This window comes from Euprymna scolopes, chromosome 24 (assembly GCF_053919585.1).
Source record: "Euprymna scolopes isolate OS-2025 chromosome 24, ASM5391958v1, whole genome shotgun sequence".
Taxonomy (NCBI): Eukaryota; Metazoa; Mollusca; class Cephalopoda; order Sepiida; family Sepiolidae; genus Euprymna; species Euprymna scolopes.
The window spans coordinates 17,814,927-17,887,015 of NC_136505.1; positions in this window are offsets into that span (position 1 = coordinate 17,814,927).

The following is a 72,089-nucleotide window of genomic DNA, read 5'->3' on the forward strand; positions in this document are numbered from 1 at the left end:
AAAACGATTGATAATTACTTTGCATACTTTCTATTTTTACTTACACTTTACCCGATGGGAAATTTCCTTACTAATTCTTTAACTTTAGTTGCTGAAAAAACGATTGATTATTACTTTGCATACTTTCTATTTTTACTTACACTTTACCCGATGGGAAATTTCCTTACTAATTCTTTAACTTTAGTTGCTGAAAAAACGATTGATAATTACTTTGCATACTTTCTATTTTTACTTACACTTTACCCGATGGGAAATTTCCTTACTAATTCTTTAACTTTAGTTGCTGAAAAAACGATTGATTATTACTTTGCATACTTTCTATTTTTACTTACACTTTACCCGATGGGAAATTTCCTTACTAATTCTTTAACTTTAGTTGCTGAAAAAACGATTGATAATTACTTTGCATACTTTCTATTTTTACTTACACTTTACCCGATGGGAAATTTCCTTACTAATTCTTTAACTTTAGTTGCTGAAAAAACGATCGATTATTACTTTGCATACTTTCTATTTTTACTTACACTTTACCCGATGGGAAATTTCTTCACTAATTCTTTCACTTTAGTTGCTGTAAAAACGATTGATTATTACTTTGCATACTTTCTATTTTTACTTACACTTTACCCGATGGGAAATTTCTCCACTAAATCTTTAACTTTAGTTGCTGAAAAAACGATTGATTATTACTTTGCATACTTTCTATTTTTACTTACACTTTACCCGATGGGAAATTTCTTCACTAAATCTTTAACTTTAGTTGCTGAAAAAACGATTGATTATTACTTTGCATACTTTCTATTTTTACTTACACTTTACCCGATGGGAAATTTCTTCACTAATTCTTTAACTTTAGTTGCTGAAAAAACGATTGATAATTACTTTGCATACTTTCTATTTGTACTTACACTTTACCCGATGGGAAATTTCTTTACTAATTCTTTAACTTTAGTTGCTGAAAAAACGATTGATAATTACTTTGCATACTTTCTATTTTTACTTACACTTTACCCGATGGGAAATTTCTTTACTAAATCTTTAACTTTAGTTGCTGAAAAAACGATCGATAATTACTTTGCATACTTTCTATTTTTACTTACACTTTACCCGATGGGAAATTTCTTCACTAAATCTTTAACTTTAGTTGCTGAAAAAACGATTGATAATTACTTTGCATACTTTCTATTTTTACTTACACTTTACCCGATGGGAAATTTCTTCACTAAATCTTTAACTTTAGTAGCTGAAAAAACGATCGATAATTACTTTGCATACTTTCTATTTTTACTTACACTTTACCCGATGGGAAATTTCTTCACTAAATCTTTAACTTTAGTTGCTGAAAAAACGATTGATAATTACTTTGCATACTTTCTATTTTTACTTACACTTTACCCGATGGGAAATTTCTTCACTAAATCTTTAACTTTAGTTGCTGAAAAAACGATCGATAATTACTTTGCATACTTTCTATTTTTACTTACACTTTACCCGATGGGAAATTTCTTCACTAAATCTTTAACTTTAGTTGCTGAAAAAACGATTGATTATTACTTTGCATACTTTCTATTTTTACTTACACTTTACCCGATGGGAAATTTCTTCACTAAATCTTTAACTTTAGTTGCTGAAAAAACGATTGATAATTACTTTGCATACTTTCTATTTTTACTTACACTTTACCCGATGGGAAATTTCTTCACTAAATCTTTAACTTTAGTTGCTGAAAAAACGATTGATTATTACTTTGCATACTTTCTATTTTTACTTACACTTTACCCGATGGGAAATTTCTTCACTAAATCTTTAACTTTAGTTGCTGAAAAAAACGATTGATTATTACTTTGCATACTTTCTATTTTTACTTACACTTTACCCGATGGGAAATTTCTTCACTAATTCTTTAACTTTAGTTGCTGAAAAAACGATTGATAATTACTTTGCATACTTTCTATTTTTACTTACACTTTACCCGATGGGAAATTTCTTCACTAATTCTTTAACTTTAGTTGCTGAAAAAACGATTGATTATTACTTTGCATACTTTCTATTTTTACTTACACTTTACCCGATGGGAAATTTCTTTACTAATTCTTTAACTTTAGTTGCTGAAAAAACGATCGAAAATTTCTTTGCATACTTTCTATTTTTACTTACACTTTACCCGATGGGAAATTTCTTCACTAATTCTTTAACTTTAGTTGCTGAAAAAACGATTGATTATTACTTTGCATACTTTCTATTTTTACTTACACTTTACCCGATGGGAAATTTCTTCACTAATTCTTTAACTTTAGTTGCTGAAAAAACGATTGATAATTACTTTGCATACTTTCTATTTTTACTTACACTTTACCCGATGGGAAATTTCTTCACTAAATTTTAACTTTAGTTGCTGAAAAAACGATCGATAATTACTTTGCATACTTTCTATTTTTACTTACACTTTACCCGATGGGAAATTCTTTTACTAATTCTTTAACTTTAGTTGCTGAAAAAACGATTGATTATTACTTTGCATATTTTCTATTTTTACTTACACTTTACCCGATGGGAAATTTCTTTACTAATTCTTAAACTTTAGTTGCTGAAAAAACGATCGATAATTACTTTGCATACTTTCTATTTTTACTTACATTTTACCCGAGTGGAAATTTCTTTACTAATTCTTTAACTTTAGTTGCTGAAAAAACGATCGATAATTACTTTGCATACTTTCTATTTTTACTTACACTTTACCCGATGGGAAACTTCTTTACTAATTCTTTAACTTTAGTTGCTGAAAAAACGATCGATAATTACTTTGCATACTTTCTATTTTTACTTACACTTTAACCGAGTGGAAATTTCTTTACTAATTCTTTAACTTTAGTTGCTGAAAAAACGATTGATAATTACTTTGCATATTTTCTATTTTTACTTACACTTTACCCGATGGGAAATTTCTTTACTAATTCTTTAACTTTAGTTGCTGAAAAAACGATTGATAATTACTTTGCATACTTTCTATTTTTACTTACACTTTACCCAATCGGAAATTTCTTTAATAATTCTTTTACTTTAGTTGCTGAAAAAACGATTGATATTTACTTTGCATACTTTCTATTTTTACTTACACTTTACCCGATGGGAAATTTCTTTACTAATTCTTTAACTTTAGTTGCTGAAAAAACGATCGATAATTACTTTGCATACTTTCTATTTTTACTTACACTTTAACCGAGTGGAAATTTCTTTACTAATTCTTTAACTTTAGTTGCTGAAAAAACGATTGATAATTACTTTGCATATTTTCTATTTTTACTTACACTTTACCCGATGGGAAATTTCTTTACTAATTCTTTAACTTTAGTTGCTGAAAAAACGATTGATAATTACTTTGCATATTTTCTATTTTTACTTACACTTTACCCGATGGGAAATTTCTTTACTAATTCTTTAACTTTAGTTGCTGAAAAAACGATGATAATTACTTTGCATACTTTCTATTTTAACTTACACTTTACCCAATTGGAAATTTCTTTACTAATTCTTTTACTTTAGTTGCTGAAAAAAAATTTGCATATTTTCTATTTTTACTTACACTTTACCCGATGGGAAATTTCTTTACTAATTCTTTAACTTTAGTTGCTGAAAAAACGATTGATAATTACTTTGCATACTTTCTATTTTTACTTACACTTTACCCAATCGGAAATTTCTTTACTAATTCTTTAACTTTAGTTGCTGAAAAAACGATTGGTAATTACTTTGCATATTTTCCATTTTTACTTACACTTTACCCGATGGGAAATTTCTTTACTAATTCTTTAACTTTAGTTGCTGAAAAAACGATTGATAATTACTTTGCATACTTTCTATTTTTACTTACACTTTACCCGATGGGAAATTTCTTTACTAATTCTTTAACTTTAGTTGCTGAAAAAACGATCGATAATTACTTTGCATACTTTCTATTTTTACTTACACTTTACCCGATGGGAAATTTCTTTACTAATTCTTTAACTTTAGTTGCTGAAAAAACGATTGATAATTACTTTGCATACTTTATATTTTTACTTACACTTTACCCGATGGGAAATTTCTTTACTAATTCTTTAACTTTAGTTGCTGAAAAAACGATCGATAATTACTTTGCATATTTTCTATTTTTACTTACACTTTACCCGATGGGAAATTTCTTTACTAATTCTTTAACTTTAGTTGCTGAAAAAACGATTGATACTTACTTTGCATACTTTCTATTTTTACTTACACTTTAACCGAGTGGAAATTTCTTTACTAATTCTTTAACTTTAGTTGCTGAAAAAACGATTGATAATTACTTTGCATACTTTATATTTTTACTTAAACTTTACCCGATGGGAAATTTCTTTACTAATTCTTTAACTTTAGTTGCTGAAAAAACGATTGATAATTACTTTGCATACTTTCTATTTTTACTTACACTTTAACCGAGTGGAAATTTCTTTACTAATTCTTTAACTTTAGTTGCTGAAAAAACGATCGATAATTACTTTGCATACTTTCTATTTTTACTTACACTTTACCCGATGGGAAATTTCTTTACTAATTCTTTAACTTTAGTTGCTGAAAAAACATTTGATAATTACTTTGCATACTTTCTATTTTTACTTACACTTTACCCGATGGGAAATTTCTTTACTAATTCTTTAACTTTAGTTGCTGAAAAAACGATTGATAATTACTTTGCATATTTTCTATTTTTACTTACACTTTACCCGATGGGAAATTTCTTTACTAATTCTTTAACTTTAGTTGCTGAAAAAACGATTGATAATTACTTTGCATACTTTCTATTTTTACTTACACTTTACCCGATGGGAAATTTCTTTACTAATTCTTTAACTTTAGTTGCTGAAAAAACGATCGATAATTACTTTGCATACTTTCTATTTTTACTTACACTTTACCCGATGGGAAATTTCTTTACTAATTCTTTGACTTTAGTTGCTGAAAAAACGATTGATAATTACTTTGCATACTTTCTATTTTTACTTACACTTTAACCGAGTGGAAATTTCTTTACTAATTCTTTAACTTTAGTTGCTGAAAAAACGATTGATTATTACTTTGCATATTTTCTATTTTTACTTACACTTTACCCGATGGGAAATTTCTTTACTAATTCTTTAACTTTAGTTGCTGAAAAAACGATTGATAATTACTTTGCATACTTTATATTTTTACTTACACTTTACCCGATGGGAAATTTCTTTACTAATTCTTTAACTTTAGTTGCTGAAAAAACGATTGATAATTACTTTGCATACTTTCTATTTTTACTTACACTTTACCCGATGGGAAAGTTCTTCACTAAATCTTTAACTTTAGTTGCTGAAAAAACGATTGATAATTACTTTGCATACTTTCTATTTTTACTTACACTTTACCCGATGGGAAATTTCTTCACTAATTCTTTAACTTTAGTTGCTGAAAAAACGATTGATAATTACTTTGCATACTTTCTATTTTTACTTACACTTTACCCGATGGGAAATTTCTTTACTAATTCTTTAACTTTAGTTGCTGAAAAAACGATCGATAATTACTTTGCATACTTTCTATTTTTACTTACACTTTACCCGATGGGAAATTTCTTCACTAAATCTTTAACTTTAGTTGCTGAAAAAACGATCGATAATTACTTTGCATACTTTTTATTTTTACTTACACTTTACCCGATGGGAAATTTCTTCACTAAATCTTTAACTTTAGTTGCTGAAAAAACGATCGATAATTACTTTGCATACTTTCTATTTTTACTTACACTTTACCCGATGGGAAATTTCTTCATTAATTCTTTAACTTTAGTTGCTGAAAAAACGATTGATTATTACTTTGCATACTTTCTATTTTTACTTACACTTTACCCGATGGGAAATTTCTTCACTAATTCTTTAACTTTAGTTGCTTAAAAAACCTTTGATAATTACTTTGCATACTTTTTTTTTTTACTTACACTTTACCCGATGGGAAATTTCTTTACTAATTCTTTAACTTTAGTTGCTGAAAAAACGATTGATAATTACTTTGCATACTTTCTATTTTTACTTACACTTTACCCGATTGGAAATTTCTTTACTAATTCTTTCACTTTAGTTGCTGAAAAAACGATCGATAATTACTTTGCATACTTTCTATTTTTACTTACACTTTACCCGATGGGAAATTTCTTCACTGAATCTTTAACTTTAGTTGCTGAAAAAACGATTGATAATTACTTTGCATACTTTCTATTTTTACTTACACTTTACCCGATGGGAAATGTCTTCACTAAATCTTTAACTTTAGTTGCTGAAAAAACGATTGATAATTACTTTGCATACTTTCTATTTTTACTTACACTTTACCCGATGGGAAATTTCTTCACTAAATCTTTCACTTTAGTTGCTGAAAAAACGATCGATAATTACTTTGCATACTTTCTATTTTAACTTACACTTTACCCGATGGGAAATTTCTTCACTAAATCTTTAACTTTAGTTGCTGAAAAAACGATCGATAATTACTTTGCATACTTTCTATTTTTACTTACACTTTACCCGATGTGAAATTTCTTCACTAATTCTTTAACTTTAGTTGCTGAAAAAACGATCGATTTTTACTTTGCATACTTTCTATTTTTACTTACACTTTACCCGATGGGAAATTTCTCAACTAAATGTTTAACTTTAGTTGCTGAAAAAACGATTGATAATTACTTTGCATACTTTCTATTTTTACTTACACTTTACCCGATGGGAAGTTTCTTCACTAAATCTTTAACTTTAGTTGCTGACAAAACGATTGATAATTACTTTGCATACTTTCTATTTTTACTTACACTTTACCCGATGGGAAATTTCTTCACTAAATCTTTAACTTTAGTTGCTGAAAAAACGATTGATAATTACTTTGCATACTTTCTATTTTTACTTACACTTTACCCGATGGGAAATTTCTTCACTAAATCTTTAACATTAGTCGGTGAAAAAACGATTGATAATTACTTTGCATACTTTCTATTTTTACTTACACTTTACCCGATGGGAAATTTCTTCACTAATACTTTAACTTTAGTTGCTGAAAAAACGATTGATAATTACTTTGCATACTTTCTATTTTTACTTACACTTTACCCGATGGGAAGTTTCTTCACTAAATCTTTAACTTTAGTTGCTGAAAAAACGATTGATAATTACTTTGCATACTTTCTATTTTTACTTACACTTTACCCGATGGGAAATGTCTTCACTAAATCTTTAACTTTAGTTGCTGAAAAAACGATTGATAATTACTTTGCATACTTTCTATTTTTACTTACACTTTACCCGATGGGAAATTTCTTTACTAATTCTTTCACTTTAGTTGCTTAAAAAACGATTTATAATTACTTTGCATACTTTCTATTTTTACTTACACTTTACCCGATGGGAAATTTCTTCACTAATTCTTTAACTTTAGTTGCTGAAAAAACGATCGATAATTACTTTGCATACTTTCTATTTTTACTTACACTTTACCCGATGGGAAATTTCTTCACTAAATCTTTAACTTTAGTTGCTGAAAAAACGATTGATAATTACTTTGCATACTTTCTATTTTTACTTACACTTTACCCGATGGGAAATTTCTTCACTAATTCTTTAACTTTAGTTGCTGAAAAAACGATTGATTATTACTTTGCATACTTTCTATTTTTACTTACACTTTACCCGATGGGAAACTTCTTCACTAATTCTTTAACTTTAGTTGCTGAAAAAACGATCGATAATTACTTTGCATACTTTCTATTTTTACTTACACTTTACCCGATGGGAAATTTCTTCACTAAATCTTTAACTTTAGTTGCTGAAAAAACGATTGATAATTACTTTGCATACTTTCTATTTTTACTTACACTTTACCCGATGGGAAATTTCTTCACTAATTCTTTAACTTTAGTTGCTGAAAAAACGATTGATAATTACTTTGCATACTTTTTATTTTTACTTACACTTTACCCGATGGGAAATTTCTTTACTAATTCTTTAACTTTAGTTGCTGAAAAAACGATCGATAATTACTTTGCTTACTTTCTATTTTTACTTACACTTTACCCGATGGGAAATTTCTTCACTAAATCTTTAACTTTAGTTGCTGAAAAAACGATCGATAATTACTTTGCATACTTTTTATTTTTACTTACACTTTACCCGATGGGAAATTTCTTCACTAAATCTTTAACTTTAGTTGCTGAAAAAACGATCGATAATTACTTTGCATACTTTCTATTTTTACTTACACTTTACCCGATGGGAAATTTCTTCATTAATTCTTTAACTTTAGTTGCTGAAAAAACGATTGATTGTTACTTTGCATACTTTCTATTTTTACTTACACTTTACCCGATGGGAAATTTCTTCACTAATTCTTTAACTTTAGTTGCTGAAAAAACCTTTGATAATTACTTTGCATACTTTTTATTTTTACTTATACTTTACCCGATGGGAAATTTCTTTACTAATTCTTTAACTTTAGTTGCTGAAAAAACGATTGATAATTACTTTGCATACTTTCTATTTTTACTTACACTTTACCCGATTGGAAATTTCTTTACTAATTCTTTCACTTTAGTTGCTGAAAAAACGATCGATAATTACTTTGCATACTTTCTATTTTTACTTACACTTTACCCGATGGGAAATTTCTTCACTGAATCTTTAACTTTAGTTGCTGAAAAAACGATTGATAATTACTTTGCATACTTTCTATTTTTACTTACACTTTACCCGATGAGAAATGTCTTCACTAAATCTTTAACTTTAGTTGCTGAAAAAACGATTGATAATTACTTTGCATACTTTCTATTTTTACTTACACTTTACCCGATGGGAAATTTCTTCACTAAATCTTTCACTTTAGTTGCTGAAAAAACGATCGATAATTACTTTGCATACTTTCTATTTTAACTTACACTTTACCCGATGGGAAATTTCTTCACTAAATCTTTAACTTTAGTTGCTGAAAAAACGATCGATAATTACTTTGCATACTTTCTATTTTTACTTACACTTTACCCGATGGGAAATTTCTTCACTAATTCTTTAACTTTAGTTGCTGAAAAAACGATCGATTTTTACTTTGCATACTTTCTATTTTTACTTACACTTTACCCGATGGGAAATTTCTTCACTAAATCTTTAACTTTAGTTGCTGAAAAAACGATTGATAATTACTTTGCATACTTTCTATTTTTACTTACACTTTACCCGATGGGAAGTTTCTTCACTAAATCTTTAACTTTAGTTGCTGACAAAACGATTGATAATTACTTTGCATACTTTCTATTTTTACTTACACTTTACCCGATGGGAAATTTCTTCACTAAATCTTTAACTTTAGTTGCTGAAAAAACGATTGATAATTACTTTGCATACTTTCTATTTTTACTTACACTTTACCCGATGGGAAATTTCTTCACTAAATCTTTAACTTTAGTTGGTGAAAAAACGATTGATAATTACTTTGCATACTTTCTATTTTTACTTACACTTTACCCGATGGGAAATTTCTTCACTAATACTTTAACTTTAGTTGCTGAAAAAACGATTGATAATTACTTTGCATACTTTCTATTTTTACTTACACTTTACCCGATGGGAAGTTTCTTCACTAAATCTTTAACTTTAGTTGCTGAAAAAACGATTGATAATTACTTTGCATACTTTCTATTTTTACTTACACTTTACCCGATGGGAAATGTCTTCACTAAATCTTTAACTTTAGTTGCTGAAAAAACGATTGATAATTACTTTGCATACTTTCTATTTTTACTTACACTTTACCCGATGGGAAATTTCTTTACTAATTCTTTCACTTTAGTTGCTTAAAAAACGATTTATAATTACTTTGCATACTTTCTATTTTTACTTACACTTTACCCGATGGGAAATTTCTTCACTAATTCTTTAACTTTAGTTGCTGAAAAAACGATCGATAATTACTTTGCATACTTTCTATTTTTACTTACACTTTACCCGATGGGAAATTTCTTCACTAAATCTTTAACTTTAGTTGCTGAAAAAACGATTGATAATTACTTTGCATACTTTCTATTTTTACTTACACTTTACCCGATGGGAAGTTTCTTCACTAAATCTTTAACTTTAGTTGCTGACAAAACGATTGATAATTACTTTGCATACTTTCTATTTTTACTTACACTTTACCCGATGGGAAATTTCTTTACTAATTCTTTAACTTTAGTTGCTGAAAAAACGATCGATAATTACTTTGCATACTTTCTATTTTTACTTACACTTTACCCGATGGGAAATTTCTTCACTAAATCTTTAACTTTAGTTGGTGAAAAAACGATTGATAATTACTTTGCATACTTTCTATTTTTACTTACACTTTACCCGATGGGAAATTTCTTTACTAATTCTTTAACTTTAGTTGCTGAAAAAACGATTGATAATTACTTTGCATACTTTCTATTTTTACTTACACTTTACCCGATGGGAAGTTTCTTCACTAAATCTTTAACTTTAGTTGCTGAAAAAACGATTGATAATTACTTTGCATACTTTCTATTTTTACTTACACTTTACCCGATGGGAAATGTCTTCACTAAATCTTTAACTTTAGTTGCTGAAAAAACGATTGATAATTACTTTGCATACTTTATATTTTTACTTACACTTTACCCGATGGGAAATTTCTTTACTAAATCTTTAACTTTAGTTGCTGAAAAAACGATTGATAATTACTTTGCATACTTTCTATTTTTACTTACACTTTACCCGATGGGAAATTTCTTCACTAATTCTTTAACTTTAGTTGCTGAAAAAACGATCGATAATTACTTTGCATACTTTCTATTTTTACTTACACTTTACCCGATGGGAAATTTCTTCACTAAATCTTTAACTTTAGTTGCTGAAAAAACGATTGATAATTACTTTGCATACTTTCTATTTTTACTTACACTTTACCCGATGGGAAATTTCTTTACTAAATCTTTAACTTTAGTTGCTGAAAAAACGATTGATAATTACTTTGCATACTTTCTATTTTTACTTACACTTTACCCGATGGGAAATGTCTTCACTAAATCTTTAACTTTAGTTGCTGAAAAAACGATTGATAATTACTTTGCATACTTTCTATTTTTACTTACACTTTACCCGATGGGAAATTTCTTTACTAAATCTTTAACTTTAGTTGCTGAAAAAACGATCGATAATTACTTTGCATACTTTCTATTTTAACTTACACTTTACCCGATGGGAAATTTCTTCACTAAATCTTTAACTTTAGTTGCTGAAAAAACGATCGATAATTACTTTGCATACTTTCTATTTTTACTTACACTTTACCCGATGGGAAATTTCTTCACTAATTCTTTAACTTTAGTTGCTGAAAAAACGATCGATTTTTACTTTGCATACTTTCTATTTTTACTTACACTTTACCCGATGGGAAATTTCTTCACTAAATCTTTAACTTTAGTTGCTGAAAAAACGATTGATAATTACTTTGCATACTTTCTATTTTTACTTACACTTTACCCGATGGGAAGTTTCTTCACTAAATCTTTAACTTTAGTTGCTGACAAAACGATTGATAATTACTTTGCATACTTTCTATTTTTACTTACACTTTACCCGATGGGAAATTTCTTCACTAAATCTTTAACTTTAGTTGCTGAAAAAACGATTGATAATTACTTTGCATACTTTCTATTTTTACTTACACTTTACCCGATGGGAAATTTCTTCACTAAATCTTTAACTTTAGTTGGTGAAAAAACGATTGATAATTACTTTGCATACTTTCTATTTTTACTTACACTTTACCCGATGGGAAATTTCTTCACTAATACTTTAACTTTAGTTGCTGAAAAAACGATTGATAATTACTTTGCATACTTTCTATTTTTACTTACACTTTACCCGATGGGAAGTTTCTTCACTAAATCTTTAACTTTAGTTGCTGAAAAAACGATTGATAATTACTTTGCATACTTTCTATTTTTACTTACACTTTACCCGATGGGAAATGTCTTCACTAAATCTTTAACTTTAGTTGCTGAAAAAACGATTGATAATTACTTTGCATACTTTCTATTTTTACTTACACTTTACCCGATGGGAAATTTCTTTACTAATTCTTTCACTTTAGTTGCTTAAAAAACGATTTATAATTACTTTGCATACTTTCTATTTTTACTTACACTTTACCCGATGGGAAATTTCTTCACTAATTCTTTAACTTTAGTTGCTGAAAAAACGATCGATAATTACTTTGCATACTTTCTATTTTTACTTACACTTTACCCGATGGGAAATTTCTTCACTAAATCTTTAACTTTAGTTGCTGAAAAAACGATTGATAATTACTTTGCATACTTTCTATTTTTACTTACACTTTACCCGATGGGAAGTTTCTTCACTAAATCTTTAACTTTAGTTGCTGACAAAACGATTGATAATTACTTTGCATACTTTCTATTTTTACTTACACTTTACCCGATGGGAAATTTCTTTACTAATTCTTTAACTTTAGTTGCTGAAAAAACGATCGATAATTACTTTGCATACTTTCTATTTTTACTTACACTTTACCCGATGGGAAATTTCTTCACTAAATCTTTAACTTTAGTTGGTGAAAAAACGATTGATAATTACTTTGCATACTTTCTATTTTTACTTACACTTTACCCGATGGGAAATTTCTTTACTAATTCTTTAACTTTAGTTGCTGAAAAAACGATTGATAATTACTTTGCATACTTTCTATTTTTACTTACACTTTACCCGATGGGAAGTTTCTTCACTAAATCTTTAACTTTAGTTGCTGAAAAAACGATTGATAATTACTTTGCATACTTTCTATTTTTACTTACACTTTACCCGATGGGAAATGTCTTCACTAAATCTTTAACTTTAGTTGCTGAAAAAACGATTGATAATTACTTTGCATACTTTCTATTTTTACTTACACTTTACCCGATGGGAAATTTCTTTACTAAATCTTTAACTTTAGTTGCTGAAAAAACGATTGATAATTACTTTGCATACTTTCTATTTTTACTTACACTTTACCCGATGGGAAATTTCTTCACTAATTCTTTAACTTTAGTTGCTGAAAAAACGATCGATAATTACTTTGCATACTTTCTATTTTTACTTACACTTTACCCGATGGGAAATTTCTTCACTAAATCTTTAACTTTAGTTGCTGAAAAAACGATTGATAATTACTTTGCATACTTTCTATTTTTACTTACACTTTACCCGATGGGAAATTTCTTTACTAAATCTTTAACTTTAGTTGCTGAAAAAACGATTGATAATTACTTTGCATACTTTCTATTTTTACTTACACTTTACCCGATGGGAAATTTCTTTACGAAATCTTTAACTTTAGTTGCTGAAAAAACGATTGATAATTACTTTGCATACTTTCTATTTTTACTTACACTTTACCCGATGGGAAATTTTTAATACTAAATCTTTCACTTTAGTTGCTGAAAAAACGATCGATAATTACTTTGCATACTTTCTATTTTTACTTACACTTTACCCGATGGGAAATTTCTTCACTAAATCTTTAACTTTAGTTGCTGAAAAAACGATTGATAATTACTTTGCATACTTTCTATTTTTACTTACACTTTACCCGATGGGAAATTTCTTTACTAAATCTTTAACTTTAGTTGCTGAAAAAACGATTGATAATTACTTTGCATACTTTCTATTTTTACTTACACTTTACCCGAGTGGAAATTTCTTCACTAATTCTTTAACTTTAGTTGCTGAAAAAACGATCGATAATTACTTTGCATACTTTCTATTTTTACTTACACTTTACCCGATGGGAAATTTCTTTACTAATTCTTTAACTTTAGTTGCTGAAAAAACGATTGATAATTACTTTGCATACTTTCTATTTTTACTTACACTTTACCCGATGGGAAATTTCTTCACTAAATCTTTCACTTTAGTTGCTGAAAAAACGATTGATAATTACTTTGCATACTTTCTATTTTTACTTACACTTTACCCGATGGGAAATTTCTTTACTAATTCTTTCACTTTAGTTGCTGAAAAAACCATTGATAATTACTTTGCATACTTTCTATTTTTACTTACACTTTACCCAATCGGAAATTTCTTTACTAATTCTTTAACTTTAGTTGCTGAAAAAACGATTGATAATTACTTTGCATACTTTCTATTTTTACTTACACTTTACCCGATGGGAAATTTCTTTACTAATTCTTTCACTTTAGTTGCTGAAAAAACGATCGATAATTACTTTGCATACTTTCTATTTTTACTTACACTTTACCCGATGGGAAATTTCTTTACTAATTCTTTAACTTTAGTTGCTGAAAAAACGATTGATAATTACTTTGCATACTTTCTATTTTTACTTACACTTTACCTTATGGGAAATTTCTTTACTAATTCTTTCACTTTAGTTGCTGAAAAAACGATCGATAATTACTTTGCATACTTTCTATTTTTACTTACACTTTACCCGATGGGAAATTTCTTTACTAATTCTTTAACTTTAGTTGCTGAAAAAACGATTGATAATTACTTTACATACTTTCTATTTTTACTTACACTTTACCCGATGGGAAATTTCTTTACTAATTCTTTAACTTTAGTTGCTGAAAAAACGATTGATAATTACTTTGCATACTTTCTATTTTTACTTACACTTTACCCGATGGGAAATTTCTTTACTAATTCTTTAACTTTAGTTGCTGAAAAAACGATTGATAATTACTTTGCATACTTTTTATTTTTACTTACACTTTACCCGATGGGAAATTTCTTTACTAATTCTTTAACTTTAGTTGCTGAAAAAACGATTGATAATTACTTTGCATACTTTCTATGTTTACTTACACTTTACCCAATCGGAAATTTCTTTACTAATTCTTTAACTTTAGTTGCTGAAAAAACGATTGATAATTACTTTGCATACTTTCTATTTTTACTTACACTTTACCCGATGGGAAATTTCTTTACTAATTCTTTAACTTTAGTTGCTGAAAAAACGATCGATAATTACTTTGCATACTTTCTATTTTTACTTACACTTTACCCGATGGGAAATTTCTTTACTAATTTTTTCACTTTAGTTGCTGAAAAAACGATTGATAATTACTTTGCATACTTTCTATTTTTACTTACACTTTACCCGATGGGAAATTTCTTTACTAATTCTTTCACTTTAGTTGCTGAAAAAACGATCGATAATTACTTTGCATACTTTCTATTTTTACTTACACTTTACCCGATGGGAAATTTCTTTACTAATTCTTTCACTTTAGTTGCTGAAAAAACGATTGATAATTACTTTACATACTTTCTATTTTTACTTACACTTTACCCGATGGGAAATTTCTTTACTAATTCTTTAACTTTAGTTGCTGAAAAAACGATTGATAATTACTTTGCATACTTTCTATTTTTACTTACACTTTACCCGATGGGAAATTTCTTTACTAATTCTTTTACTTTAGTTGCTGAAAAAACGATTGATAATTACTTTGCATACTTTCTATTTTTACTTACACTTTACCCGATGGGAAATTTCTTTACTAATTCTTTAACTTTAGTTGCTGAAAAAACGATTGATAATTACTTTGCATACTTTCTATTTTTACTTACACTTTACCCGATGGGAAATTTCGTTACTAATTCTTTCACTTTAGTTGCTGAAAAAACGATTGATAATTACTTTGCATACTTTCTATTTTTACTTACACTTTACCCGATGGGAAATTTCTTTACTAATTCTTTAACTTTAGTTGCTGAAAAAACGATTGATAATTACTTTGCATACTTTCTATTTTTACTTACACTTTACCCGATGGGAAATTTCTTTACTAATTCTTTCACTTTAGTTGCTGAAAAAACGATTGATAATTACTTTGCATACTTTCTATTTTTACTTACACTTTACCCGATGGGAAATTTCTTTACTAATTCTTTAACTTTAGTTGCTGAAAAAACGATTGATAATTACTTTGCATACTTTCTATTTTTACTTACACTTTACCCGATGGGAAATTTCTTTACTAATTCTTTCACTTTAGTTGCTGAAAAAACGATTGATAATTACTTTGCATACTTTCTATTTTTACTTACACTTTACCCGATAGGAAATTTCTTTACTAATTCATTAACTTTAGTTTCTGAAAAAACGATTGATAATTACTTTGCATACTTTCTATTTTTACTTACACTTTACCCGATGGGAAATTTCTTTACTAATGCTTTCACTTTAGTTGCTGAAAAAACGATTGATAATTACTTTGCATACTTTCTATTTTTACTTACACTTTACCCGATGGGAAATTTCTTTACTAATTCTTTAACTTTAGTTGCTGAAAAAACGATTGATAATTACTTTGCATACTTTCTATTTTTACTTACACTTTACCCGATGGGAAATTTCTTTACTAATTCTTTAACTTTAGTTGCTGAAAAAACGATTGATAATTACTTTGCATATTTTCTATTTTTACTTACACTTTACCCGATGGGAAATTTCTTTACTAATTCTTTAACTTTAGTTGCTGAAAAAACGATTGATAATTACTTTGCATACTTTCTATTTTTACTTACACTTTACCCGATGGGAAATTTCTTTACTAATTCTTTCACTTTAGTTGCTGAAAAAACGATTGATAATTACTTTGCATACTTTCTATGTTTACTTACACTTTACCCAATCGGAAATTTCTTTACTAATTCTTTAACTTTAGTTGCTGAAAAAACGATTGATAATTACTTTGCATACTTTCTATTTTTACTTACACTTTACCCGATGGGAAATTTCTTTACTAATTCTTTAACTTTAGTTGCTGAAAAAACGATCGATAATTACTTTGCATACTTTCTATTTTTACTTACACTTTACCCGATGGGAAATTTCTTTACTAATTTTTTCACTTTAGTTGCTGAAAAAACGATTGATAATTACTTTGCATACTTTCTATTTTTACTTACACTTTACCCGATGGGAAATTTCTTTACTAATTCTTTCACTTTAGTTGCTGAAAAAACGATCGATAATTACTTTGCATACTTTCTATTTTTACTTACACTTTACCCGATGGGAAATTTCTTTACTAATTCTTTCACTTTAGTTGCTGAAAAAACGATTGATAATTACTTTACATACTTTCTATTTTTACTTACACTTTACCCGATGGGAAATTTCTTTACTAATTCTTTAACTTTAGTTGCTGAAAAAACGATTGATAATTACTTTGCATACTTTCTATTTTTACTTACACTTTACCCGATGGGAAATTTCTTTACTAATTCTTTTACTTTAGTTGCTGAAAAAACGATTGATAATTACTTTGCATACTTTCTATTTTTACTTACACTTTACCCGATGGGAAATTTCTTTACTAATTCTTTAACTTTAGTTGCTGAAAAAACGATTGATAATTACTTTGCATACTTTCTATTTTTACTTACACTTTACCCGATGGGAAATTTCGTTACTAATTCTTTCACTTTAGTTGCTGCAAAAACGATTGATAATTACTTTGCATACTTTCTATTTTTACTTACACTTTACCCGATGGGAAATTTCTTTACTAATTCTTTAACTTTAGTTGCTGAAAAAACGATTGATAATTACTTTGCATACTTTCTATTTTTACTTACACTTTACCCGATGGGAAATTTCTTTACTAATTCTTTAACTTTAGTTGCTGAAAAAACGATTGATAATTACTTTGCATACTTTCTATTTTTACTTACACTTTACCCGATGGGAAATTTCTTTACTAATTCTTTAACTTTAGTTGCTGAAAAAACGATTGATAATTACTTTGCATACTTTCTATTTTTACTTACACTTTACCCGATGGGAAATTTCTTTACTAATTCTTTCACTTTAGTTGCTGAAAAAACGATTGATAATTACTTTGCATACTTTCTATTTTTACTTACACTTTACCCGATAGGAAATTTCTTTACTAATTCATTAACTTTAGTTGCTGAAAAAACGATTGATAATTACTTTGCATACTTTCTATTTTTACTTACACTTTACCCGATGGGAAATTTCTTTACTAATGCTTTCACTTTAGTTGCTGAAAAAACGATTGATAATTACTTTGCATACTTTCTATTTTTACTTACACTTTACCCGATGGGAAATTTCTTTACTAATTCTTTAACTTTAGTTGCTGAAAAAACGATTGATAATTACTTTGCATACTTTCTATTTTTACTTACACTTTACCCGATGGGAAATTTCTTTACTAATTCTTTAACTTTAGTTGCTGAAAAAACGATTGATAATTACTTTGCATATTTTCTATTTTTACTTACACTTTACCCGATGGGAAATTTCTTTACTAATTCTTTCACTTTAGTTGCTGAAAAAACGATTGATAATTACTTTGCATACTTTCTATTTTTACTTACACTTTACCCGATGGGAAATTTCTTTACTAATTCTTTCACTTTAGTTGCTGAAAAAACGATTGATAATTACTTTGCATACTTTTTATTTTTACTTACACTTTACCCGATGGGAAATTTCTTTACTAATTCTTTCACTTTAGTTGCTGAAAAAACGATTGATAATTACTTTGCATACTTTCTATTTTTACTTACACTTTACCCGATGGGAAATTTCTTTACTAATTCTTTAACTTTAGTTGCTGAAAAAACGATCGATAATTACTTTGCATACTTTCTATTTTTACTTACACTTTACCCGATGGGAAATTTCTTTACTAATTCTTTAACTTTAGTTGCTGAAAAAACGATTGATAATTACTTTGCATATTTTCTATTTTTACTTACACTTTACCCGATGGGAAATTTCTTTACTACTTTTTTCACTTTAGTTGCTGAAAAAACGATCGATAATTACTTTGCATACTTTCTATTTTTACTTACACTTTACCCGATGGGAAATTTCTTTACTAATTCTTTCACTTTAGTTGCTGAAAAAACGATTGATTATTACTTTGCATACTTTTTATTTTTACTTACACTTTACCCGATGGGAAATTTCTTTACTAATGCTTTCACTTTAGTTGCTGAAAAAACGATTGATTATTACTTTGCATACTTTCTATTTTTACTTACACTTTACCCGATGGGAAATTTCTTCACTAATTCTTTAACTTTAGTTGCTGAAAAAACGATCGATAATTACTTTGCATATTTTCTATTTTTACTTACACTTTACCCGATGGGAAATTTCTTTACTAATGCTTTCACTTTAGTTGCTGAAAAAACGATCGATAATTACTTTGCATACTTTCTATTTTTTACTTACACTTTACCCAATCGGAAATTTCTTTACTAATTCTTTCACTTTAGTTGCTGAAAAAACGATTGATAATTACTTTGCATACTTTCTATTTTTACTTACACTTTACCCGATGGGAAATTTCTTTACTAATTCTTTAACTTTAGTTGCTGAAAAAACGATTGATTATTACTTTGCATACTTTCTATTTTTACTTACACTTTACCCGATGGGAAATTTCTTTACTAATGCTTTCACTTTAGTTGCTGAAAAAACGATTGATAATTACTTTGCATACTTTCTATTTTTACTTACACTTTACCCGATGTGAAATTTCTTTACTAATTCTTTCACTTTAGTTGCTGAAAAAACGATCGATAATTACTTTGCATACTTTTTATTTTTACTTACACTTTACCCGATGGGAAATTTCTTTACTAATGCTTTCACTTTAGTTGCTGAAAAAACGATTGATAATTACTTTGCATACTTTTTATTTTTACTTACACTTTACCCGATGTGAAATTTCTTCACTAATTCTTTCACTTTAGTTGCTGAAAAAACGATCGATAATTACTTTGCATACTTTTTATTTTTACTTACACTTTACCCGATGGGAAATTTCTTTACTAATGCTTTCACTTTAGTTGCTGAAAAAACGATTGATAATTACTTTGCATACTTTCTATTTTTACTTACACTTTACCCGATGTGAAATTTCTTCACTAATTCTTTCACTTTAGTTGCTGAAAAAACGATCGATAATTACTTTGCATACTTTTTATTTTTACTTACACTTTACCCGATGGGAAATTTCTTTACTAATGCTTTCACTTTAGTTGCTGAAAAAACAATTGATAATTACTTTGCTTACTTTCTATTTTTACTTACGCTTTACCCGATGTGAAATTTCTTCACTAATTCTTTCACTTTAGTTGCTGAAAAAACGATCGATAATTACTTTGCATACTTTCTATTTTTACTTACACTTTACCCGATGGGAAATTTCTTTACTAATGCTTTCACTTTAGTTGCTGAAAAAACGATTGATAATTACTTTGCATACTTTCTATTTTTACTTACACTTTACCCGATGTGAAATTTCTTCACTAATTCTTTCACTTTAGTTGCTGAAAAAACGATCGATAATTACTTTGCATACTTTCTATTTTTACTTACACTTTACCCGATGGGAAATTTCTTTACTAATGCTTTCACTTTAGTTGCTGAAAAAACGATTGATAATTACTTTGCATACTTTCTATTTTTACTTACACTTTACCCGATGTGAAATTTCTTCACTAATTCTTTCACTTTAGTTGCTGAAAAAACGATCGATAATTACTTTGCATACTTTCTATTTTTACTTACACTTTACCCGATGTGAAATTTCTTCACTAATTCTTTCACTTTAGTTGCTGAAAAAACGATCGATAATTACTTTGCATACTTTCTATTTTTACTTACACTTTACCCGATGGGAAATTTCTTTACTAATGCTTTCACTTTAGTTGCTGAAAAAACGATTGATAATTACTTTGCATACTTTCTATTTTTACTTACACTTTACCCGATGTGAAATTTCTTCACTAATTCTTTCACTTTAGTTGCTGAAAAAACGATCGATAATTACTTTGCATACTTTCTATTTTTACTTACACTTTACCCGATGTGAAATTTCTTCACTAATTCTTTCACTTTAGTTGCTGAAAAAACGATCGATAATTACTTTGCATACTTTCTATTTTTACTTACACTTTACCCGATGGGAAATTTCTTTACTAATGCTTTCACTTTAGTTGCTGAAAAAACGATTGATAATTACTTTGCATACTTTCTATTTTTACTTACACTTTACCCGATGTGAAATTTCTTCACTAATTCTTTCACTTTAGTTGCTGAAAAAACGATCGATAATTACTTTGCATACTTTCTATTTTTACTTACACTTTACCCGATGGGAAATTTCTTTACTAATGCTTTCACTTTAGTTGCTGAAAAAACGATTGATAATAACTTTGCATACTTTCTATTTTTACTTACACTTTACCCGATGTGAAATTTCTTCACTAATTCTTTCACTTTAGTTGCTGAAAAAACGATCGATAATTACTTTGCATACTTTTTATTTTTACTTACACTTTACCCGATGGGAAATTTCTTTACTAATGCTTTCACTTTAGTTGCTGAAAAAACGATTGATAATTACTTTGCATACTTTCTATTTTTACTTACACTTTACCCGATGTGAAATTTCTTCACTAATTCTTTCACTTTAGTTGCTGAAAAAACGATCGATAATTACTTTGCATACTTTTTATTTTTACTTACACTTTACCCGATGGGAAATTTCTTTACTAATGCTTTCACTTTAGTTGCTGAAAAAACGATTGATAATTACTTTGCATACTTTCTATTTTTACTTACACTTTACCCGATGTGAAATTTCTTCACTAATTCTTTCACTTTAGTTGCTGAAAAAACGATCGATAATTACTTTGCATACTTTTTATTTTTACTTACACTTTACCCGATGGGAAATTTCTTTACTAATGCTTTCACTTTAGTTGCTGAAAAAACGATTGATAATTACTTTGCATACTTTCTATTTTTACTTACACTTTACCCGATGTGAAATTTCTTCACTAATTCTTTCACTTTAGTTGCTGAAAAAACGATCGATAATTACTTTGCATACTTTTTATTTTTACTTACACTTTACCCGATGGGAAATTTCTTTACTAATGCTTTCACTTTAGTTGCTGAAAAAACGATTGATAATTACTTTGCATACTTTCTATTTTTACTTACACTTTACCCGATGTGAAATTTCTTCACTAATTCTTTCACTTTAGTTGCTGAAAAAACGATCGATAATTACTTTGCATACTTTCTATTTTTACTTACACTTTACCCGATGGGAAATTTCTTTACTAATGCTTTCACTTTAGTTGCTGAAAAAACGATTGATAATTACTTTGCATACTTTCTATTTTTACTTACACTTTACCCGATGTGAAATTTCTTCACTAATTCTTTCACTTTAGTTGCTGAAAAAACGATCGATAATTACTTTGCATACTTTCTATTTTTACTTACACTTTACCCGATGGGAAATTTCTTTACTAATGCTTTCACTTTAGTTGCTGAAAAAACGATTGATAATTACTTTGCATACTTTCTATTTTTACTTACACTTTACCCGATGTGAAATTTCTTCACTAATTCTTTCACTTTAGTTGCTGAAAAAACGATTGATAATTACTTTGCATACTTTCTATTTTTACTTACACTTTACCCGATGGGAAATTTCTTTACTAATGCTTTCACTTTAGTTGCTGAAAAAACGATTGATAATTACTTTGAATACTTTCTATTTTTACTTACACTTTACCCGATGGGAAATTTCTTCACTAATTCTTTCACTTTTGTTGCTGAAAAAACGATCGATAATTACTTTGCATACTTTCTATTTTTACTTACACTTTACCCGATGGGAAATTTCTTTACTAATGCTTTCACTTTAGTTGCTGAAAAAACGATTGATAATTACTTTGCATACTTTCTATTTTTACTTACACTTTACCCGATGTGAAATTTCTTCACTAATTCTTTCACTTTAGTTGCTGAAAAAACGATTGATAATTACTTTGCATACTTTCTATTTTTACTTACACTTTACCCGATGGGAAATTTCTTTACTAATGCTTTCACTTTAGTTGCTGAAAAAACGATTGATAATTACTTTGCATACTTTCTATTTTTACTTACACTTTACCCGATGTGAAATTTCTTCACTAATTCTTTCACTTTAGTTGCTGAAAAAACGATCGATAATTACTTTGCATACTTTCTATTTTTACTTACACTTTACCCGATGGGAAATTTCTTTACTAATGCTTTCACTTTAGTTGCTGAAAAAACGATTGATAATTACTTTGCATACTTTCTATTTTTACTTACACTTTACCCGATGTGAAATTTCTTCACTAATTCTTTCACTTTAGTTGCTGAAAAAACGATCGATAATTACTTTGCATACTTTCTATTTTTACTTACACTTTACCCGATGGGAAATTTCTTTACTAATGCTTTCACTTTAGTTGCTGAAAAAACGATCGATAATTACTTTGCATACTTTCTTTTTTTACTTACACTTTACCCGATGGGAAATTTCTTCACTAATTCTTTCACTTTAGTTGCTGAAAAAACGATTGATAATTACTTTGCATACTTTCTATTTTTACTTACACTTTACCCGATGGGAAATTTCTTTACTAATGCTTTCACTTTAGTTGCTGAAAAAACGATTGATAATTACTTTGCATACTTTCTATTTTTACTTACACTTTACCCGATGTGAAATTTCTTCACTAATTCTTTCACTTTAGTTGCTGAAAAAACGATCGATAATTACTTTGCATACTTTCTATTTTTACTTACACTTTACCCGATGGGAAATTTCTTCACTAATTCTTTCACTTTAGTTGCTGAAAAAACGATCGATAATTACTTTGCATACTTTCTATTTTTACTTACACTTTACCCGATGGGAAATTTCTTCACTAATTCTTTCACTTTAGTTGCTGAAAAAACGATTGATAATTACTTTGCATACTTTCTATTTTTACTTACACTTTACCCGATGGGAAATTTCTTTACTAATGCTTTCACTTTAGTTGCTGAAAAAACGATCGATAATTACTTTGCATACTTTCTATTTTTACTTACACTTTACCCGATGTGAAATTTCTTCACTAATTCTTTCACTTTAGTTGCTGAAAAAACGATCGATAATTACTTTGCATACTTTCTATTTTTACTTACACTTTACCCGATGGGAAATTTCTTTACTAATTCTTTAACTTTAGTTGCCGAACAAAACGATCGATAATTACTTTGCATACTTTCTATTTTTACTTACACTTTACCCGATGGGAAATTTCTTTACTAATGCTTTCACTTTAGTTGCTGAAAAAACGATTGATAATTACTTTGCATACTTTCTATTTTTACTTACACTTTACCCGATGTGAAATTTCTTCACTAATTCTTTCACTTTAGTTGCTGAAAAAACGATCGATAATTACTTTGCATACTTTTTATTTTTACTTACACTTTACCCGATGGGAAATTTCTTTACTAATGCTTTCACTTTAGTTGCTGAAAAAACGATTGATAATTACTTTGCATACTTTCTATTTTTACTTACACTTTACCCGATGTGAAATTTCTTCACTAATTCTTTCACTTTAGTTGCTGAAAAAACGATCGATAATTACTTTGCATACTTTCTATTTTTACTTACACTTTACCCGATGGGAAATTTCTTTACTAATGCTTTCACTTTAGTTGCTGAAAAAACGATTGATAATTACTTTGCATACTTTCTATTTTTACTTACACTTTACCCGATGGGAAATTTCTTTACTAATGCTTTCACTTTAGTTGCTGAAAAAACGATCGATAATTACTTTGCATACTTTCTATTTTTACTTACACTTTACCCGATGGGAAATTTCTTTACTAATGCTTTCACTTTAGTTGCTGAAAAAACGATTGATAATTACTTTGCATACTTTCTATTTTTACTTACACTTTACCCGATGGGAAATTTCTTTACTAATGCTTTCACTTTAGTTGCTGAAAAAACGATTGATAATTACTTTGCATACTTTCTATTTTTACTTACACTTTACCCGATGGGAAATTTCTTCACTAATTCTTTCACTTTAGTTGCTGAAAAAACGATCGATAATTACTTTGCATACTTTCTTTTTTTACTTACACTTTACCCGATGGGAAATTTCTTTACTAATGCTTTCACTTTAGTTGCTGAAAAAACGATTGATAATTACTTTGCATACTTTCTATTTTTACTTACACTTTACCCGATGGGAAATTTCTTTACTAATGCTTTCACTTTAGTTGCTGAAAAAACGATTGATAATTACTTTGCATACTTTCTATTTTTACTTACACTTTACCCGATGTGAAATTTCTTCACTAATTCTTTCACTTTAGTTGCTGAAAAAACGATCGATAATTACTTTGCATACTTTCTATTTTTACTTACACTTTACCCGATGGGAAATTTCTTTACTAATGCTTTCACTTTAGTTGCTGAAAAAACGATTGATAATTACTTTGCATACTTTCTATTTTTACTTACACTTTACCCGATGTGAAATTTCTTCACTAATTCTTTCACTTTAGTTGCTGAAAAAACGATCGATAATTACTTTGCAAACTTTCTATTTTTACTTACACTTTACCGAATGGGAAATTTCTTTACTAATGCTTTCACTTTAGTTGCTGAAAAAACGATTGATAATTACTTTGCATACTTTTTATTTTTACTTACACTTTACCCGATGGGAAATTTCTTTACTAATTCTTTAACTTTAGTTGCTGAAAAAACGATTGATAATTACTTTGCATACTTTCTATTTTTACTTACACTTTACCCGATGGGAAATTTCTTCACTAATTCTTTCACTTTAGTTGCTGAAAAAACGATTGATAATTACTTTGCATACTTTTTATTTTTACTTACACTTTACCCGATGGGAAATTTCTTTACTAATGCTTTCACTTTAGTTGCTGAAAAAACGATCGATTATTACTTTGCATACTTTTTATTTTTACTTACACTTTACCCGATGGGAAATTTCTTTACTAATTCTTTAACTTTAGTTGCTGAAAAAACGATTGATAATTACTTTGCATACTTTCTATTTTTACTTACACTTTACCCGATGGGAAATTTCTTCACTAATTCTTTCACTTTAGTTGCTGAAAAAACGATTGATAATTACTTTGCATACTTTTTATTTTTACTTACACTTTACCCGATGGGAAATTTCTTTACTAATGCTTTCACTTTAGTTGCTGAAAAAACGATCGATTATTACTTTGCATACTTTTTATTTTTACTTACACTTTACCCGATGGGAAATTTCTTTACTAATTCTTTAACTTTAGTTGCTGAAAAAACGATTGATAATTACTTTGCATACTTTCTATTTTTACTTACACTTTACCCGATGGGAAATTTCTTCACTAATTCTTTCACTTTAGTTGCTGAAAAAACGATTGATTATTACTTTGCATACTTTTTATTTTTACTTACACTTTACCCGATGGGAAATTTCTTTACTAATGCTTTCACTTTAGTTGCTGAACAAACGATTGATAATTACTTTGCATACTTTCTATTTTTACTTACACTTTACCCGATGTGAAATTTCTTCACTAATTCTTTCACTTTAGTTGCTAAAAAAACGATCGATAATTACTTTGCATACTTTCTATTTTTACTTACACTTTACCCGATGGGAAATTTCTTTACTAATGCTTTCACTTTAGTTGCTGAAAAAACGATCGATAATTACTTTGCATATTTTTTATTTTTACTTACACTTTACCCGATGTGAAATTTCTTTACTAATGCTTTCACTTTAGTTGCTGAAAAAACGATCGATAATTACTTTGCATACTTTCTATTTTTACTTACACTTTACCCGATGGGAAATTTCTTCACTAATTCTTTCACTGTAGTTGCTGAAAAAACGATCGATAATTACTTTGCATACTTTTTTATTATTACTTACACTTTACCCGATGTGAAATTTCTTTACTAATGCTTTCACTTTAGTTGCTGAAAAAACGATCGATAATTACTTTGCATACTTTCTATTTTTACTTACACTTTACCCGATGGGAAATTTCTTCACTAATTCTTTAACTTTAGTTGCTGAAAAAACGATCGATAATTACTTTGCATACTTTCTATTTTTACTTACACTTTACCCGATGTGAAATTTCTTCACTAATTCTTTCACTTTAGTTGCTGAAAAAACGATCGATAATTACTTTGCATACTTTCTATTTTTACTTACACTTTACCCGATGTGAAATTTCTTTACTAATGCTTTCACTTTAGTTGCTGAAAAAACGATTGATAATTACTTTGCATACTTTCTATTTTTACTTACACTTTACCCGATGGGAAATTTCTTTACTAATGCTTTCACTTTAGTTGCTGAACAAACGATTGATAATTACTTTGCATACTTTCTATTTTTACTTACACTTTACCCGATGTGAAATTTCTTCACTAATTCTTTCACTTTAGTTGCTAAAAAAACGATCGATAATTACTTTGCATACTTTCTATTTTTACTTACACTTTACCCGATGGGAAATTTCTTTACTAATGCTTTCACTTTAGTTGCTGAAAAAACGATCGATAATTACTTTGCATATTTTTTATTTTTACTTACACTTTACCCGATGTGAAATTTCTTTACTAATGCTTTCACTTTAGTTGCTGAAAAAACGATCGATAATTACTTTGCATACTTTCTATTTTTACTTACACTTTACCCGATGTGAAATTTCTTTACTAATGCTTTCACTTTAGTTGCTGAACAAACGATTGATAATTACTTTGCATACTTTCTATTTTTACTTACACTTTACCCGATGTGAAATTTCTTCACTAATTCTTTCACTTTAGTTGCTAAAAAAACGATCGATAATTACTTTGCATACTTTCTATTTTTACTTACACTTTACCCGATGGGAAATTTCTTTACTAATGCTTTCACTTTAGTTGCTGAAAAAACGATCGATAATTACTTTGCATATTTTTTATTTTTACTTACACTTTACCCGATGTGAAATTTCTTTACTAATGCTTTCACTTTAGTTGCTGAAAAAACGATCGATAATTACTTTGCATACTTTCTATTTTTACTTACACTTTACCCGATGTGAAATTTCTTCACTAATTCTTTCACTGTAGTTGCTGAAAAAACGATCGATAATTACTTTGCATACTTTTTTATTATTACTTACACTTTACCCGATGTGAAATTTCTTTACTAATGCTTTCACTTTAGTTGCTGAAAAAACGATCGATAATTACTTTGCATACTTTCTATTTTTACTTACACTTTACACGATGGGAAATTTCTTCACTAATTCTTTCACTTTAGTTGCTGAAAAAACGATCGATAATTACTTTGCATACTTTCTATTTTTACTTACACTTTACCCGATGTGAAATTTCTTCACTAATTCTTTCACTTTAGTTGCTGAAAAAACGATCGATAATTACTTTGCATACTTTCTATTTTTACTTACACTTTACCCGATGTGAAATTTATTTACTAATGCTTTCACTTTAGTTGCTGAAAAAACGATTGATAATTACTTTGCATACTTTCTATTTTTACTTACACTTTACCCGATGGGAAATTTCTTTACTAATGCTTTCACTTAAGTTGCTGAAAAAACGATTGATAATTACTTTGCATACTTTCTATTTTTACTTACACTTTACCCGATGTGAAATTTCTTCACTAATTCTTTCACTTTAGTTGCTGAAAAAACGATCAATAATTACTTTGCATACTTTCTATTTTTACTTACACTTTACCCGATGGGAAATTTCTTTACTAATGCTTTCACTTTAGTTGCTGAAAAAACGATTGATAATTACTTTGCATACTTTCTATTTTTACTTACACTTTACCCGATGTGAAATTTCTTCACTAATTCTTTAACTTTAGTTGCTGAAAAAACGATCGATAATTACTTTGCATACTTTCTATTTTTACTTACACTTTACCCGATGGGAAATTTCTTTACTAATGCTTTCACTTTAGTTGCTGAAAAAAACGATTGATAATTACTTTGCATACTTTTTATTTTTACTTACACTTTACCCGATGGGAATTTTCTTTACTAATTCTTTAACTTTAGTTACTGAAAAAACGATTGATAATTACTTTGCATACTTTCTATTTTTACTTACACTTTACCCGATGGGAAATTTCTTTACTAATGCTTTCACTTTAGTTGCTGAAAAAACGATTGATAATTACTTTGCATACTTTCTATTTTTTCTTACACTTTACCCGATGGGAAATTTCTTTACTAATTCTTTAACTTTAGTTGCTGAAAAAACGATTGATAATTACTTTGCATACTTTCTATTTTTACTTACACTTTACCCGATGGGAAATTTCTTTACTAATGCTTTCACTTTAGTTGCTGAAAAAACGATCGATAATTACTTTGCATACTTTCTATTTTTACTTACACTTTACCCGATGGGAAATTTCTTTACTAATGCTTTCACTTTAGTTGCTGAAAAAACGATTGATAATTACTTTGCATACTTTCTATTTTTACTTACACTTTACCCGATGTGAAATTTCTTCACTAATTCTTTCACTTTAGTTGCTGAAAAAACGATCGATAATTACTTTGCATACTTTCTATTTTTACTTACACTTTACCCGATGGGAAATTTCTTTACTAATGCTTTCACTTTAGTTGCTGAAAAAACGATTGATAATTACTTTGCATACTTTCTATTTTTACTTACACTTTACCCGATGTGAAATTTCTTCACTAATTCTTTCACTTTAGTTGCTGAAAAAACGATCGATAATTACTTTGCATACTTTCTATTTTTACTTACACTTTACCCGATGGGAAATTTCTTTACTAATGCTTTCACTTTAGTTGCTGAAAAAACGATTGATAATTACTTTGCATACTTTCTATTTTTACTTACACTTTACCCGATGTGAAATTTCTTCACTAATTCTTTCACTTTAGTTGCTGAAAAAACGATCGATAATTACTTTGCATACTTTCTATTTTTACTTACACTTTACCCGATGGGAAATTTCTTTACTAATTCTTTAACTTTAGTTGCTGAAAAAACGATTGATAATTACTTTGCATACTTTTTATTTTTACTTACACTTTACCCGATGTGAAATTTCTTCACTAATTCTTTAACTTTAGTTGCTGAAAAAACGATTGATAATTACTTTGCATACTTTCTATTTTTACTTACACTTTACCCGATGGGAAATTTCTTCACTAATTCTTTCACTTTAGTTGCTGAAAAAACGATCGATAATTACTTTGCATACTTTCTATTTTTACTTACACTGTACCCGATGAGAAATTTCTTTACTAATGCTTTCACTTTAGTTGCTGAAAAAACGATTGATAATTACTTTGCATACTTTCTATTTTTACTTACACTTTACCCGATGTGAAATGTCTTCACTAATTCTTTAACTTTAGTTGCTGAAAAAACGATCGATAATTACTTTGCATACTTTCTATTTTTACTTACACTTTACCCGATGGGAAATTTCTTTACTAATGCTTTCACTTTAGTTGCTGAAAAAACGATTGATAATTACTTTGCATACTTTTTATTTTTACTTACACTTTACCCGATGGGAAATTTCTTTACTAATTCTTTAACTTTAGTTGCTGAAAAAACGATTGATAATTACTTTGCATACTTTCTATTTTTACTTACACTTTACCCGATGGGAAATTTCTTTACTAATGCTTTCACTTAAGTTGCTGAAAAAACGATTGATAATTACTTTGCATACTTTCTATTTTTACTTACACTTTACCCGATGGGAAATTTCTTTACTAATGCTTTCACTTTAGTTGCTGAAAAAACGATTGATAATTACTTTGCATACTTTCTATTTTTACTTACACTTTACCCGATGGGAAATTTCTTTACTAATTCTTTAACTTTAGTTGCTGAAAAAACGATTGATAATTACTTTGCATACTTTCTATTTTTACTTACACTTTACCCGATGGGAAATTTCTTTACTAATGCTTTCACTTTAGTTGCTGAAAAAACGATCGATAATTACTTTGCATACTTTCTATTTTTACTTACACTTTACCCGATGGGAAATTTCTTTACTAATGCTTTCACTTTAGTTGCTGAAAAAACGATTGATAATTACTTTGCATACTTTCTATTTTTACTTACACTTTACCCGATGGGAAATTTCTTTACTAATGCTTTCACTTTAGTTGCTGAAAAAACGATTGATAATTACTTTGCATACTTTTTATTTTTACTTACACTTTACCCGATGGGAAATTTCTTTACTAATTCTTTAACTTTAGTTGCTGAAAAAACGATTGATAATTACTTTGCATACTTTCTATTTTTACTTACACTTTACCCGATGGGAAATTTCTTTACTAATGCTTTCACTTTAGTTGCTGAAAAAACGATTGATAATTACTTTGCATACTTTTTATTTTTACTTACACTTTACCCGATGGGAAATTTCTTTACTAATTCTTTAACTTTAGTTGCTGAAAAAACGATTGATAATTACTTTGCATACTTTCTATTTTTACTTACACTTTACCCGATGGGAAATTTCTTTACTAATGCTTTCACTTTAGTTGCTGAAAAAACGATTGATAATTACTTTGCATACTTTCTATTTTTACTTACACTTTACCCGATGGGAAATTTCTTTACTAATTCTTTAACTTTAGTTGCTGAAAAAACGATTGATAATTACTTTGCATACTTTCTATTTTTACTTACACTTTACCCGATGGGAAATTTCTTTACTAATGCTTTCACTTTAGTTGCTGAAAAAACGATTGATAATTACTTTGCATACTTTCTATTTTTACTTACACTTTACCCGATGGGAAATTTCTTTACTAATGCTTTCACTTTAGTTGCTGAAAAAACGATTGATAATTACTTTGCATACTTTCTATTTTTACTTACACTTTACCCGATGGGAAATTTCTTTACTAATGCTTTCACTTTAGTTGCTGAAAAAACGATTGATAATTACTTTGCATACTTTCTATTTTTACTTACACTTTACCCGATGGGAAATTTCTTTACTAATGCTTTCACTTTAGTTGCTGAAAAAACGATCGATAATTACTTTGCATACTTTCTATTTTTACTTACACTTTACCCGATGGGAAATTTCTTTACTAATTCTTTCACTTTAGTTGCTGAAAAAACGATCGATAATTACTTTGCATACTTTCTATTTTTACTTACACTTTACCCGATGGGAAATTTCTTTACTAATGCTTTCACTTTAGTTGCTGAAAAAACGATTGATAATTACTTTGCATACTTTCTATTTTTACTTACACTTTACCCGATGGGAAATTTCTTTACTAATGCTTTCACTTTAGTTGCTGAAAAAACGATTGATAATTACTTTGCATACTTTCTATTTTTACTTACACTTTACCCGATGGGAAATTTCTTTACTAATTCTTTCACTTTAGTTGCTGAAAAAACGATTGATAATTACTTTGCATACTTTCTATTTTTACTTACACTTTACCCGATGGGAAATTTCTTTACTAATGCTTTCACTTTAGTTGCTGAAAAAACGATTGATAATTACTTTGCATACTTTCTATTTTTACTTACACTTTACCCGATGGGAAATTTCTTTACTAATGCTTTCACTTTAGTTGCTGAAAAAACGATTGATAATTACTTTGCATACTTTCTATTTTTACTTACACTTTACCCGATGGGAAATTTCTTTACTAATGCTTTCACTTTAGTTGCTGAAAAAATGATCGATAATTACTTTGCATACTTTCTATTTTTACTTACACTTTACCCGATGGGAAATTTCTTTACTAATTCTTTCACTTTAGTTGCTGAAAAAACGATCGATAATTACTTTGCATACTTTCTATTTTTACTTACACTTTACCCGATGGGAAATTTCTTTACTAATGCTTTCACTTTAGTTGCTGAAAAAACGATTGATAATTACTTTGCATACTTTCTATTTTTACTTACACTTTACCCGATGGGAAATTTCTTTACTAATGCTTTCACTTTAGTTGCTGAAAAAACGATTGATAATTACTTTGCATACTTTCTATTTTTACTTACACTTTACCCGATGGGAAATTTCTTTACTAATGCTTTCACTTTAGTTGCTGAAAAAACGATTGATAATTACTTTGCATACTTTCTATTTTTACTTACACTTTACCCGATGGGAAATTTCTTTACTAATGCTTTCACTTTAGTTGCTGAAAAAACGATCGATAATTACTTTGCATACTTTCTATTTTTACTTACACTTTACCCGATGGGAAATTTCTTCACTAATTCTTTCACTTTAGTTGCTGAAAAAACGATCGATAATTACTTTGCATACTTTCTATTTTTACTTACACTTTACCCGATGGGAAATTTCTTTACTAATGCTTTCACTTTAGTTGCTGAAAAAACGATTGATAATTACTTTGCATACTTTCTATTTTTACTTACACTTTACCCGATGGGAAATTTCTTTACTAATGCTTTCACTTTAGTTGCTGAAAAAACGATTGATAATTACTTTGCATACTTTCTATTTTTACTTACACTTTACCCGATGGGAAATTTCTTTACTAATGCTTTCACTTTAGTTGCTGAAAAAACAATCGATAATTACTTTGCATACTTTCTATTTTTACTTACACTTTACCCGATGGGAAATTTCTTTACTAATGCTTTCACTTTAGTTGCTGAAAAAACGATCGATAATTACTTTGCATACTTTCTATTTTTACTTACACTTTACCCGATGGGAAATTTCTTTACTAATTCTTTAACTTTAGTTGCTGAAAAAACGATTGATAATTACTTTGCATACTTTCTATTTTTACTTACACTTTACCCGATGGGAAATTTCTTTACTAATTCTTTAACTTTAGTTGCTGAAAAAACGATTGATAATTACTTTGCATACTTTCTATTTTTACTTACACTTTACCCGATGGGAAATTTCTTTACTAATGATTTCACTTTAGTTGCTGAAAAAACGATTGATAATTACTTTGCATACTTTCTATTTTTACTTACACTTTACCCGATGGGAAATTTCTTTACTAATGCTTTCACTTTAGTTGCTGAAAAAACGATTGATAATTACTTTGCATACTTTTTATTTTTACTTACACTTTACCCGATGGGAAATTTCTTTACTAATTCTTTAACTTTAGTTGCTGAAAAAACGATTGATAATTACTTTGCATACTTTCTATTTTTACTTACACTTTACCCGATGGGAAATTTCTTTACTAATGCTTTCACTTTAGTTGCTGAAAAAACGATTGATAATTACTTTGCATACTTTTTATTTTTACTTACACTTTACCCGATGGGAAATTTCTTTACTAATTCTTTAACTTTAGTTGCTGAAAAAACGATTGATAATTACTTTGCATACTTTCTATTTTTACTTACACTTTACCCGATGGAAAATTTCTTTACTAATTCTTTAACTTTAGTTGCTGAAAAAACGATTGATAATTACTTTGCATACTTTCTATTTTTACTTACACTTTACCCGATGGGAAATTTCTTTACTAATGATTTCACTTTAGTTGCTGAAAAAACGATTGATAATTACTTTGCATACTTTCTATTTTTACTTACACTTTACCCGATGGGAAATTTCTTTACTAATGCTTTCACTTTAGTTGCTGAAAAAACGATTGATAATTACTTTGCATACTTTCTATTTTTACTTACACTTTACCCGATGGGAAATTTCTTTACTAATTCTTTAACTTTAGTTGCTGAAAAAACGATTGATAATTACTTTGCATACTTTCTATTTTTACTTACACTTTACCCGATGGGAAATTTCTTTACTAATGCTTTCACTTTAGTTGCTGAAAAAACGATTGATAATTACTTTGCATACTTTTTATTTTTACTTACACTTTACCCGATGGGAAATTTCTTTACTAATTCTTTAACTTTAGTTGCTGAAAAAACGATTGATAATTACTTTGCATACTTTCTATTTTTACTTACACTTTACCCGATGGGAAATTTCTTTACTAATGCTTTCACTTTAGTTTCTGAAAAAACGATTGATAATTACTTTGCATACTTTCTATTTTTACTTACACTTTACCCGATGGGAAATTTCTTTACTAATGCTTTCACTTTAGTTGCTGAAAAAACGATTGATAATTACTTTGCATACTTTCTATTTTTACTTACACTTTACCCGATGTGAAATTTCTTTACTAATGCTTTCACTTTAGTTGCTGAAAAAACGATTGATAATTACTTTGCATACTTTCTATTTTTACTTACACTTTACCCGATGGGAAATTTCTTTACTAATGCTTTCACTTTAGTTGCTGAAAAAACGATTGATAATTACTTTGCATACTTTCTATTTTTACTTACACTTTACCCGATGGGAAATTTCTTTACTAATGCTTTCACTTTAGTTGCTGAAAAAACGATTGATAATTACTTTGCATACTTTCTATTTTTACTTACACTTTACCCGATGGGAAATTTCTTTACTAATGCTTTCACTTTAGTTGCTGAAAAAACGATTGATAATTACTTTGCATACTTTTTATTTTTACTTACACTTTACCCGATGGGAAATTTCTTTACTAATGCTTTCACTTTAGTTGCTGAAAAAACGATTGATAATTACTTTGCATACTTTCTATTTTTACTTACACTTTACCCGATGGGAAATTTCTTTACTAATGCTTTCACTTTAGTTGCTGAAAAAACGATTGATAATTACTTTGCATACTTTCTATTTTTACTTACACTTTACCCGATGGGAAATTTCTTTACTAATTCTTTAACTTTAGTTGCTGAAAAAACGATTGATAATTACTTTGCATACTTTCTATTTTTACTTACACTTTACCCGATGGGAAATTTCTTTACTCATGCTTTCACTTTAGTTGCTGAAAAAACGATTGATAATTACTTTGCATACTTTTTATTTTTACTTACACTTTACCCGATGGGAAATTTCTTTACTAATTCTTTAACTTTAGTTGCTGAAAAAACGATTGATAATTACTTTGCATACTTTTTATTTTTACTTACACTTTACCCGATGGGAAATTTCTTTACTAATTCTTTAACTTTAGTTGCTGAAAAAACGATTGATAATTACTTTGCATACTTTCTATTTTTACTTACACTTTACCCGATGGGAAATTTCTTTACTAATGCTTTCACTTTACTTGCTGAAAAAACGATTGATAATTACTTTGCATACTTTTTATTTTTACTTACACTTTACCCGATGGGAAATTTCTTTACTAATTCTTTAACTTTAGTTGCTGAAAAAACGATTGATAATTACTTTGCATACTTTCTATTTTTACTTACACTTTACCCGATGGGAAATTTCTTTACTAATGCTTTCACTTTAGTTGCTGAAAAAACGATTGATAATTACTTTGTATACTTTTTATTTTTACTTACACTTTACCCGATGGGAAATTTCTTTACTAATTCTTTAACTTTAGTTGCTGAAAAAACGATTGATAATTACTTTGCATACTTTCTATTTTTACTTACACTTTACCCGATGGGAAATTTCTTTACTAATGCTTTCACTTTAGTTGCTGAAAAAACGATTGATAATTACTTTGCATACTTTCTATTTTTACTTACACTTTACCCGATGGGAAATTTCTTTACTAATGCTTTCACTTTAGTTGCTGAAAAAACGATTGATAATTACTTTGCATACTTTCTATTTTTACTTACACTTTACCCGATGGGAAATTTCTTTACTAATGCTTTCACTTTAGTTGCTGAAAAAACGATTGATAATTACTTTGCATACTTTCTATTTTTACTTACACTTTACCCGATGGGAAATTTCTTTACTAATTCTTTAACTTTAGTTGCTGAAAAAACGATTGATAATTACTTTGCATACTTTCTATTTTTACTTACACTTTACCCGATGGGAAATTTCTTTACTAATTCTTTAACTTTAGTTGCTGAAAAAACGATTGATAATTACTTTGCATACTTTCTATTTTTACTTACACTTTACCCGATGGGAAATTTCTTTACTAATGCTTTCACTTTAGTTGCTGAAAAAACGATCGATAATTACTTTGCATACTTTCTATTTTTACTTACACTTTACCCGATGGGAAATTTCTTTACTAATGCTTTCACTTTAGTTGCTGAAAAAACGATTGATAATTACTTTGCATACTTTTTATTTTTACTTACACTTTACCCGATGGAAAATTTCTTTACTAATGCTTTCACTTTAGTTGCTGAAAAAACGATTGATAATTACTTTGCATACTTTCTATTTTTACTTACACTTTACCCGATGGGAAATTTCTTTACTAATGCTTTCACTTTAGTTGCTGAAAAAACGATTGATAATTACTTTGCATACTTTCTATTTTTACTTACACTTTACCCGATGGGAAATTTCTTTACTAATTCTTAAACTTTAGTTGCTGAAAAAACGATTGATAATTACTTTGCATACTTTCTATTTTTACTTACACTTTACCCGATGGGAAATTTCTTTACTAATTCTTTAACTTTAGTTGCTGAAAAAACGATTGATAATTACTTTGCATACTTTCTATTTTTACTTACACTTTACCCGATGGGAAATTTCTTTACTAATGCTTTCACTTTAGTTGCTGAAAAAACGATCGATAATTACTTTGCATACTTTCTATTTTTACTTACACTTTACCCGATGGGAAATTTCTTTACTAATGCTTTCACTTTAGTTGCTGAAAAAACGATTGATAATTACTTTGCATACTTTTTATTTTTACTTACACTTTACCCGATGGAAAATTTCTTTACTAATGCTTTCACTTTAGTTGCTGAAAAAACGATTGATAATTACTTTGCATACTTTCTATTTTTACTTACACTTTACCCGATGGGAAATTTCTTTACTAATGCTTTCACTTTAGTTGCTGAAAAAACGATTGATAATTACTTTGCATACTTTCTATTTTTACTTACACTTTACCCGATGGGAAATTTCTTTACTAATTCTTTAACTTTAGTTGCTGAAAAAACGATTGATAATTACTTTGCATACTTTCTATTTTTACTTACACTTTACCCGATGGGAAATTTCTTTACTAATTCTTTAACTTTAGTTGCTGAAAAAACGATTGATAATTACTTTGCATACTTTCTATTTTTACTTACACTTTACCCGATGGGAAATTTCTTTACTAATGCTTTCACTTTAGTTGCTGAAAAAACGATCGATAATTACTTTGCATACTTTCTATTTTTACTTACACTTTACCCGATGGGAAATTTCTTTACTAATGCTTTCACTTTAGTTGCTGAAAAAACGATTGATAATTACTTTGCATACTTTTTATTTTTACTTACACTTTACCCGATGGAAAATTTCTTTACTAATGCTTTCACTTTAGTTGCTGAAAAAACGATTGATAATTACTTTGCATACTTTCTATTTTTACTTACACTTTACCCGATGGGAAATTTCTTTACTAATGCTTTCACTTTAGTTGCTGAAAAAACGATTGATAATTACTTTGCATACTTTCTATTTTTACTTACACTTTACCCGATGGGAAATTTCTTTACTAATGCTTTCACTTTAGTTGCTGAAAAAACGATTGATAATTACTTTGCATACTTTTTATTTTTACTTACACTTTACCCGATGGGAAATTTCTTTACTAATGCTTTCACTTTAGTTGCTGAAAAAACGATCGATAATTACTTTGCATACTTTCTATTTTTACTTACACTTTACCCGATGGGAAATTTCTTTACTAATGCTTTCACTTTAGTTGCTGAAAAAACGATTGATAATTACTTTGCATACTTTCTATTTTTACTTACACTTTACCCGATGTGAAATTTCTTTACTAATGCTTTCACTTTAGTTGCTGAAAAAACGATTGATAATTACTTTGCATACTTTCTATTTTTACTTACACTTTACCCGATGGGAAATTTCTTTACTAATGCTTTCACTTTAGTTGCTGAAAAAACGATTGATAATTACTTTGCATACTTTCTATTTTTACTTACACTTTACCCGATGTGAAATTTCTTTACTAATGCTTTCACTTTAGTTGCTGAAAAAACGATTGATAATTACTTTGCATACTTTTTATTTTTACTTACACTTTACCCGATGGGAAATTTCTTTACTAATGCTTTCACTTTAGTTGCTGAAAAAACGATTGATAATTACTTTGCATACTTTCTATTTTTACTTACACTTTACCCGATGGGAAATTTCTTTACTAATGCTTTCACTTTAGTTGCTGAAAAAACGATTGATAATTACTTTGCATACTTTCTATTTTTACTTACACTTTACCCGATGGGAAATTTCTTTACTAATGCTTTCACTTTAGTTGCTGAAAAAACGATTGATAATTACTTTGCATACTTTCTATTTTTACTTACACTTTACCCGATGGGAAATTTCTTTACTAATTCTTTAACTTTAGTTGCTGAAAAAACGATTGATAATTACTTTGCATACTTTCTATTTTTACTTACACTTTACCCGATGGGAAATTTCTTTACTAATGCTTTCACTTTAGTTGCTGAAAAAACGATCGATAATTACTTTGCATACTTTCTATTTTTACTTACACTTTACCCGATGGGAAATTTCTTTACTAATGCTTTCACTTTAGTTGCTGAAAAAACGATTGATAATTACTTTGCATACTTTCTATTTTTACTTACACTTTACCCGATGGGAAATTTCTTTACTAATGCTTTCACTTTAGTTGCTGAAAAAACGATTGATAATTACTTTGCATACTTTCTATTTTTACTTACACTTTACCCGATGGGAAATTTCTTTACTAATTCTTTAACTTTAGTTGCTGAAAAAACGATTGATAATTACTTTGCATACTTTCTATTTTTACTTACACTTTACCCGATGGGAAATTTCTTTACTAATGCTTTCACTTTAGTTGCTGAAAAAACGATCGATAATTACTTTGCATACTTTTTATTTTTACTTACACTTTACCCGATGGGAAATTTCTTTACTAATTCTTTAACTTTAGTTGCTGAAAAAACGATTGATAATTACTTTGCATACTTTCTATTTTTACTTACACTTTACCCGATGGGAAATTTCTTTACTAATGCTTTCACTTTAGTTGCTGAAAAAACGATTGATAATTACTTTGCATACTTTCTATTTTTACTTACACTTTACCCGATGGGAAATTTCTTTACTAATTCTTTAACTTTAGTTGCTGAAAAAACGATCGATAATTACTTTGCATACTTTCTATTTTTACTTACACTTTACCCGATGGGAAATTTCTTTACTAATGCTTTCACTTTAGTTGCTGAAAAAACGATTGATAATTACTTTGCATACTTTCTATTTTTACTTACACTTTACCCGATATGAAATTTCTTCACTAATTCTTTCACTTTAGTTGCTGAAAAAACGATCGATAATTACTTTGCATACTTTTTATTTTTACTTACACTTTACCCGATGGGAAATTTCTTTACTAATGCTTTCACTTTAGTTGCTGAAAAAACGATTGATAATTACTTTGCATACTTTCTATTTTTACTTACACTTTACCCGATGTGAAATTTCTTCACTAATTCTTTAACTTTAGTTGCTGAAAAAACGATCGATAATTACTTTGCATACTTTCTATTTTTACTTACACTTTACCCGATGGGAAATTTCTTTACTAATGCTTTCACTTTAGTTGCTGAAAAAACGATTGATAATTACTTTGCATACTTTCTATTTTTACTTACACTTTACCCGATGTGAAATTTCTTCACTAATTCTTTCACTTTAGTTGCTGAAAAAACGATCGATAATTACTTTGCATACTTTCTATTTTTACTTACACTTTACCCGATGGGAAATTTCTTTACTAATGCTTTCACTTTAGTTGCTGAAAAAACGATCGATAATTACTTTGCATATTTTTAATTTTTACTTACACTTTACCCGATGTGAAATTTCTTTACTAATGCTTTCACTTTAGTTGCTGAAAAAACGATCGATAATTACTTTGCATACTTTCTATTTTTACTTACACTTTACCCGATGTGAAATTTCTTCACTAATTCTTTCACTTTAGTTGCTGAAAAAACGATCGATAATTACTTTGCATACTTTCTATTTTTACTTACACTTTACCCGATGGGAAATTTCTTTACTAATGCTTTCACTTTAGTTGCTGAAAAAACGATTGATAATTACTTTGCATACTTTCTATTTTTACTTACACTTTACCCGATGTGAAATTTCTTCACTAATTCTTTCACTTTAGTTGCTGAAAAAACGATCGATAATTACTTTGCATACTTTCTATTTTTACTTACACTTTACCCGATGGGAAATTTCTTTACTAATGCTTTCACTTTAGTTGCTGAAAAAACGATTGATAATTACTTTGCATACTTTCTATTTTTACTTACACTTTACCCGATGTGAAATTTCTTCACTAATTCTTTCACTTTAGTTGCTGAAAAAACGATCGATAATTACTTTGCATACTTTCTATTTTTACTTACACTTTACCCGATGGGAAATTTCTTCACTAATTCTTTCACTTTAGTTGCTGAAAAAACGATCGATAATTACTTTGCATACTTTCTATTTTTACTTACACTTTACCCGATGGGAAATTTCTTTACTAATGCTTTCACTTTAGTTGCTGAAAAAACGATCGATAATTACTTTGCATATTTTTTATTTTTACTTACACTTTACCCGATGTGAAATTTCTTTACTAATGCTTTCACTTTAGTTGCTGAAAAAACGATCGATAATTACTTTGCATACTTTCTATTTTTACTTACACTTTACCCGATGTGAAATTTCTTCACTAATTCTTTCACTTTAGTTGCTGAAAAAACGATCGATAATTACTTTGCATACTTTCTATTTTTACTTACACTTTACCCGATGGGAAATTTCTTTACTAATGCTTTCACTTTAGTTGCTGAAAAAACGATTGATAATTACTTTGCATACTTTCTATTTTTACTTACACTTTACCCGATGTGAAATTTCTTCACTAATTCTTTCACTTTAGTTGCTGAAAAAACGATCGATAATTACTTTGCATACTTTCTATTTTTACTTACACTTTACCCGATGGGAAATTTCTTTACTAATGCTTTCACTTTAGTTGCTGAAAAAACGATTGATAATTACTTTGCATACTTTCTATTTTTACTTACACTTTACCCGATGTGAAATTTCTTCACTAATTCTTTCACTTTAGTTGCTGAAAAAACGATCGATAATTACTTTGCATACTTTCTATTTTTACTTACACTTTACCCGATGGGAAATTTCTTTACTAATGCTTTCACTTTAGTTGCTGAAAAAACGATTGATAATTACTTTGCATACTTTCTATTTTTACTTACACTTTACCCGATGTGAAATTTATTCACTAATTCTTTCACTTTAGTTGCTGAAAAAACGATCGATAATTACTTTGCATACTTTCTATTTTTACTTACACTTTACCCGATGGGAAATTTCTTTACTAATGCTTTCACTTTAGTTGCTGAAAAAACGATTGATAATTACTTTGCATACTTTCTATTTTTACTTACACTTTACCCGATGGGAAATTTCTTTACTAATTCTTTAACTTTAGTTGCTGAAAAAACGATTGATAATTACTTTGCATACTTTCTATTTTTACTTACACTTTACCCGATGGGAAATTTCTTTACTAATGCTTTCACTTTAGTTGCTGAAAAAACGATTGATAATTACTTTGCATACTTTCTATTTTTACTTACACTTTACCCGATGGGAAATTTCTTTACTAATTCTTTAACTTTAGTTGCTGAAAAAACGATCGATAATTACTTTGCATACTTTCTATTTTTACTTACACTTTACCCGATGGGAAATTTCTTTACTAATGCTTTCACTTTAGTTGCTGAAAAAACGATTGATAATTACTTTGCATACTTTCTATTTTTACTTACACTTTACCCGATGTGAAATTTCTTCACTAATTCTTTCACTTTAGTTGCTGAAAAAACGATCGATAATTACTTTGCATACTTTTTATTTTTACTTACACTTTACCCGATGGGAAATTTCTTTACTAATGCTTTCACTTTAGTTGCTGAAAAAACGATTGATAATTACTTTGCATACTTTCTATTTTTACTTACACTTTACCCGATGTGAAATTTCTTCACTAATTCTTTAACTTTAGTTGCTGAAAAAACGATCGATAATTACTTTGCATACTTTCTATTTTTACTTACACTTTACCCGATGGGAAATTTCTTTACTAATGCTTTCACTTTAGTTGCTGAAAAAACGATTGATAATTACTTTGCATACTTTCTATTTTTACTTACACTTTACCCGATGTGAAATTTCTTCACTAATTCTTTCACTTTAGTTGCTGAAAAAACGATCGATAATTACTTTGCATACTTTCTATTTTTACTTACACTTTACCCGATGGGAAATTTCTTTACTAATGCTTTCACTTTAGTTGCTGAAAAAACGATCGATAATTACTTTGCATATTTTTTATTTTTACTTACACTTTACCCGATGTGAAATTTCTTTACTAATGCTTTCACTTTAGTTGCTGAAAAAACGATCGATAATTACTTTGCATACTTTCTATTTTTACTTACACTTTACCCGATGGGAAATTTCTTTACTAATGCTTTCACTTTAGTTGCTGAAAAAACGATTGATAATTACTTTGCATACTTTCTATTTTTACTTACACTTTACCCGATGTGAAATTTCTTCACTAATTCTTTAACTTTAGTTGCTGAAAAAACGATCGATAATTACTTTGCATACTTTCTATTTTTACTTACACTTTACCCGATGGGAAATTTCTTTACTAATGCTTTCACTTTAGTTTCTGAAAAAACGATTGATAATTACTTTGCATACTTTCTATTTTTACTTACACTTTACCCGATGTGAAATTTCTTCACTAATTCTTTCACTTTAGTTGCTGAAAAAACGATCGATAATTACTTTGCATACTTTCTATTTTTACTTACACTTTACCCGATGGGAAATTTCTTTACTAATGCTTTCACTTTAGTTGCTGAAAAAACGATTGATAATTACTTTGCATACTTTCTATTTTTACTTACACTTTACCCGATGTGAAATTTCTTCACTAATTCTTTCACTTTAGTTGCTGAAAAAACGATCGATAATTACTTTGCATACTTTCTATTTTTACTTACACTTTACCCGATGGGAAATTTCTTTACCAATGCTTTCACTTTAGTTGCTGAAAAAACGATTGATAATTACTTTGCATACTTTCTATTTTTACTTACACTTTACCCGATGTGAAATTTCTTCACTAATTCTTTCACTTTAGTTGCTGAAAAAACGATCGATAATTACTTTGCATACTTTCTATTTTTACTTACACTTTACCCGATGGGAAATTTCTTTACTAATGCTTTCACTTTAGTTGCTGAAAAAACGATTGATAATTACTTTGCATACTTTCTATTTTTACTTACACTTTACCCGATGTGAAATTTCTTCACTAATTCTTTCACTTTAGTTGCTGAAAAAACGATCGATAATTACTTTGCATACTTTCTATTTTTACTTACACTTTACCCGATGGGAAATTTCTTTACTAATGCTTTCACTTTAGTTGCTGAAAAAACGATTGATAATTACTTTGCATACTTTCTATTTTTACTTACACTTTACCCGATGTGAAATTTCTTCACTAATTCTTTCACTTTAGTTGCTGAAAAAACGATCGATAATTACTTTGCCTACTTTCTATTTTTACTTACACTTTACCCGATGGGAAATTTCTTCACTAATTCTTTCACTTTAGTTGCTGAAAAAACGATCGATAATTACTTTGCATATTTTTTATTTTTACTTACACTTTACCCGATGTGAAATTTCTTTACTAATGCTTTCACTTTAGTTGCTGAAAAAACGATTGATAATTACTTTGCATACTTTCTATTTTTACTTACACTTTACCCGATGGGAAATTTCTTTACTAATGCTTTCACTTTAGTTGCTGAAAAAACGATTGATAATTACTTTGCATACTTTTTATTTTTACTTACACTTTACCCGATGGGAAATTTCTTTACTAATGCTTTCACTTTAGTTGCTGAAAAAACGATCGATAATTACTTTGCATACTTTCTATTTTTACTTACACTTTACCCGATGGGAAATTTCTTTACTAATGCTTTCACTTTAGTTGCTGAAAAAACGATTGATAATTACTTTGCATACTTTTTATTTTTACTTACACTTTACCCGATGGGAAATTGCTTTACTAATGCTTTCACTTTAGTTGCTGAAAAAACGATTGATAATTACTTTGCATACTTTTTATTTTTACTTACACTTTACCCGATGGGAAATTTCTTTACTAATTCTTTAACTTTAGTTGCTGAAAAAACGATCGATAATTACTTTGCATATTTTCTATTTTTACTTACACTTTACCCGATGGGAAATTTCTTTACTAATTCTTTCACTTTAGTTGCTGAAAAAACGATTGATAATTACTTTGCATACTTTTTATTTTTACTTACACTTTACCCGATGGGAAATTTCTTTACTAATTCTTTAACTTTAGTTGCTGAAAAAACGATCGATAATTACTTTGCATATTTTCTATTTTTACTTACACTTTACCCGATGGGAAATTTCTTCACTAATTCTTTCACTTTAGTTGCTGAAAAAACGATCGATAATTACTTTGCATACTTTCTATTTTTACTTACACTTTACCCGATGTGAAATTTCTTCACTAATTCTTTCACTTTAGTTGCTGAAAAAACGATCGATAATTACTTTGCATACTTTCTATTTTTACTTACACTTTACCCGATGGGAAATTTCTTTACTAATGCTTTCTCTTTAGTTGCTGAAACAACGATTGATAATTACTTTGCATACTTTCTATTTTTACTTACACTTTACCCGATGGGAAATTTCTTTAAAAATGCTTTCACTTTAGTTGCTGAAAAAACGATTGATAATTACTTTGCATACTTTCTATTTTTACTTACACTTTACCCGATGTGAAATTTCTTCACTAATTCTTTCACTTTAGTTGCTGAAAAAACGATCGATAATTACTTTGCATACTTTTTATTTTTACTTACACTTTACCCGATGGGAAATTTCTTTACTAATGCTTTCACTTTAGTTGCTGAAAAAACGATTGATAATTACTTTGCATACTTTCTATTTTTACTTACACTTTACCCGATGTGAAATTTCTTCACTAATTCTTTCACTTTAGTTGCTGAAAAAACGATCGATAATTACTTTGCATACTTTCTATTTTTACTTACACTTTACCCGATGGGAAATTTCTTTACTAATGCTTTCACTTTAGTTGCTGAAAAAACGATTGATAATTACTTTGCATACTTTCTATTTTTACTTACACTTTACCCGATGTGAAATTTCTTCACTAATTCTTTCACTTTAGTTGCTGAAAAAACGATCGATAATTACTTTGCATACTTTTTATTTTTACTTACACTTTACCCGATGGGAAATTTCTTTACTAATGCTTTCACTTTAGTTGCTGAAAAAACGATTGATAATTACTTTGCATACTTTCTATTTTTACTTACACTTTACCCGATGTGAAATTTCTTCACTAATTCTTTCACTTTAGTTGCTGAAAAAACGATCGATAATTACTTTGCATACTTTTTATTTTTACTTACACTTTACCCGATGGGACATTTCTTTACTAATGCTTTCACTTTAGTTGCTGAAAAAACGATTGATAATTACTTTGCATACTTTCTATTTTTACTTACACTTTACCCGATGTGAAATATCTTCACTAATTCTTTCACTTTAGTTGCTGAAAAAACGATCGATAATTACTTTGCATACTTTCTATTTTTACTTACACTTTACCCGATGTGAAATTTCTTCACTAATTCTTTCACTTTAGTTGCTGAAAAAACGATCGATAATTACTTTGCATACTTTTTATTTTTACTTACACTTTACCCGATGGGACATTTCTTTACTAATGCTTTCACTTTAGTTGCTGAAAAAACGATTGATAATTACTTTGCATACTTTCTATTTTTACTTACACTTTACCCGATGTGAAATATCTTCACTAATTCTTTCACTTTAGTTGCTGAAAAAACGATCGATAATTACTTTGCATACTTTTTATTTTTACTTACACTTTACCCGATGGGAAATTTCTTTACTAATGCTTTCACTTTAGTTGCTGAAAAAACGATTGATAATTACTTTGCATACTTTCTATTTTTACTTACACTTTACCCGATGGGAAATTTCTTCACTAATTCTGTCACTTTAGTTGCTGAAAAAACGATCGATAATTACTTTGCATACTTTCTATTTTTACTTACACTTTACCCGATGGGAAATTTCTTTACTAATGCTTTCACTTTAGTTGCTGAAAAAACGATTGATAATTACTTTGCATACTTTCTATTTTTACTTACACTTTACCCGATGTGAAATTTCTTCACTAATTCTTTCACTTTAGTTGCTGAAAAAACGATTGATAATTACTTTGCATACTTTCTATTTTTACTTACACTTTACCCGATGTGAAAATTCTTTACTAATTCTTTCACTTTAGTTGCTGAAAAAACGATTGATAATTACTTTGCATACTTTCTATTTTTACTTACACTTTACCCGATGTGAAATTTCTTCACTAATTCTTTCACTTTAGTTGCTGAAAAAACGATTGATAATTACTTTGCATACTTTCTATTTTTACTTACACTTTACCCGATGGGAAATTTCTTCACTAATTCTTTCACTTTAGTTGCTGAAAAAACGATTGATAATTACTTTGCATACTTTCTATTTTTACTTACACTTTACCCGATGGGAAATTTCTTTACTAATGCTTTCACTTTAGTTGCTGAAAAAACGATTGATAATTACTTTGCATACTTTCTATTTTTACTTACACTTTACCCGATGTGAAATTTCTTCACTAATTCTTTCACTTTAGTTGCTGAAAAAACGATCGATAATTACTTTGCATACTTTCTATTTTTACTTACACTTTACCCGATGGGAAATTTCTTTACTAATGCTTTCACTTTAGTTGCTGAAAAAACGATTGATAATTACTTTGCATACTTTCTATTTTTACTTACACTTTACCCGATGTGAAATTTCTTCACTAATTCTTTCACTTTAGTTGCTGAAAAAACGATCGATAATTACTTTGCATACTTTCTATTTTTACTTACACTTTACCCGATGGGAAATTTCTTTACTAATGCTTTCACTTTAGTTGCTGAAAAAACGATTGATAATTACTTTGCATACTTTCTATTTTTACTTACACTTTACCCGATGGGAAATTTCTTCACTAATTCTTTCACTTTAGTTGCTGAAAAAACGATTGATAATTACTTTGCATACTTTCTATTTTTACTTACACTTTACCCGATGGGAAATTTCTTTACTAATGCTTTCACTTTAGTTGCTGAAATAACGATTGATAATTACTTTGCATACTTTCTATTTTTACTTACACTTTACCCGATGGGAAATTTCTTCACTAATTCTTTCACTTTAGTTGCTGAAAAAACGATCGATAATTACTTTGCATACTTTCTATTTTTACTTACACTTTACCCGATGGGAAATTTCTTTACTAATGCTTTCACTTTAGTTGCTGAAAAAACGATTGATAATTACTTTGCATACTTTCTATTTTTACTTACACTTTACCCGATGGGAAATTTCTTCACTAATTCTTTCACTTTAGTTGCTGAAAAAACGATTGATAATTACTTTGCATACTTTCTATTTTTACTTACACTTTACCCGATGGGAAATTTCTTTACTAATGCTTTCACTTTAGTTGCTGAAAAAACGATTGATAATTACTTTGCATACTTTCTATTTTTACTTACACTTTACCCGATGTGAAATTTCTTCACTAATTCTTTCACTTTAGTTGCTGAAAAAACGATCGATAATTACTTTGCATACTTTCTATTTTTACTTACACTTTACCCGATGGGAAATTTCTTTACTAATGCTTTCACTTTAGTTGCTGAAAAAACGATTGATAATTACTTTGCATACTTTCTATTTTTACTTACACTTTACCCGATGTGAAATTTCTTCACTAATTCTTTCACTTTAGTTGCTGAAAAAACGATCGATAATTACTTTGCATACTTTCTATTTTTACTTACACTTTACCCGATGGGAAATTTCTTTACTAATGCTTTCACTTTAGTTGCTGAAAAAACGATCGATAATTACTTTGCATACTTTCTATTTTTACTTACACTTTACCCGATGGGAAATTTCTTCACTAATTCTTTCACTTTAGTTGCTGAAAAAACGATTGATAATTACTTTGCATACTTTCTATTTTTACTTACACTTTACCCGATGGGAAATTTCTTTACTAATGCTTTCACTTTAGTTGCTGAAAAAACGATTGATAATTACTTTGCATACTTTCTATTTTTACTTACACTTTACCCGATGTGAAATTTCTTCACTAATTCTTTCACTTTAGTTGCTGAAAAAACGATCGATAATTACTTTGCATACTTTCTATTTTTACTTACACTTTACCCGATGGGAAATTTCTTCACTAATTCTTTCACTTTAGTTGCTGAATAAACGATCGATAATTACTTTGCATACTTTCTATTTTTACTTACACTTTACCCGATGGGAAATTTCTTTACTAATGCTTTCACTTTAGTTGCTGAAAAAACGATTGATAATTACTTTGCATACTTTCTATTTTTACTTACACTTTACCCGATGTGAAATTTCTTCACTAATTCTTTCACTTTAGTTGCTGAAAAAACGATCGATAATTACTTTGCATACTTTCTATTTTTACTTACACTTTACCCGATGGGAAATTTCTTTACTAATGCTTTCACTTTAGTTGCTGAAAAAACGATTGATAATTACTTTGCATACTTTCTATTTTTACTTACACTTTACCCGATGTGAAATTTCTTCACTAATTCTTTCACTTTAGTTGCTGAAAAAACGATCGATAATTACTTTGCATACTTTCTATTTTTACTTACACTTTACCCGATGGGAAATTTCTTTACTAATGCTTTCACTTTAGTTGCTGAAAAAACGATTGATAATTACTTTGCATACTTTCTATTTTTACTTACACTTTACCCGATGTGAAATTTCTTCACTAATTCTTTCACTTTAGTTGCTGAAAAAACGATCGATAATTACTTTGCATACTTTCTTTTTTTACTTACACTTTACCCGATGGGAAATTTCTTTACTAATGCTTTCACTTTAGTTGCTGAAAAAACGATTGATAATTACTTTGCATACTTTCTATTTTTACTTACACTTTACCCGATGTGAAATTTCTTCACTAATTCTTTCACTTTAGTTGCTGAAAAAACGATCGATAATTACTTTGCATACTTTCTATTTTTACTTACACTTTACCCGATGGGAAATTTCTTTACTAATGCTTTCACTTTAGTTGCTGAAAAAACGATTGATAATTACTTTGCATACTTTCTATTTTTACTTACACTTTACCCGATGGGAAATTTCTTAACTAATTCTTTCACTTTAGTTGCCGAACAAAACGATCGATAATTACTTTGCATACTTTCTATTTTTACTTACACTTTACCCGATGTGAAATTTCTTCACTAATTCTTTCACTTTAGTTGCTGAAAAAACGATCGATAATTACTTTGCATACTTTCTATTTTTACTTACACTTTACCCGATGGGAAATTTCTTTACTAATGCTTTCACTTTAGTTGCTGAAAAAACGATTGATAATTACTTTGCATACTTTCTATTTTTACTTACACTTTACCCGATGTGAAATTTCTTCACTAATTCTTTCACTTTAGTTGCCGAACAAAACGATCGATAATTACTTTGCATACTTTTTATTTTTACTTACACTTTACCCGATGGGAAATTTCTTTACTAATGCTTTCACTTTAGTTGCTGAAAAAACGATTGATAATTACTTTGCATACTTTTTATTTTTACTTACACTTTACCCGATGGGAAATTTCTTCACTAATTCTTTCACTTTAGTTGCTGAAAAAACGATTGATAATTACTTTGCATACTTTTTATTTTTACTTACACTTTACCCGATGTGAAATTTCTTTACTAATGCTTTCACTTTAGTTGCTGAACAAACGATTGATAATTACTTTGCATACTTTCTATTTTTACTTACACTTTACCCGATGTGAAATTTCTTCACTAATTCTTTCACTTTAGTTGCTGAAAAAACGATCGATAATTACTTTGCATACTTTTTATTTTTACTTACACTTTACCCGATGGGAAATTTCTTTACTAATGCTTTCACTTTAGTTGCTGAAAAAACGATTGATAATTACTTTGCATACTTTCTATTTTTACTTACACTTTACCCGATGTGAAATTTCTTCACTAATTCTTTCACTTTAGTTGCTGAAAAAACGATCGATAATTACTTTGCATACTTTTTATTTTTACTTACACTTTACCCGATGGGAAATTTCTTTACTAATGCTTTCACTTTAGTTGCTGAAAAAACGATTGATAATTACTTTGCATACTTTCTATTTTTACTTACACTTTACCCGATGTGAAATTTCTTCACTAATTCTTTCACTTTAGTTGCTGAAAAAACGATCGATAATTACTTTGCATACTTTTTATTTTTACTTACACTTTACCCGATGGGAAATTTCTTTACTAATGCTTTCACTTTAGTTGCTGAAAAAACGATTGATAATTACTTTGCATACTTTCTATTTTTACTTACACTTTACCCGATGTGAAATTTCTTCACTAATTCTTTCACTTTAGTTGCTGAAAAAACGATCGATAATTACTTTGCATACTTTTTATTTTTACTTACACTTTACCCGATGGGACATTTCTTTACTAATGCTTTCACTTTAGTTGCTGAAAAAACGATTGATAATTACTTTGCATACTTTCTATTTTTACTTACACTTTACCCGATGTGAAATATCTTCACTAATTCTTTCACTTTAGTTGCTGAAAAAACGATCGATAATTACTTTGCATACTTTCTATTTTTACTTACACTTTACCCGATGTGAAATATCTTCACTAATTCTTTCACTTTAGTTGCTGAAAAAACGATCGATAATTACTTTGCATACTTTTTATTTTTACTTACACTTTACCCGATGGGAAATTTCTTTACTAATGCTTTCACTTTAGTTGCTGAAAAAACGATTGATAATTACTTTGCATACTTTCTATTTTTACTTACACTTTACCCGATGTGAAATTTCTTCACTAATTCTGTCACTTTAGTTGCTGAAAAAACGATCGATAATTACTTTGCATACTTTCTATTTTTACTTACACTTTACCCGATGGGAAATTTCTTTACTAATGCTTTCACTTTAGTTGCTGAAAAAACGATTGATAATTACTTTGCATACTTTCTATTTTTACTTACACTTTACCCGATGTGAAATTTCTTCACTAATTCTTTCACTTTAGTTGCTGAAAAAACGATTGATAATTACTTTGCATACTTTCTATTTTTACTTACACTTTACCCGATGTGAAATTTCTTTACTAATTCTTTCACTTTAGTTGCTGAAAAAACGATTGATAATTACTTTGCATACTTTCTATTTTTACTTACACTTTACCCGATGTGAAATTTCTTCACTAATTCTTTCACTTTAGTTGCTGAAAAAACGATTGATAATTACTTTGCATACTTTCTATTTTTACTTACACTTTACCCGATGGGAAATTTCTTCACTAATTCTTTCACTTTAGTTGCTGAAAAAACGATTGATAATTACTTTGCATACTTTCTATTTTTACTTACACTTTACCCGATGGGAAATTTCTTTACTAATGCTTTCACTTTAGTTGCTGAAAAAACGATTGATAATTACTTTGCATACTTTCTATTTTTACTTACACTTTACCCGATGTGAAATTTCTTCACTAATTCTTTCACTTTAGTTGCTGAAAAAACGATCGATAATTACTTTGCATACTTTCTATTTTTACTTACACTTTACCCGATGGGAAATTTCTTTACTAATGCTTTCACTTTAGTTGCTGAAAAAACGATTGATAATTACTTTGCATACTTTCTATTTTTACTTACACTTTACCCGATGTGAAATTTCTTCACTAATTCTTTCACTTTAGTTGCTGAAAAAACGATCGATAATTACTTTGCATACTTTCTATTTTTACTTACACTTTACCCGATGGGAAATTTCTTTACTAATGCTTTCACTTTAGTTGCTGAAAAAACGATTGATAATTACTTTGCATACTTTCTATTTTTACTTACACTTTACCCGATGGGAAATTTCTTCACTAATTCTTTCACTTTAGTTGCTGAAAAAACGATTGATAATTACTTTGCATACTTTCTATTTTTACTTACACTTTACCCGATGGGAAATTTCTTTACTAATGCTTTCACTTTAGTTGCTGAAATAACGATTGATAATTACTTTGCATACTTTCTATTTTTACTTACACTTTACCCGATGGGAAATTTCTTCACTAATTCTTTCACTTTAGTTGCTGAAAAAACGATCGATAATTACTTTGCATACTTTCTATTTTTACTTACACTTTACCCGATGGGAAATTTCTTTACTAATGCTTTCACTTTAGTTGCTGAAAAAACGATTGATAATTACTTTGCATACTTTCTATTTTTACTTACACTTTACCCGATGGGAAATTTCTTCACTAATTCTTTCACTTTAGTTGCTGAAAAAACGATTGATAATTACTTTGCATACTTTCTATTTTTACTTACACTTTACCCGATGGGAAATTTCTTTACTAATGCTTTCACTTTAGTTGCTGAAAAAACGATCGATAATTACTTTGCATACTTTCTATTTTTACTTACACTTTACCCGATGTGAAATTTCTTCACTAATTCTTTCACTTTAGTTGCTGAAAAAACGATCGATAATTACTTTGCATACTTTCTATTTTTACTTACACTTTACCCGATGGGAAATTTCTTTACTAATGCTTTCACTTTAGTTGCTGAAAAAACGATTGATAATTACTTTGCATACTTTCTATTTTTACTTACACTTTACCCGATGTGAAATTTCTTCACTAATTCTTTCACTTTAGTTGCTGAAAAAACGATCGATAATTACTTTGCATACTTTCTATTTTTACTTACACTTTACCCGATGGGAAATTTCTTTACTAATGCTTTCACTTTAGTTGCTGAAAAAACGATCGATAATTACTTTGCATACTTTCTATTTTTACTTACACTTTACCCGATGGGAAATTTCTTCACTAATTCTTTCACTTTAGTTGCTGAAAAAACGATTGATAATTACTTTGCATACTTTCTATTTTTACTTACACTTTACCCGATGGGAAATTTCTTTACTAATGCTTTCACTTTAGTTGCTGAAAAAACGATTGATAATTACTTTGCATACTTTCTATTTTTACTTACACTTTACCCGATGTGAAATTTCTTCACTAATTCTTTCACTTTAGTTGCTGAAAAAACGATCGATAATTACTTTGCATACTTTCTATTTTTACTTACACTTTACCCGATGGGAAATTTCTTCACTAATTCTTTCACTTTAGTTGCTGAATAAACGATCGATAATTACTTTGCATACTTTCTATTTTTACTTACACTTTACCCGATGGGAAATTTCTTTACTAATGCTTTCACTTTAGTTGCTGAAAAAACGATTGATAATTACTTTGCATACTTTCTATTTTTACTTACACTTTACCCGATGTGAAATTTCTTCACTAATTCTTTCACTTTAGTTGCTGAAAAAACGATCGATAATTACTTTGCATACTTTCTATTTTTACTTACACTTTACCCGATGGGAAATTTCTTTACTAATGCTTTCACTTTAGTTGCTGAAAAAACGATTGATAATTACTTTGCATACTTTCTATTTTTACTTACACTTTACCCGATGTGAAATTTCTTCACTAATTCTTTCACTTTAGTTGCTGAAAAAACGATCGATAATTACTTTGCATACTTTCTTTTTTTACTTACACTTTACCCGATGGGAAATTTCTTTACTAATGCTTTCACTTTAGTTGCTGAAAAAACGATTGATAATTACTTTGCATACTTTCTATTTTTACTTACACTTTACCCGATGTGAAATTTCTTCACTAATTCTTTCACTTTAGTTGCTGAAAAAACGATCGATAATTACTTTGCATACTTTCTATTTTTACTTACACTTTACCCGATGGGAAATTTCTTTACTAATGCTTTCACTTTAGTTGCTGAAAAAACGATTGATAATTACTTTGCATACTTTCTATTTTTACTTACACTTTACCCGATGGGAAATTTCTTAACTAATTCTTTCACTTTAGTTGCCGAACAAAACGATCGATAATTACTTTGCATACTTTCTATTTTTACTTACACTTTACCCGATGTGAAATTTCTTCACTAATTCTTTCACTTTAGTTGCTGAAAAAACGATCGATAATTACTTTGCATACTTTCTATTTTTACTTACACTTTACCCGATGGGAAATTTCTTTACTAATGCTTTCACTTTAGTTGCTGAAAAAACGATTGATAATTACTTTGCATACTTTCTATTTTTACTTACACTTTACCCGATGTGAAATTTCTTCACTAATTCTTTCACTTTAGTTGCCGAACAAAACGATCGATAATTACTTTGCATACTTTTTATTTTTACTTACACTTTACCCGATGGGAAATTTCTTTACTAATGCTTTCACTTTAGTTGCTGAAAAAACGATTGATAATTACTTTGCATACTTTTTATTTTTACTTACACTTTACCCGATGTGAAATTTCTTCACTAATTCTTTCACTTTAGTTGCTGAAAAAACGATTGATAATTACTTTGCATACTTTTTATTTTTACTTACACTTTACCCGATGTGAAATTTCTTTACTAATGCTTTCACTTTAGTTGCTGAACAAACGATTGATAATTACTTTGCATACTTTCTATTTTTACTTACACTTTACCCGATGTGAAATTTCTTCACTAATTCTTTCACTTTAGTTGCTGAAAAAACGATCGATAATTACTTTGCATACTTTCTATTTTTACTTAAACTTTACCCGATGGGAAATTTCTTTACTAATGCTTTCACTTTAGTTGCTGAAAAAACGATCGATAATTACTTTGCATATTTTTTATTTTTACTTACACTTTACCCGATGTGAAATTTCTTTACTAATGCTTTCACTTTAGTTGCTGAAAAATCGATCGATAATTACTTTGCATACTTTCTATTTTTACTTACACTTTACCCGATGGGAAATTTCTTCACTAATTCTTTCACTTTAGTTGCTGAAAAAACGATCGATAATTACTTTGCATACTTTTTTATTTTTACTTACACTTTACCCGATGTGAAATTTCTTTACTAATGCTTTCACTTTAGTTGCTGAAAAAACGATCGATAATTACTTTGCATACTTTCTATTTTTACTTACACTTTACCCGATGGGAAATTTCTTCACTAATTCTTTCACTTTAGTTGCTGAAAAAACGATCGATAATTACTTTGCATACTTTCTATTTTTACTTACACTTTACCCGATGTGAAATTTCTTCACTAATTCTTTCACTTTAGTTGCTGAAAAAACGATCGATAATTACTTTGCATACTTTCTATTTTTACTTACACTTTACCCGATGGGAAATTTCTTTACTAATGCTTTCACTTTAGTTGCTGAAAAAACGATTGATAATTACTTTGCATACTTTCTATTTTTACTTACACTTTACCCGATGTGAAATTTCTTCACTAATTCTTTCACTTTAGTTGCTGACAAAACGATCGATAATTACTTTGCATACTTTCTATTTTTACTTACACTTTACCCGATGTGAAATTTCTTTACTAATTCTTTCACTTTAGTTGCTGAAAAAACGATCGATAATTACTTTGCATACTTTCTATTTTTACTTACACTTTACCCGATGGGAAATTTCTTCACTAATTCTTTCACTTTAGTTGCTGAAAAAACGATCGATAATTACTTTGCATACTTTCTATTTTTACTTACACTTTACCCGATGTGAAATTTCTTTACTAATTCTTTCACTTTAGTTGCTGAAAAAACGATCGATAATTACTTTGCATACTTTCTATTTTTACTTACACTTTACCCGTTGGGAAATTTCTTCACTAATTCTTTCACTTTAGTTGCTGAAAAAACGATCGATAATTACTTTGCATACTTTCTATTTTTACTTACACTTTACCCGATGTGAAATTTCTTTACTAATTCTTTCACTTTAGTTGCTGAAAAAACGATCGATAATTACTTTGCATACTTTCTATTTTTACTTACACTTTACCCGATGGGAAATTTCTTCACTAATTCTTTCACTTTAGTTGCTGAAAAAACGATCGATAATTACTTTGCATACTTTCTATTTTTACTTACACTTTACCCGATGTGAAATTTCTTCACTAATTCTTTCACTTTAGTTGCTGAAAAAACGATCGATAATTACTTTGCATACTTTCTATTTTTACTTACACTTTACCCGATGGGAAATTTCTTTACTAATGCTTTCACTTTAGTTGCTGAAAAAACGATTGATAATTACTTTGCATACTTTCTATTTTTACTTACACTTTACCCGATGTGAAATTTCTTCACTAATTCTTTCACTTTAGTTGCTGAAAAAACGATCGATAATTACTTTGCATACTTTCTATTTTTACTTACACTTTACCCGATGGGAAATTTCTTTACTAATTCTTTCACTTTAGTTGCTGAAAAAACGATCGATAATTACTTTGCATACTTTCTATTTTTACTTACACTTTACCCGATGTGAAATTTCTTCACTAATTCTTTCACTTTAGTTGCTGAAAAAACGATCGATAATTACTTTGCATACTTTCTATTTTTACTTACACTTTACCCGATGTGAAATTTCTTCACTAATTCTTTCACTTTAGTTGCTGAAAAAACGATCGATAATTACTTTGCATACTTTCTATTTTTACTTAAACTTTACCCGATGGGAAATTTCTTTACTAATGCTTTCACTTTAGTTGCTGAAAAAACGATCGATAATTACTTTGCATATTTTTTATTTTTACTTACACTTTACCCGATGTGAAATTTCTTTACTAATGCTTTCACTTTAGTTGCTGAAAAATCGATCGATAATTACTTTGCATACTTTCTATTTTTACTTACACTTTACCCGATGGGAAATTTCTTCACTAATTCTTTCACTTTAGTTGCTGAAAAAACGATCGATAATTACTTTGCATACTTTTTTATTTTTACTTACACTTTACCCGATGTGAAATTTCTTTACTAATGCTTTCACTTTAGTTGCTGAAAAAACGATCGATAATTACTTTGCATACTTTCTATTTTTACTTACACTTTACCCGATGGGAAATTTCTTCACTAATTCTTTCACTTTAGTTGCTGAAAAAACGATCGATAATTACTTTGCATACTTTCTATTTTTACTTACACTTTACCCGATGGGAAATTTCTTTACTAATGCTTTCACTTTAGTTGCTGAAAAAACGATTGATAATTACTTTGCATACTTTCTATTTTTACTTACACTTTACCCGATGTGAAATTTCTTCACTAATTCTTTCACTTTAGTTGCTGACAAAACGATCGATAATTACTTTGCATACTTTCTATTTTTACTTACACTTTACCCGATGTGAAATTTCTTTACTAATTCTTTCACTTTAGTTGCTGAAAAAACGATCGATAATTACTTTGCATACTTTCTATTTTTACTTACACTTTACCCGATGGGAAATTTCTTCACTAATTCTTTCACTTTAGTTGCTGAAAAAACGATCGATAATTACTTTGCATACTTTCTATTTTTACTTACACTTTACCCGATGTGAAATTTCTTTACTAATTCTTTCACTTTAGTTGCTGAAAAAACGATCGATAATTACTTTGCATACTTTCTATTTTTACTTACACTTTACCCGTTGGGAAATTTCTTCACTAATTCTTTCACTTTAGTTGCTGAAAAAACGATCGATAATTACTTTGCATACTTTCTATTTTTACTTACACTTTACCCGATGTGAAATTTCTTTACTAATTCTTTCACTTTAGTTGCTGAAAAAACGATCGATAATTACTTTGCATACTTTCTATTTTTACTTACACTTTACCCGATGGGAAATTTCTTCACTAATTCTTTCACTTTAGTTGCTGAAAAAACGATCGATAATTACTTTGCATACTTTCTATTTTTACTTACACTTTACCCGATGTGAAATTTCTTCACTAATTCTTTCACTTTAGTTGCTGAAAAAACGATCGATAATTACTTTGCATACTTTCTATTTTTACTTACACTTTACCCGATGGGAAATTTCTTTACTAATGCTTTCACTTTAGTTGCTGAAAAAACGATTGATAATTACTTTGCATACTTTCTATTTTTACTTACACTTTACCCGATGTGAAATTTCTTCACTAATTCTTTCACTTTAGTTGCTGAAAAAACGATCGATAATTACTTTGCATACTTTCTATTTTTACTTACACTTTACCCGATGGGAAATTTCTTTACTAATTCTTTCACTTTAGTTGCTGAAAAAACGATCGATAATTACTTTGCATACTTTCTATTTTTACTTACACTTTACCCGATGTGAAATTTCTTCACTAATTCTTTCACTTTAGTTGCTGAAAAAACGATCGATAATTACTTTGCATACTTTCTATTTTTACTTACACTTTACCCGATGTGAAATTTCTTCACTAATTCTTTCACTTTAGTTGCTGAAAAAACGATCGATAATTACTTTGCATACTTTCTATTTTTACTTACACTTTACCCGATGTGAAATTTCTTCACTAATTCTTTCACTTTAGTTGCTGAAAAAACGATCGATAATTACTTTGCATACTTTCTATTTTTACTTACACTTTACCCGATGTGAAATTTCTTCACTAATTCTTTCACTTTAGTTGCTGAAAAAACGATCGATAATTACTTTGCATACTTTCTATTTTTACTTACACTTTACCCGATGGGAAATTTCTTTACTAATGCTTTCACTTTAGTTGCTGAAAAAACGATTGATAATTACTTTGCATACTTTCTATTTTTACTTACACTTTACCCGATGTGAAATTTCTTCACTAATTCTTTCACTTTAGTTGCTGAAAAAACGATCGATAATTACTTTGCATACTTTCTATTTTTACTTACACTTTACCCGATGGGAAATTTCTTCACTAATTCTTTCACTTTAGTTGCTGAAAAAACGATTGATAATTACTTTGCATACTTTCTATTTTTACTTACACTTTACCCGATGGGAAATTTCTTTACTAATGCTTTCACTTTAGTTGCTGAAATAACGGTTTATAATTACTTTGCTTCTTTTTTATTTTTACTTACACTTTACCCGATGGGAAATTTCTTCACTAATTCTTTCACTTTAGTTGCTGAAAAAACGATCGATAATTACTTTGCATACTTTCTATTTTTACTTACACTTTACCCGATGGGAAATTTCTTTACTAATGCTTTCACTTTAGTTGCTGAAAAAACGATTGATAATTACTTTGCATACTTTCTATTTTTACTTACACTTTACCCGATGGGAAATTTCTTCACTAATTCTTTCACTTTAGTTGCTGAAAAAACGATTGATAATTACTTTGCATACTTTCTATTTTTACTTACACTTTACCCGATGGGAAATTTCTTTACTAATGCTTTCACTTTAGTTGCTGAAAAAACGATTGATAATTACTTTGCATACTTTCTATTTTTACTTACACTTTACCCGATGTGAAATTTCTTCACTAATTCTTTCACTTTAGTTGCTGAAAAAACGATCGATAATTACTTTGCATACTTTCTATTTTTACTTACACTTTACCCGATGGGAAATTTCTTTACTAATGCTTTCACTTTAGTTGCTGAAAAAACGATTGATAATTACTTTGCATACTTTCTATTTTTACTTACACTTTACCCGATGTGAAATTTCTTCACTAATTCTTTCACTTTAGTTGCTGAAAAAACGATCGATAATTACTTTGCATACTTTCTATTTTTACTTACACTTTACCCGATGGGAAATTTCTTTACTAATGCTTTCACTTTAGTTGCTGAAAAAACGATCGATAATTACTTTGCATACTTTCTATTTTTACTTACACTTTACCCGATGGGAAATTTCTTCACTAATTCTTTCACTTTAGTTGCTGAAAAAACGATTGATAATTACTTTGCATACTTTCTATTTTTACTTACACTTTACCCGATGGGAAATTTCTTTACTAATGCTTTCACTTTAGTTGCTGAAAAAACGATTGATAATTACTTTGCATACTTTCTATTTTTACTTACACTTTACCCGATGTGAAATTTCTTCACTAATTCTTTCACTTTAGTTGCTGAAAAAACGATCGATAATTACTTTGCATACTTTCTATTTTTACTTACACTTTACCCGATGGGAAATTTCTTTACTAATGCTTTCACTTTAGTTGCTGAAAAAACGATTGATAATTACTTTGCATACTTTCTATTTTTACTTACACTTTACCCGATGTGAAATTTCTTCACTAATTCTTTCACTTTAGTTGCTGAAAAAACGATCGATAATTACTTTGCATACTTTCTTTTTTTACTTACACTTTACCCGATGGGAAATTTCTTTACTAATGCTTTCACTTTAGTTGCTGAAAAAACGATTGATAATTACTTTGCATACTTTCTTTTTTTACTTACACTTTACCCGATGGGAAATTTCTTTACTAATGCTTTCACTTTAGTTGCTGAAAAAACGATCGATAATTACTTTGCATACTTTCTATTTTTACTTACACTTTACCCGATGGGAAATTTCTTTACTAATGCTTTCACTTTAGTTGCTGAAAAAACGATTGATAATTACTTTGCATACTTTCTATTTTTACTTACACTTTACCCGATGTGAAATTTCTTCACTAATTCTTTCACTTTAGTTGCTGAAAAAACGATCGATAATTACTTTGCATACTTTCTATTTTTACTTACACTTTACCCGATGGGAAATTTCTTTACTAATGCTTTCACTTTAGTTGCTGAAAAAACGATTGATAATTACTTTGCATACTTTCTATTTTTACTTACACTTTACCCGATGGGAAATTTCTTCACTAATTCTTTAACTTTAGTTGCCGAACAAAACGATCGATAATTACTTTGCATACTTTCTATTTTTACTTACACTTTACCCGATGTGAAATTTCTTCACTAATTCTTTCACTTTAGTTGCTGAAAAAACGATCGATAATTACTTTGCATACTTTCTATTTTTACTTACACTTTACCCGATGGGAAATTTCTTTACTAATGCTTTCACTTTAGTTGCTGAAAAAACGATTGATAATTACTTTGCATACTTTCTATTTTTACTTACACTTTACCCGATGTGAAATTTCTTCACTAATTCTTTCACTTTAGTTGCCGAACAAAACGATCGATAATTACTTTGCATACTTTTTATTTTTACTTACACTTTACCCGATGGGAAATTTCTTTACTAATTCTTTCACTTTAGTTGCTGAAAAAACGATTGATAATTACTTTGCATACTTTTTATTTTTACTTACACTTTACCCGATGGGAAATTTCTTCACTAATTCTTTCACTTTAGTTGCTGAAAAAACGATTGATAATTACTTTGCATACTTTTTATTTTTACTTACACTTTACCCGATGGGAAATTTCTTTACTAATGCTTTCACTTTAGTTGCTGAACAAACGATTGATAATTACTTTGCATACTTTCTATTTTTACTTACACTTTACCCGATGTGAAATTTCTTCACTAATTCTTTCACTTTAGTTGCTGAAAAAACGATCGATAATTGCTTTGCATACTTTCTATTTTTACTTAAACTTTACCCGATGGGAAATTTCTTTACTAATGCTTTCACTTTAGTTGCTGAAAAAACGATCGATAATTACTTTGCATATTTTTTATTTTTACTTACACTTTACCCGATGTGAAATTTCTTTACTAATGCTTTCACTTTAGTTGCTGAAAAATCGATCGATAATTACTTTGCATACTTTCTATTTTTACTTACACTTTACCCGATGGGAAATTTCTTCACTAATTCTTTCACTTTAGTTGCTGAAAAAACGATCGATAATTACTTTGCATACTTTTTTATTTTTACTTACACTTTACCCGATGTGAAATTTCTTTACTAATGCTTTCACTTTAGTTGCTGAAAAAACGATCGATAATTACTTTGCATACTTTCTATTTTTACTTACACTTTACCCGATGGGAAATTTCTTCACTAATTCTTTCACTTTAGTTGCTGAAAAAACGATCGATAATTACTTTGCATACTTTCTATTTTTACTTACACTTTACCCGATGTGAAATTTCTTCACTAATTCTTTCACTTTAGTTGCTGAAAAAACGATCGATAATTACTTTGCATACTTTCTATTTTTACTTACACTTTACCCGATGGGAAATTTCTTTACTAATGCTTTCACTTTAGTTGCTGAAAAAACGATTGATAATTACTTTGCATACTTTCTATTTTTACTTACACTTTACCCGATGGGAAATTTCTTCACTAATTCTTTCACTTTAGTTGCTGAAAAAACGATCGATAATTACTTTGCATACTTTCTATTTTTACTTACACTTTACCCGATGTGAAATTTCTTTACTAATTCTTTCACTTTAGTTGCTGAAAAAACGATCGATAATTACTTTGCATACTTTCTATTTTTACTTACACTTTACCCGATGGGAAATTTCTTCACTAATTCTTTCACTTTAGTTGCTGAATAAACGATCGATAATTACTTTGCATACTTTCTATTTTTACTTACACTTTACCCGATGTGAAATTTCTTTACTAATTCTTTCACTTTAGTTGCTGAAAAAACGATCGATAATTACTTTGCATACTTTCTATTTTTACTTACACTTTACCCGTTGGGAAATTTCTTCACTAATTCTTTCACTTTAGTTGCTGAAAAAACGATCGATAATTACTTTGCATACTTTCTATTTTTACTTACACTTTACCCGATGTGAAATTTCTTTACTAATTCTTTCACTTTAGTTGCTGAAAAAACGATCGATAATTACTTTGCATACTTTCTATTTTTACTTACACTTTACCCGATGGGAAATTTCTTCACTAATTCTTTCACTTTAGTTGCTGAAAAAACGATCGATAATTACTTTGCATACTTTCTATTTTTACTTACACTTTACCCGATGTGAAATTTCTTCACTAATTCTTTCACTTTAGTTGCTGAAAAAACGATCGATAATTACTTTGCATACTTTCTATTTTTACTTACACTTTACCCGATGGGAAATTTCTTTACTAATGCTTTCACTTTAGTTGCTGAAAAAACGATTGATAATTACTTTGCATACTTTCTATTTTTACTTACACTTTACCCGATGTGAAATTTCTTCACTAATTCTTTCACTTTAGTTGCTGAAAAAACGATCGATAATTACTTTGCATACTTTCTATTTTTACTTACACTTTACCCGATGGGAAATTTCTTTACTAATGCTTTCACTTTAGTTGCTGAAAAAACGATTGATAATTACTTTGCATACTTTCTATTTTTACTTACACTTTACCCGATGTGAAATTTCTTCACTAATTCTTTAACTTTAGTTGCTGAAAAAACGATCGATAATTACTTTGCATACTTTCTATTTTTACTTACACTTTACCCGATGGGAAATTTCTTTACTAATGCTTTCACTTTAGTTGCTGAAAAAACGATTGATAATTACTTTGCATACTTTTTATTTTTACTTACACTTTACCCGATGGGAAATTTCTTTACTAATTCTTTAACTTTAGTTGCTGAAAAAACGATTGATAATTACTTTGCATACTTTCTATTTTTACTTACACTTTACCCGATGTGAAATTTCTTCACTAATTCTTTCACTTTAGTTGCTGAAAAAACGATCGATAATTACTTTGCATACTTTCTATTTTTACTTACACTTTACCCGATGGGAAATTTCTTTACTAATGCTTTCACTTTAGTTGCTGAAAAAACGATTGATAATTACTTTGCATACTTTCTATTTTTACTTACACTTTACCCGATGTGAAATTTCTTCACTAATTCTTTCACTTTAGTTGCTGAAAAAACGATCGATAATTACTTTGCATACTTTCTTTTTTTACTTACACTTTACCCGATGGGAAATTTCTTTACTAATGCTTTCACTTTAGTTGCTGAAAAAACGATTGATAATTACTTTGCATACTTTCTATTTTTACTTACACTTTACCCGATGTGAAATTTCTTCACTAATTCTTTCACTTTAGTTGCTGAAAAAACGATCGATAATTACTTTGCATACTTTCTATTTTTACTTACACTTTACCCGATGGGAAATTTCTTTACTAATGCTTTCACTTTAGTTGCTGAAAAAACGATCGATAATTACTTTGCATACTTTCTATTTTTACTTACACTTTACCCGATGTGAAATTTCTTCACTAATTCTTTAACTTTAGTTGCTGAAAAAACGATCGATAATTACTTTGCATACTTTCTATTTTTACTTACACTTTACCCGATGGGAAATTTCTTTACTAATGCTTTCACTTTAGTTGCTGAAAAAACGATCTATAATTACTTTGCATACTTTCTATTTTTACTTACACTTTACCCGATGTGAAATTTCTTTACTAATGCTTTCACTTTAGTTGCTGAAAAAACGATCGATAATTACTTTGCATACTTTCTATTTTTACTTACACTTTACCCGATGGGAAATTTCTTTACTAATGCTTTCACTTTAGTTGCTGAAAAAACGATCGATAATTACTTTGCATACTTTCTATTTTTACTTACACTTTACCCGATGGGAAATTTCTTTACTAATGCTTTCACTTTAGTTGCTGAAAAAACGATTGATAATTACTTTGCATACTTTCTATTTTTACTTACACTTTACCCGATGTGAAATTTCTTCACTAATTCTTTCACTTTAGTTGCTGAAAAAACGATCGATAATTACTTTGCATACTTTCTTTTTTTACTTACACTTTACCCGATGGGAAATTTCTTTACTAATGCTTTCACTTTAGTTGCTGAAAAAACGATTGATAATTACTTTGCATACTTTCTATTTTTACTTACACTTTACCCGATGTGAAATTTCTTCACTAATTCTTTCACTTTAGTTGCTGAAAAAACGATCGATAATTACTTTGCATACTTTCTATTTTTACTTACACTTTACCCGATGGGAAATTTCTTTACTAATGCTTTCACTTTAGTTGCTGAAAAAACGATCGATAATTACTTTGCATACTTTCTATTTTTACTTACACTTTACCCGATGTGAAATTTCTTCACTAATTCTTTAACTTTAGTTGCTGAAAAAACGATCGATAATTACTTTGCATACTTTCTATTTTTACTTACACTTTACCCGATGGGAAATTTCTTTACTAATGCTTTCACTTTAGTTGCTGAAAAAACGATCGATAATTACTTTGCATACTTTCTTTTTTTACTTACACTTTACCCGATGGGAAATTTCTTTACTAATGCTTTCACTTTAGTTGCTGAAAAAACGATTGATAATTACTTTGCATACTTTCTATTTTTACTTACACTTTACCCGATGGGAAATTTATTTACTAATGCTTTCACTTTAGTTGCTGAAAAAACGATCGATAATTACTTTGCATACTTTCTATTTTTACTTACACTTTACCCGATGGGAAATTTCTTTACTAATGCTTTCACTTTAGTTGCTGAAAAAACGATCGATAATTACTTTGCATACTTTCTATTTTTACTTACACTTTACCCGATGTGAAATTTCTTCACTAATTCTTTAACTTTAGTTGCTGAAAAAACGATCGATAATTACTTTGCATACTTTCTATTTTTACTTACACTTTACCCGATGGGAAATTTCTTTACTAATGCTTTCACTTTAGTTGCTGAAAAAACGATTGATAATTACTTTGCATACTTTCTATTTTTACTTACACTTTACCCGATGTGAAATTTCTTCACTAATTCTTTCACTTTAGTTGCCGAACAAAACGATCGATAATTACTTTGCATACTTTTTATTTTTACTTACACTTTACCCGATGGGAAATTTCTTTACTAATTCTTTAACTTTAGTTGCTGAAAAAACGATTGATAATTACTTTGCATACTTTCTATTTTTACTTACACTTTACCCGATGGGAAATTTCTTCACTAATTCTTTCACTTTAGTTGCTGAAAAAACGATTGATAATTACTTTGCATACTTTTTATTTTTACTTACACTTTACCCGATGGGAAATTTCTTTACTAATGCTTTCACTTTAGTTGCTGAACAAACGATTGATAATTACTTTGCATACTTTCTATTTTTACTTACACTTTACCCGATGTGAAATTTCTTCACTAATTCTTTCACTTTAGTTGCTGAAAAAACGATCGATAATTACTTTGCATACTTTCTATTTTTACTTACACTTTACCCGATGGGAAATTTCTTCACTAATTCTTTCACTTTAGTTGCTGAAAAAACGATCGATAATTACTTTGCATACTTTCTATTTTTACTTACACTTTACCCGATGTGAAATTTCTTTACTAATTCTTTCACTTTAGTTGCTGAAAAAACGATCGATAATTACTTTGCATACTTTCTATTTTTACTTACACTTTACCCGATGGGAAATTTCTTCACTAATTCGTTCACTTTAGTTGCTGAAAAAACGATCGATAATTACTTTGCATACTTTTTATTTTTACTTACACTTTACCCGATGTGAAATTTCTTTACTAATTCTTTCACTTTAGTTGCTGAAAAAACGACTGATAATTACTTTGCATACTTTCTATTTTTACTTACACTTTACCCGATGGGAAATTTCTTCACTATTTCTTGCACTTTAGTTGCTGAAAAAACGATCGATAATTACTTTGCATACTTTCTATTTTTACTTACACTTTACCCGATGTGAAATTTCTTCACTAATTCTTTCACTTTAGTTGCTGAAAAAACGATCGATAATTACTTTGCATACTTTCTATTTTTACTTACACTTTACCCGATGGGAAATTTCTTTACTAATGCTTTCACTTTAGTTGCTGAAAAAACGATTGATAATTACTTTGCATACTTTCTATTTTTACTTACACTTTACCCGATGTGAAATTTCTTCACTAATTCTTTCACTTTAGTTGCTGAAAAAACGATCGATAATTACTTTGCATACTTTCTATTTTTACTTACACTTTACCCGATGGGAAATTTCTTTACTAATGCTTTCACTTTAGTTGCTGAAAAAACGATTGATAATTACTTTGCATACTTTCTATTTTTACTTACACTTTACCCGATGTGAAATTTCTTCACTAATTCTTTAACTTTAGTTGCTGAAAAAACGATCGATAATTACTTTGCATACTTTCTATTTTTACTTACACTTTACCCGATGGGAAATTTCTTTACTAATGCTTTCACTTTAGTTGCTGAAAAAACGATTGATAATTACTTTGCATACTTTTTATTTTTACTTGCACTTTACCCGATGGGAAATTTCTTTACTAATTCTTTAACTTTAGTTGCTGAAAAAACGATTGATAATTACTTTGCATACTTTCTATTTTTACTTACACTTTACCCGATGTGAAATTTCTTCACTAATTCTTTCACTTTAGTTGCTGAAAAAACGATCGATAATTACTTTGCATACTTTCTATTTTTACTTACACTTTACCCGATGGGAAATTTCTTTACTAATGCTTTCACTTTAGTTGCTGAAAAAACGATTGATAATTACTTTGCATACTTTCTATTTTTACTTACACTTTACCCGATGGGAAATTTCTTTACTAATTCTTTAACTTTAGTTGCTGAAAAAACGATTGATAATTACTTTGCATACTTTCTATTTTTACTTACACTTTACCCGATGGGAAATTTCTTTACTAATGCTTTCACTTTAGTTGCTGAAAAAACGATTGATAATTACTTTGCATACTTTCTATTTTTACTTACACTTTACCCGATGGGAAATTTCTTTACTAATTCTTTAACTTTAGTTGCTGAAAAAACGATTGATAATTACTTTGCATACTTTTTATTTTTACTTACACTTTACCCGATGGGAAATTTCTTATCTAATTCTTTAACTTTAGTTGCTGAAAAAACGATTGATAATTACTTTGCATACTTTTTATTTTTACTTACACTTTACCCGATGGGAAATTTATTTACTAATTCTTTAACTTTAGTTGCTGAAAAAACGATTGATAATTACTTTGCATACTTTCTATTTTTACTTACACTTTACCCGATGGGAAATTTCTTTACTAATTCTTTAACTTTAGTTGCTGAAAAAACGATTGATAATTACTTTGCATACTTTCTATTTTTACTTACACTTTACCCAATGGGAAATTTCTTTACTAATTCTTTAACTTTAGTTGCTGAAAAAACGATTGATAATTACTTTGCATACTTTTTATTTTTACTTACACTTTACCCGATGGGAAATTTCTTTACTAATTCTTTAACTTTAGTTGCTGAAAAAACGATCGATAATTACTTTGCATACTTTTTATTTTTACTTACACTTTACCCGATGGGAAATTTCTTTACTAATTCTTTAACTTTAGTTGCTGAAAAAACGATTGATAATTACTTTGCATACTTTTTATTTTTACTTACACTTTACCCAATGGGAAATTTCTTTACTAATTCTTTAACTTTAGTTGCTGAAAAAACGATTGATAATTACTTTGCATACTTTCTATTTTTACTTACACTTTACCCGATGGGAAATTGCTTTACTAATTCTTTAACTTTAGTTGCTGAAAAAACCATTGATAATTACTTTGCATACTTTTTATTTTTACTTACACTTTACCCGATGGGAAATTTCTTTACTAATTCTTTAACTTTAGTTGCTGAAAAAACGATTGATAATTACTTTGCATACTTTTTATTTTTACTTACACTTTACCCGATGGGAAATTTCTTTACTAATTCTTTCACTTTAGTTGCTGAAAAAACGATTGATAATTACTTTGCATACTTTCTATTTTTACTTACACTTTACCCGATGGGAAATTTCTTTCCTAATTCATTAACTTTAGTTGCTGAAAAAACGATTGATAATTACTTTGCATACTTTTTATTTTTACTTACACTTTACCGGATGGGAAATTTCTTTACTAATTGTTTAACTTTAGTTGCTGAAAAAACGATTGATAATTACTTTGCATACTTTTTATTTTTACTTACACTTTACCCGATGGGAAATTTCTTTACTAATTGTTTAACTTTAGTTGCTGAAAAAACGATTGATAATTACTTTGCATACTTTTTATTTTTACTTACACTTTACCCGATGGGAAATTTCTTTACTAATTCTTTAACTTTAGTTGCTGAAAAAACGATTGATAATTACTTTGCATACTTTTTATTTTTACTTACACTTTACCCGATGGGAAATTTCTTTACTAATTCTTTAACTTTAGTTGCTGAAAAAACGATTGATAATTACTTTGCATACTTTTTATTTTTACTTACACTTTACCCGATGGGAAATTTCTTTACTAATTCTTTAACTTTAGTTGCTGAAAAAACGATTGATAATTACTTTGCATACTTTTTATTTTTACTTACACTTTACCCGATGGGAAATTTCTTTACTAATTCTTTAACTTTAGTTGCTGAAAAAACGATTGATAATTACTTTGCATACTTTTTATTTTTACTTACACTTTACCCGATGGGAAATTTCTTTACTAATTCTTTAACTTTAGTTGCTGAAAAAACGATTGATTATTACTTTGCATACTTTCTATTTATAATTACACTTTACCCGATGGGAAATTTCTTTACTAATTCATTAATTTTAGTTGCTGAAAAAACGATTGATAATTACTTTGCATACTTTCTATTTTTACTTACACTTTACCCGATGGGAAATTTCTTTACTAATTCTTTAACTTTAGTTGCTGAAAAAACGATTGATAATTACTTTGCATACTTTCTATTTTTACTTACACTTTACCCGATGGGAAATTTCTTTACTAATTCTTTAACTTTAGTTGCTGAAAAAACGATTGATAATTACTTTGCATACTTTTTATTTTTACTTACACTTTACCCGATGGGAAATTTCTTTACTAATTCTTTAACTTTAGTTGCTGAAAAAACGATTGAAAATTACTTTGCATACTTTTTATTTTTACTTACACTTTACCCGATGGGAAATTTCTTTACTAATTCTTTAACTTTAGTTGCTGAAAAAACGATTGATAATTACTTTGCATACTTTCTATTTTTACTTACACTTTACCCGATGGGAAATTTCTTTACTAATTCTTTAACTTTAGTTGCTGAAAAAACGATTGATAATTACTTTGCATACTTTTTATTTTTACTTACACTTTACCCGATGGGAAATTTCTTTACTAATTGTTTAACTTTAGTTGCTGAAAAACGATTGATAATTACTTTGCATACTTTTTATTTTTACTTACACTTTACCCGATGGGAAATTTCTTTACTAATTCTTTAACTTTAGTTGCTGAAAAAACGATTGATAATTACTTTGCATACTTTTTATTTTTACTTACACTTTACCCGATGGGAAATTTCTTTACTAATTCTTTAACTTTAGTTGCTGAAAAAACGATTGATAATTACTTTGCATACTTTTTATTTTTACTTACACTTTACCCGATGGGAAATTTCTTTACTAATTCTTTAACTTTAGTTGCTGAAAAAACGATTGATAATTACTTTGCATACTTTTTATTTTTACTTACACTTTACCCGATGGGAAATTTCTTTACTAATTCTTTAACTTTAGTTGCTGAAAAAACGATTGATAATTACTTTGCATACTTTTTATTTTTACTTACACTTTACCCGATGGGAAATTTCTTTACTAATTCTTTAACTTTAGTTGCTGAAAAAACGATTGATAATTACTTTGCATACTTTTTATTTTTACTTACACTTTACCCGATGGGAAATTTCTTTACTAATTCTTTAACTTTA